This window comes from Lathyrus oleraceus, chromosome 5 (assembly GCF_024323335.1).
Source record: "Lathyrus oleraceus cultivar Zhongwan6 chromosome 5, CAAS_Psat_ZW6_1.0, whole genome shotgun sequence".
In the NCBI taxonomy this organism is placed as follows: Eukaryota; Viridiplantae; Streptophyta; class Magnoliopsida; order Fabales; family Fabaceae; genus Lathyrus; species Lathyrus oleraceus.
This window is the reverse complement of record NC_066583.1, coordinates 467279568-467351656: the sequence shown is the minus strand read 5'-3', so window position 1 is coordinate 467351656 and position 72089 is coordinate 467279568. Positions and strand designations below refer to the sequence as shown.

General features: G+C 38.5%; 1 protein-coding gene and 1 pseudogene across 1 annotated transcript; both read left to right on the top strand.

Moving 5' to 3' along the window:
* Positions 1 to 35366: 35366 nt before the first annotated feature.
* On the top strand, positions 35367 to 36096 carry LOC127082756 (UDP-glucose:glycoprotein glucosyltransferase). The gene is made up of 4 exons (XM_051022987.1): positions 35367 to 35452; positions 35532 to 35631; positions 35721 to 35815; positions 35940 to 36096. Exons 2-4 carry the CDS (start codon positions 35571 to 35573, stop codon positions 36063 to 36065), a joined length of 282 nt encoding a protein of 93 aa, XP_050878944.1. The 5' UTR covers positions 35367 to 35452; positions 35532 to 35570; the 3' UTR covers positions 36066 to 36096.
* A 1827-nt stretch (positions 36097 to 37923) lies between these two features.
* On the top strand, positions 37924 to 44638 carry LOC127081370 (flavonoid 3'-monooxygenase-like; annotated as a pseudogene).
* Positions 44639 to 72089: the final 27451 nt, after the last annotated feature.

Below are 72089 nucleotides of genomic sequence, written 5' to 3'. Positions count from 1 at the left end.
GATGCGTAGGGGTGCTAATACCTTCCCTTCGCATAACCGACTCCCGATCCCATTCTCTTTGGTCGCGAGACCATGCTTTTCCCAGGTTTACTCTGAGCGTTTCCTTTCCCTCTTTTGGGATAAATAACGCACGGTGGCGGCTCTGTTGTTCTTGTTTCCCGCCGGTTTTTCGCGTAATGCGACAGCTGGCGACTCTGCTGGGGATAAAAAGAAGTTGACCTGTGCTGGTCCTTCTTCTCTAAGCGAGTCTCTCCTAGCGCTCTCTAGGTTAGGGCTTTGGTTGCTATTTGCTGTTCTTTATTGCATTCATTTCATTTACTGTTTGCATTCGATGCGTGCATTAATGTTTGCATTCATTCATTCATCTGCTGTGTTGGCTGTGTTTCTCTGATTGGGGGTGGGAATTACTCGAGGTAAAAGGCCCAATACCCAGGCTATGAGTGCAATTTAGGAAACCTAGGAATAGAGTGATTCATGGGAAGCGGGTGGTATGCGCCACTTAGCGGAACATTGATATCACGAGCAGTTCAGACCCTGGTAGGATATTATCGTTACATACTTCAGGTGTGTATATGATAGTATTCTGCGAAAGGTTATTTATGCTGCGTTTCTCTCGACCTTACCCTGGCCTAGATGACACCCGTGAGTGGGGAGGGAATGATCATTTTAACAGGTACAGATGGTGACTGTTGGTGACCGGTTGGTGACTAGTTGGCGACTCAGTGTACTCCTGTTGGTGACTCAGTTTCACAGATTGGGTTCAGAGGACAGTTGACCAGTTGACTTTGGGGTTCAGATGATTTTGATCAGAGTTCGAGTCGAAGCTTCGATCCTATGTTCAGAGATGCACATCTTGTCAGTCGTGTCTGCATCATGTTCATCATAGCATGCTTATTTTTCAAAAGAAATGCAATAAAAAAAATGAAAAAAGAGAAAAAAGGAAAAAACTAATCCCTGCATGCATATCATTTCTCAGGTACATTCCAGAGCTTGATTCATTGATAGAGATGGCAACTGTTCCTGAGCCGAAGCGGAAAACCTGTTCCTACAGCTTTCACCGTGAGCCTCTGACGTCTTTGATTGATTTGAGCAGTTTTGTGACCAGTGATCATCTGAGAGGGTTCATTGACCAGTATGGGGATCTGTTGACTCTGTTGAAGATGGTAGTCGACCCGGTGCCATTGCAGACTCTTCTTCAGTTTTATGACCCAGAGCTTAGGTGTTTCACTTTCCAGGACTATCAGTTGGCGCCTACTCTTGAGGAGTACTCCATCCTGTTGGGCGTCCCGATTCAGCATCAGATTCCTTTCTTGGACATGCCAAAGGAAGTTGACTTCAGGGTTATTACTAGAGCTCTTCATCTGAGTATCAGAGAGATCAGTGATAGTTGGAAGACCAGTGGGGACGTTGTGGGTCTACCTTTGAAGTTTCTGCTGAAAGCTGCTAGAGGAGAAGCAGAGAAGGGGAATTGGGAAGCTTATCATGCCCAGCTCGCTGTTATGATTTATGGGATCGTTCTGTTTCCGAGTATGCCCAACTTTGTGGATTATGCTGCAGTTTGCATCTTCATAGGAGGGAATCCAGTCCCTACTCTGTTAGCTGACACTTACTATGCTATCCACAGTAGGCATGGTAAGGGTGGGGCTATCAGGTGTTGTCTCCCACTTTTGCTCAGATGGTTCATGTCTCTCCTCCCAGTCAGTGGGCCGTTCGTCGACGCTCAGAATACTTATAGATGGACTCAGAGGGTGATGTCTCTCACTTCATATGACATCAGATGGCAGTCATACCGGATGGACGTGCGGGATGTTATTATGAGTTGCGGAGAATTCCGGAACGTGCCACTTGTGGGGACCAAGGGTTGCATCAATTACAACCCAGTTCTTTCTCTTCGCCAGTTAGGGTTCATTATGAGTAGAAGACCACTTGAAGCTGAGATAGCTGAGAGTGTGTATTTTGAGAAGCGTACTGACCCTGTTGGATTGGAGCAGATTGGGAGAGCTTGGAAGTCCATTGGTGTCAGAGATGGATCCGTCTTAGGGAAGAAGTTTGCCATTGCTATGCCTGATTACACCGATTGGGTGAAGAAGAGAGTGGAAACTTTGTTGTTGCCCTATGATAAGATGAACCCGTTGCAGGTACAACCACCCTTGATTCTTGCTGATACCGTGCCTGCTGAGCAGTATAAGCAAGCTCTGATGGAGAATCGTCGCCTGAAGGAGAAAGAGCAAGATGCCCAGATGGAGTTGTACCAAGCCAAAGCTGATAAGCTGAATCTGACTCATCAACTCAGGGATGCCCAGAGTACAGGTGTTGGTGGTGTGAGGAGCAAGAAGAGATCTTATTCAGAGATGGAGAACTTGCTAGATGCAGAGCACAGGGAGTGTTTGAGATTGCAGAGATCTGAAGCCAATTATCTGAAGAAGATCAGAGACTTGGAGAAGCAACTCAGAGACAAAGATATCCAGTTGAAGAAAGAAGTCGACCAGAGACTTGCATCAGAGACCCAGCTTGGGGCAGAGGTTGTTGAGCTCAGAAGACAGTTGAAGGAGAAGATCACTCCCTTACCAGAATGTTCAGAGTGTGAACTGTTGATAGACCAGTGTCACTACTTGAAGACGCTCATTCCTGGAAGTAACTTGTCTTAGCTTGTATTTCCTGATGTTTATAGTGAGAATCACCCCCAGGCTTGTTGGGTGGGATTCCTTTGTTGTACCTTGATTGGATATTTGGATCTTTGTTGTATGATCCAGTTGCTCATTTATAGATGAGATTTTCTCTGTATTCCTTGCTCAGTTGTATGATGTTTTTGTATCTCCCTGTTGCTTTGTGTTGTTGCAGGTTGTTATTTCTTGAGATGAATCAGGCTCTTTGAATGCCTGAGAGATGATCATTTTCATGTGCATCATATGCATTAGCATCATAATCATAACATTTGCATAACAGGTGTTCTTGTGCCGACTTCTCACTCTGGTTCTTGTGTCAGGCAGGATAGCGGATCAGCGACCTCACCGGTATTCTACAAGACTTAATCAACGCAGAAGCATGGATCAGGTTCAGACTGAATTGGCTGAGATGAAGGCGAACATGGCCCAATTTTTGACAATGATGCAAGGGGTTGCTCAGGGTCAGGAGGAGCTCCGTGCTTTGGTTCAGAGGCAAGAAACGGTTATTCAGGCGTCTAACCGTGGTTCACCTGTTGCTCCACCTGGTTATGAAACTGTTAATGTTGCTGCTGCACCTGCTCATGACTATGCTACGGGAGAAGAACTCCGAGGTATAAGAATCAATGGTCAGCCTCTTGCTGCAGAGGTCAATGCTAGAGCTACCCGGGCTCCGGTGCGTCATCCAGCTCCTATTGTCGATAGACAAGAGGACATGTTCACAATGCTGAGTGAAGATGATGGTGATGTTGGTAGAATGGAGGACAGGGATCGGAAGGTTGAGGCCCTGGCTGAAAAGATTAGAGCAATGGAATGCCAGAACTCTCTCGGGTTCGATGTCACTAACATGGGGTTGGTTGAAGGTCTGAGAATCCCCCATAAATTCAAAGCGCCCACCTTTGACAAGTACAACGGTACTTCTTGCCCTCGCACCCATGTGCAGGCCTACTATCGGAAGATCTCGGCATATACAGATGACGAGAAAATGTGGATGTATTTTTTCCAAGATAGCCTATCTGGGGCATCTTTGGATTGGTCATGGAGCTCAAACGAGATGCTATCCGATGTTGGAGGGATCTGGGAGAAGCTTTTCTCAGACAGTACAAGCACAACATGGATATGGCACCGAGCCGGACTCAGCTGCAGAGTCTGTGCCAGAAAAATAACGAGAGCTTTAAAGAGTACGCCCAGAGGTGGCGTGAACTTGCTGCTAGAGTCCAACCCCCTATGCTGGAGAGGGAGTTGACTGATATGTTTATTGGCACGCTGCAAGGGATATTCATGGACCGAATGGGGAGTTGCCCATTTGGAAGCTTCTCTGATGTAGTGATCTGTGGTGAAAGAATCGAGAGTTTAATCAAGGCTGGGAAGATTAATGATGCGGGTTCCTCTTCATCAAAGAAACCTTTCTCTGGGGCACCTCGCCGTAGGGAAGGTGAAGCTAGTGCTGTTCAGCATCGCCGAGGGCCGAATAGAAACCAGAATCAGTACAGACAGGTTGCTGTAGTGACCATTCCTGCACCTCAACAACGTCAACCTCCGCAACAACCAAGACAACAACAACAACAACAACGTCCTTATCAGCCGAGGCAGAGGCTGCAACCGGATAGATGGTTTGACCCATTGCCCATGACTTATGCTGAGCTATTGCCTGAATTGCTCAGATTAGGCTTTGTGGAGTTGAGAACGATGGCTCCACCAACTGTTTTGCCACCTGGGTACGATGCAAATGTCCGGTGCGATTTCCATTCTGGAGCACCAGGGCATAATATTGAGAAATGTCGGGCTTTCCAGCATAAAGTCCAGGATTTGATCGACTCCAAGGCGATCAACTTCGCCCCCGTGCCAAATGTTGTTAACAATCCCATGCCCACGCATGGTGCTCACAAGGTGAATTGCATTGAAAGGGTTGAATCTGAAAATCTGGTGGTCAGCGTCGAAGAGATTCAGATTTCTCTACTGGTTGTCAAAGGTCATTTGCTGAATAGTGGTGTTCATCCGGGCTGTGATGGAGACTGTGTGGGCTGTGCAGAGGCTGAGAATGGGTGTGAACTACTGCGGGCTGGTATCTAGGGTTTGATAGATCAAGGCTGTGTTCAGTTTGGTAGGGCTGATAACAGAAATCATGGGGCAGTGTCTACTGTCACAATCTTCTTCAAGCCATCTAAAGGGCGTGCGCCTACAACAAGTGGTAATCCAGTTACCATATCTGCACCAGTTGCGACCAACACTCCAACAACAATCATTGCTCCGGTAAGAAGGGCTGTGGACAGTAAAGCTGTGCCTTGGAAGTACGATAATGCCTACCGAAGCAACAGAAGGGCTGAGAACAGGGTCAAGCCTTCAAATCAAGCGCCCGTAACTATGGATGTGCCTGTCAGTAAAGCTCCTGCGGTTGTGAGTCCTGCTGTGGACAATGTGGGTGGACCAGGAGGCTTTACCCGTAGTGGTCGGCTGTTTGCGCCTCAATCGTTGAGGGATGCCAATGCTGAGGCATCTGCTAGAGCTAAGGGCAAACAGGCCGCAGTTGATGAAACGCCTGCTCAAGCGAATGTGCCTGGTGGCTCATTTGAGAAGGATGTGGAGGAATTCATGCGCATAATCAAGAAGAGCGACTACAAGATTGTAGATCAGCTCAACCAAACTCCCTCCAAAATCTCTATCCTTTCCCTACTGTTGTGCTCTGAGGCACATAGAGACGCCTTGCTGAAGATGTTAAATATGGCATATGTACCTCAGGAAATTTCGGTTAATCAGCTTGAAGGTGTAATTGCTAATGTGAGTACCCGACACGGCGTGGGGTTCACAGATCTTGATTTGACACCCGAAGGTCGGAATCATAACAAGGCCTTACACATCACTATGGAGTGTAAGGGGGCTGTGCTGTCTCATGTGTTGGTTGACACGGGTTCTTCGTTGAATGTGTTGCCGAAGCAGATATTGAAGAAGATACCTATTGAAGGGGTTGTGCTGACGCCAAATGACCTGATTGTTCGTGCTTTTGACGGATCCAAACGTTCTGTGTTTGGGGAAGTCACTTTGCCCATGAAGATAGGTCCTGAGGAGTTTGACATTGTCTTCTATGTCATGGACATCCAGCCTGCTTACAGTTGTCTTCTGGGACGTCCATGGATACATGCAGCAGGGGCAGTCTCGTCGACTCTCCATCAGAAGCTCAAATACGTCTGGAACGGTCAGATTGTGACCGTATGCGGTGAAGAGGATATTCTGGTGAGTCATTTGTCCTCGTTCAAGTATGTCGAGGTGGATGGCGAGATCCACGAAACTTTGTGCCAGGCGTTCGAGACGGTGGCTATTGAGAAGGTGGCGTGTGCTGAACAAAGGAAGCCAGGTGCTTCAATTGCTTCTTACAAGCAGGCTAAGGAGGTAGTTGATTCCGGTAAGGCTGAAGGCTGGGGCAAGATGGTGGACTTGCCTGTCAAGGAGGACAAGTTTGGCATTGGATATGAGCCTCTCCGAGCAGAGCAGGGGGCAGCAGGTCCTAGTACCTTTACCAGCGCTGGGCTGATGAATCATGGTGATGTCTTTGCTACTGAGGGTGAAGATGTTGACAGTGATTGTGATCTCGACTGTTGGGTCCGCCCGAGTGCACCAGGGGAGGTGATCAACAACTGGACTGCAGAGGATATAGTCCAAGTTACTCTTCAGACAGAGTAATTTTCTTTTGTTTTTTTTCATTCTGCACAAAACCCTACGTTCTGCCCAAGGCGTAGTGGTTCATTGTAGGGCCTCATGTTTTCAATGATTATCATTAATAAAGGACGTGTTGCAAACGATTTTGTGATCCTTGTCTTTCTATTTTTGTTTTTCACTTTTCAAAATAAAAATGGCAATGTTTTTGTTTTTTGTGACTTTCTTGAACTCTTTTCTAAAATAAAGCATTAAACATGCAGAATTGATCTTATGGCATCCACTATGAACAAATCTGTTATGGCTCAGTATGATTTCGACAACCCCATCTACCAAGCTGAAGAGGAGAGTGAGGAAGACTGTGAACTCCCGAAAGAATTGGCTAGATTGTTGAAGCAGGAGGAAAGGGTCATCCAACCTCATCAGGAGGAGTTGGAGATTGTGAATCTCGGTACTGAGGACGCCAGAAGGGATATCAAGATTGGGGCTGCTTTGAAACCTGAAGTCAAGAGCAGGTTGATTGAAATGCTGAGAGAGTACATGGAGATATTCGCCTGGTCTTACCAAGATATGCCTAGGCTGAATACTGATATTGTGGTTCATAGGCTACCTCTCAGAGATGATTGTCCTTCGGTCAAGCAGAAGCTTCGTAGAATGAGTCCTGATATGGCAGTGAAAATCAAGGAAGAGGTTCAGAAGCAGTTCGATGCTGGTTTCTTGTCAGTAACAACTTACCCACCGTGGGTAGCCAACATCGTTCCTGTGCCGAAGAAGGATGGCAAAGTCAGAATGTGTGTCGATTACCGGGATCTGAACAGAGCGAGTCCGAAAGATGATTTCCCATTACCTCACATCGATGTATTGGTGGATAATACGGCTCAATCCTCGGTATTCTCTTTCATGGATGGCTTCTCGGGCTATAATCAGATCAAGATGGCGCCAGAGGACATGGAAAAGACGACATTCATTACACCTTGGGGCACATTCTGCTATAAAGTGATGCCATTTGGGCTGAAGAATGCCGGTGCTACCTATCAGAGGGCAATGACGACTCTCTTTCATGACATGATGCACAAAGAGATTGAAGTGTACGTGGATGATATGATTGCGAAGTCGCAGACAGAAGAGGAGCACCTGGTTAATTTGCAGAAGCTGTTTGACAGATTGGTCAAGTTCAAACTGAGGCTGAATCCAAACAAGTGTACGTTTGGGGTAAGATCAGGGAAGCTGTTAGGCTTCATTGTCAGTGAGAAAGGGATTGAGGTTGATCCAGCGAAAGTCAAAGCTATTCAGGAGATGCCTGAACCGAAAACTGAAAAGCAGGTTCGTGGGTTCTTAGGGAGATTGAACTACATTGCAAGGTTCGTATCTCACCTAACTGCCACGTGTGAACCAATATTCAAATTGCTTAGAAAGAATCAGGCAATCAAATGGAATGATGATTGTCAGAAAGCGTTTGACAAGATTAAAGAGTATTTACAGAAACCTCCAATCCTGATTCCTCCAGTTCCAGGGAGACCACTGATAATGTACCTATCAGTAACCGAGAACTCGATGGGGTGTGTATTGGGACAGCATGACGAGTCTGGTCGAAAAGAGCATGCCATATACTACCTTAGCAAAAAGTTTACCGACTGTGAAATCAAATATTCACAGCTTGAGAAAACTTGTTGTGCTTTGGCCTGGGCTGCTCGCCGACTGAGGCAGTATATGTTGAACCATACTACCTTGTTGATTTCTAAAATGGATCCAGTGAAGTACATCTTTGAGAAGCCAGCTCTCACCGGACGTGTTGCCCGTTGGCAGATGATCTTAACTGAGTATGATATCCAGTACACGTCGCAGAAGGCTATCAAAGGTAGTGTATTATCAGATTATCTCGCCGAGCAACCGATCGATGATTATCAGCCTATGATGTTTGAGTTCCCTGATGAGGACATCATGTATCTTAAGATGAAAGATTGCGAAGAGCCTCTTGTCGAGGAAGGACCTGATCCTGATGACAAGTGGACATTGATGTTTGATGGGGCTGTTAATGTAAATGGTAACAGTGTTGGTGCAGTGCTGATCAATCCCAAAGGTGCTCATATACCTTTTTCTGCCAGATTGACGTTTGATGTCACCAACAATGAAGCTGAGTATGAGGCTTGTATCATGGTAATAGAGGAAGCCATTGATTTGAGAATCAAAACGCTTGACATCTTTGGAGATTCCGCTCTGGTGATCAATCAGGTCAATGGAGATTGGAATACGAACCAGCCACATTTGATTCCGTATAGAGATTACACCAGAAGAATACTGACGTTCTTCAAGAAGGTGAAGTTGTATCATGTCCCCCGGGATGAGAATCAGATGGCTGACGCTTTGGCTACTTTATCGTCCATGATAAAAGTTCATTGGTGGAATCACGTGCCACATGTTGCGGTGAATCGACTCGAGAGGCCTGCATATGTGTTTGCAGCCGAGTCTGTTGCGATTGATGAGAAGCCGTGGTATTATGACATCAAGAACTTCCTCAAGACTCAGGAGTATCCTGAAGGTGCGTCGAAGAATGATAAGAAAACCCTGAGAAGGCTAGCTGGAAGCTTTTATTTGAATCAGGATGATGTGCTGTATAAGAGGAACTTCGACATGGTCTTGCTCAGATGCGTGGATAGACACGAAGCAGACATGTTGATGCAAGAGGTGCATGAAGGTTCGTTTGGTACCCACGCTGGCGGTCATGCAATGTCAAAGAAGCTGTTGAGAGCCGGTTATTACTGGATGACTATGGAATCCGATTGCTTCAAGTATGCTCGGAAGTGCCATAAATGTCAGGTCTATGCTGATAAGGTGCATGTACCACCAAGCCCGTTGAATGTCATGAACTCGCCTTGGCCGTTTGCCATGTGGGGCTTTGATATGATTGGGAAGATTGAGCCTACTGCTTCGAATGGACATCGCTTCATCCTGGTTGCGATTGACTACTTCACCAAATGGGTAGAAGCAGCGTCTTTTGCTAACGTCACCAAACAAGTGGTTGCCCGGTTCATCAAGAAAGAAATCATCTGTCGTTATGGAGTCCCTGAGAGAATCATCACTGACAATGGTTCGAATCTCAATAACAAGATGATGAAAGAACTTTGTAAAGATTTCAAGATCGAACATCACAATTCTTCTCCTTACAGACCAAAGATGAATGGTGCTGTAGAAGCGGCGAACAAGAATATCAAGAAGATTGTGCAGAAGATGGTCGTTACGTACAAGGATTGGCATGAGATGCTGCCTTTCGCTTTGCATGGGTACCGTACCTCTGTACGTACGTCGACCGGGGCAACCCCCTACTCCCTTGTGTATGGTATGGAAGCAGTCCTACCTGTTGAAGTGGAGATCCCTTCTCTGAGGGTATTATTGGATGTCAAGCTGGACGAAGCCGAGTGGATTCGAACAAGGTTTAATGAGTTGAGCCTTATCGAAGAGAGACGGCTAGCAGCTGTGTGCCATGGGCAGTTATATCAGAGAAGGATGAAGCGAGCCTTTGATCAGAAAGTGCGTCCTCGGACATTTCAGACTGGCGATTTAGTTCTGAAGAGGATCCTTCCTCCCGGTACAGATAACAGGGGCAAGTGGACTCCTAATTATGAAGGTCCATATGTTGTGAAGAAGGTCTTCTCCGGTGGAGCCTTGATGCTTACAACTATGGATGGTGAAGATTTTCCGTCCCCTGTTAACTCAGATGTAGTCAAAAAATACTTCGCATAAATTGACCCGCTGGACAAAAAGAATAAAAGAGTCCAGGCAAAAAAGGGCATCCCGGCGAACCAAGAAAAACAGAAAGAAAAGGTTCGGGCAAAAGTTAGGGATAAAAATGAAAAGAATTTGTACACCCGGTAAGTCGAAAACCCGCAAGGGCGGCTTAGGCAAAAATGAGTATCCCGGTGGATTGAAAACCCGAAAGGGCGATCCAGCCAAAAGAGGGATTAAAGCGAAGACTACAGTCTGAGTTATCTGTACTTCATCGCGCTTCGTCGTCTGCCATCTCGAAAGATGTGATCGATTCAGTCATTCTTCTCAGAAAGCAAGGAGTTGGGAGGAAAACTGATGATCTGTGAGTTATAACAGGATTGGGAAATAGTGGATGCCGTATTCACATTGCCATTAGGATAGTTTATTTTCCTTTTGTGCGCAATTACCTCTTTCTAGGAATTGCTTCCCAATGTATTTGCCTTTTCAGGCACATTTTCAATCAATAAAAGTCGTTATTCAGATAAATAGCTCTCTTGTGTTTATTTTTACTGTTTTTGTCTGCAAAAACGTCCGAATTTTTGATAAACATTGCATATAATAAAACATGAAGGCTGAACAATAACTTGCAGAAGGATAAAACGTTTGAAAATCATTTTGAATATTGAGGATACTTGAGTGTATCTTGTCCATGTATCCCCCGGGGCATTGTGTTTTGCTGTATTGCAGGTCGACATCTGTGAGCTTTTCCCCAGTAGGTCCTTCTCAGAGCGAGTTTGATATCCGTCAGAGTTGTGTTCCCCTGTAGAGGTGTCTGTGGATGGTACCTTCTTTCCTTGGCAGATTTAAAGATTGCCTATCATCGGCAGGCCGGTGTTTGCAGATTTCCTCAGCTAAGATCCCCGCTGAGTACCTGGTAGATGTTGTCCCCCAGGAGGGTTTCCCCAGCGGAGTTTGTCATGAAGATGTTGTTTCCCAGCAGTCGGGTTTGTGATGTTGGTATCCCCAGCATGGCCGTGAGTGCTTCTCCCCAACAGGGTTGTGGAAATTTACCTCCAGCATGACATGATGTGTTATCGTTCCCCAACAGAGTTGGTATTCTCCCCACCAGAGGTGTTCTCCTCAGCAGAGAGGTGTGGGTTTTCCTCAGCAAGTCCCCGAGTGGAGCGGGTTTTAATGAAATATTTCTCCAGCAGAGTTACCCCATCAGTGGATTGGACGAGTTCCTGTAGCAGAGTTGCATCCCCAGCTGAGTTTATTCCAACTTGCGGACTGTGTGGGTCGTCCCGGCAGAGTAGTGGTTATTCCCCGTAGCAGAGTGTGGCCTACTTGAGGTTTTGTGGAATCTTCCCCGGTGAAGTCGCTTTATCATTCCCTGGTAAAGTTGTCTTGTTACTCTCTGGCGAGTACTGTCCCCGAAGAGGTGCTTTGTTTACTCCCCCAGCGGAGTATTGTTTGCTTCCCGAGCAGAGTCCTCCAGTGGATTTGGATTGTGAAGGATGTTCCCCAGCGGAGTTTATCCTGTTCCCGACAACAGTTTTGTTTTCTCCAGCATGAGTGAGAAGTTGTTGCTTTCTCCGCAAGGCATTCCCCAATAAGAGTTTCCCCGCAGAGTATTCTTCAAACAGAGTCTCCCTGCAGAGTTGAAGTATCTGATCAGTTTGGCTCCTTAGCCAGTTTTGCATCTTGCATGTAGTATTCATTGCATCCTCAAAAATGCGTAGCATTTCCATTCGAAATGGAGCATTACGCCATAGAAAAATTCAAACATATGCATTCATGTGTTCGAAACCTTCAAACCGTATCCCCGGCAGTGGCGGATTTTTGTTCAACCTGTATGGCACATTTGCTACAGTTGCTCCTAATGGCGTTCTGGATTAATCCCCACAGAGGTTTATTTCCTCATCCGTTGGTGAAAGGAAAGCCTGCTTCTCCCCAGTGAGACCCCCCGCAAGTGTTCAGTCTTGCCCTGTCATCTTGTAGATGCCAGTATCCTGTCAGCACCCGCGTGTGTTGTTTCTTTGGTGTCGGTAAACACCATCTTTCGGTGATTTCCAGTCATGCGTAGTGTCTGTTCTTCTTTGGTGTCGGTAAACACCATCTTTCGGTGATTTCCAGTCATGCGTAGTGTCTGTTCTTCTTTGGTGTCGGTAAACACCATCTTTCGGTGATTTCCCAGTCATGCGTAGTGTCTGGTCTTCTTTGGTGTCGGTAAACGCCATCTTTCGGTGCTTTCCCAATCATGCGTAAGTGTCTGGTCTTCTTTGGTGACGGTAAACATCATCTTTCGATGTTCGTAACGTCGTCCTTCCTTCCCTAGTGAAGAGCTTCCTCCTCTCCGTTGGTGTCGATAAACGTCGAGTTTTTCCCGATCATCCGTTGATGATTTGGTTGTGTTCACTCTCCCCAGAAGGGTCCTCCTCTCCGTTGGTGTCGATAAACATCGAGTTTTTCCTATGCGTCTGCTGGCGTATAGTTGATATCTTTCCCCACAGGGTCGTCCCCAGAAGAATCCTCCTCTCCGTTGGTGTCGATAAACGTCGAGTTTTTCCTAGTCGTCCGATGACGTCTAGTTGCTTATCCCTCACAGATCATTCATTAATGACTGTTGATTCCCCTCAGAAGTTTCCTCCTCTCCGTTGGTGTCGATAAACGTCGAGTTTTTCCTATTCATCCTATGACGTCTAGTTGTACCCTTCCCCATGCGGATTTACCTCTCCGTTGGTGTCGATAAACGTCGAGTTTTTCCTATTCGTCCTATGACGTCTAGCTGTACCCTTCCCCATGCGAATTTACCTCTCTGTTGGTTTCGATAAACGTCGAGTTTTTCTCATTCGTCCGATGACGTCTGATTGTATACCCTATTCCCAGTCATTCATTAATGTCTGGTTGATTTCCCAGCCAGAATCCCCAGTAGACGTCCTATTTGGTGTCCGGTTGTGGTTTCCCTTTTGTCCGATGACGTCTGGTTGAGTTTTCTCCTTCTCCGTTGGTGTCGATAAACGTTGAGTCTCCCATTTCGTCCGTTGACGTCTGATCGAGTGTTCCTGGTCGTCCCAGTTGATTCTCCTTCTCCGTTGGTGTGGATTAACGTCGAGCTTGTCCCTTTCGTCCGATGACGTCTGGTCGAGTCTTCCCATTCATCCGATGATGTCTGGCTACCTCTCCGTTGGTCTTGGTAAACGTCGAGTTTTTCTTGGTCGTCCCAGCTGAGTTACCTCTCCGTTGGTTTCGGTAAGCGTTGAGTTTTTCCCATTACGTCCGTTGACGTATGGTTGTATCACTATCCCCGCAGATCATCCGTTGATGTCTGTTTACCTCTCCGTTGGTCTTGGTAAACGTTGAGTTTTTCCTAGTTGTCCGTTGGCATCTAGTTGAGGTTTCTGTTTCCATTCATCGTGTGTCGATGTCTGGAGGTGGTTGTGCTTTTGAAAGAAGAAAAACAACAAGAGAAGATTCCCAGCAGTGTGCAAATATCTACGGTTCTTGGTATTCAATCCCTGTTTACCCTGAAAGTCTGACAGCCGTTGCTCTCATCCGTTCGGGTTCCCAGTTGATTGAATAGGGGCAGCTGTAACACCTCAAATTTGCACCCTACCTTTTGTACATTCATTTCATATTAGGTCATTAACATAACATGGTCCACTGCATAACATTGCATTGTCCATTTGCCCATGTGCAAGCCCACTGACAAATTAGGTCAAACTGGTCAGGAGAATCAGTCAAACAAGCAAGCATGTGCTACTTTCATTGGAACAAAGCCCTATGGTTGATTTATCAAGTTCATATGGTCTAAGGATCATTGTGGAGTGATTTGGACAAAGATTGGATGATCAAAGCTCATCAGTCAAGCTGAATTTCAGCTGGAACCATAGAAAGTCAACTGTGGTCAACTGTGGTCAACTGTGCCTGATTTTATGGATTGGAAGGTGGGAGATGGTTTGAAAGGCTTCATTAATGTCCATATAAGTCTCATTTGACATATCAAAGACCAAGGTTGAAGAATTGGAGGTCAGACAAGAAGTTTCCTAAAATGGCAGGTGACCTGTAATTTCAACTGCCCAAAATGGAAAGTTTTTCTCCTCAAAATTACTTCATCATACAAGCTTCAAATGGAATTTTGTCCAACATTAAAGTTGAAGATCTTGATCTCACCATTCCAAAAAGTCCAAGAACTTGAAATTCCCATGTGTGGTTGGCAAGATATGGTCCATTCATTTTCAGAAAATGCCCAAATTCAAAGTGGCATAACTTTCACATGGAATGGCCAATTTGGTTGTTTTTTCTTTGAGCAAACCACATTTCATATGATCTTTCATGGTGCATAATCAAATTTCATCAAAAACTCTCATAGCAAAATGCCATTTTTTAAGTGAACACATTTGCATTTTTGGCATGAAAAGGTGATTTTGAGAAATACATAGAATTTTCACATGGGACTTTTTCCAACACATCACAAATGATATTTTTGACTTGTGAGAACTGGTTTTGAGCTGAAAAATGGACTGTATCATGAAAGGGCATATTGGACCTAACACTTGAAAATGCACTTAACACTAATCACTTCCATCTTGCTAATCATGATTAATTTTGGATTAAGGGATTGGTATATAGTCTTAATTATAACTGTTTTGCATGATCACTAATCATTTTCTTCAGATCAAAACAGAAAATCTCAAGCATTCTCTCAACTTTTTCATACATTGCATACTCACTTTTTTCCATTTTTCATCAATAATCCATCAATTCTCGTGTCATTTCTTGGTAAAATCTTCATCTGCAGGTATTGTTAAAGGACTGTTTGAATCAATCGGAGCTCAAATCCATTAAAACCACAACTGTCCAAGCTTACTCAAATGCATAACAGTTGGAGAATTCTTGGATCTGGCGCAACCTGGAGCTGAATCACTTGCTTCAATCATCTTCCTGATCAAGATCCTCCATCTGTTTTAGTGAATTGGAGTCAAACACACGCAAATTCCACAGTTGCACTTCACTAAGGTTAGAGATCGATTCTCGCCATTGCTGAAATCATGATGTGGTTATTGTAGAGCATAGTTTGTAGAGTGCGTAGCAATTTGTAGATTCAAGAATCATTGGATATTCGCTGAGAAATTGTGAATCGAAGCTTTGATGCAAAATCTTTTTTCGCTCGATCCGTCCAGTACATTAGGAATTAGGGAATTTCATGATGATATTATGCTTGTGCTTGCTTAGACGGTTCTAACCATATAGGATTTGTCGCATTTGGTTAAGATTTGTTCTTCACGAATTTTCTGGTGATTTGTTTGTTGACATGACGAAGAACGCGTCCAGCTTCTGGTTTTGATCCGTTTTGCTGCTCACATTTTCAAATTTACTGTTTAGCGCGCAAACCAGCCAATCACCATGCGCCACTGAATTACTGAAACGCACGCGTTTTGGCCAGGCGGTGAAGAATTACAAAATTGCCACGCCTGTATTTTAATTCAATTAAAGAACTTAAATAAATATTTCATCATTTCAATAAACTTCAAAAAAATCAAAACAAATCCAATTTTCATCCAAGTTGAATGGGAATTTTTGTGTTGGATCCCAAATTTTGTCTAGTTTTTTTTAGGTATGGTAGTCAAAGTTGTGCCTGGAGAATTTTTGACTTTGCCTATTGATCTTGTTCATGTGTATATTTTGTGTATGTTTTACCATTTTTAACATGAAATGATCATGCATTATCCAAATTGAATGAAATTTCATATGCTTGTTGTTGACTCATTGCTGGTGATTTTGATGTATAGTTTGTGAATTTTGGATTTATGGTTTGCAAGTTATGATGTGTGCAAGTTGAGTGTGACAATTTGTGTCACACTAGGTTAGGTCAACTTCATGATTTTATTTGATATGCCTATGCTTTGCCAAATGCTCCCAATTTTTGCATGTGATATCATCTGTATGTCTAGTTTCACCATGATTTTGTGTAGGAATTTTTGAACCATTTCCTATTTGATTGAGATTTTTGCTTGCTGTTTAGACATTTTAGGGTTTTGTTTGAGTGATTGACTTCCATGTCTTGTGAAATGCTCATACCATATCATATGAATGTGAAATTTGATGGAGTGATTCATAACATGTTCATTGTTACTTTGGATTTGGTCCCATTCATTTCTTAATTGTTCTCACTGTTTTGCATTTGATTTAAGTTGATGCTTATTTTGCTACCATGTGTTGGCTTGTTTGGATTTCTGCTGACTTTATGATTTTCATTGACCTACTTCCTCTTGTCCAAATGGCATGAAAATTGACATGTAGCTCATTGAATGTGTCCTGTTTAGGCTGGAATTTTGTGGAATTTATTGAGCTGTTTAGGTATTTGTTTGAGTGTGACCATTCTGTTTGATCATATATGATTCACATTTGCCTAGTTTGACTTAAATTGTGCATGAAATGAATTTGGTGCATAGTTTTGAAGTGAGACCAATTGGATTCTCTTTGTATTTGGTTAATCTTGATTTTGATCATGTTTCACTTGCTGTTTTGAATTTTTCACTTCTTTTTGGCCCTAGGCTTGTCCTAGTGGTCTCGTATCTCATGTTTGAATGTGATTTTCAGGTTAAGAAGCAAAATACCTTAAGGAGGTGGATTCATATTTGATTGAGTTGTCTCATTTGATCTTGTAGACTAACTTGTGTTGTTTTGTAGGGTGCTTGGCTCTTTTGAGTTGACATGCACTTTGGTGCATTGAATTGTGTTGGTCTGTTTATAGTTAATTGTGAACCATTTGCTGTTTAGTTCTGTGATTGGTATACTGATGATATTTGATTGATTTCAGGTACATTAGTTGCTAATATTGCTTTGCTTTGCTTGATAAGCAATTTGCACTGAGGTATAACATTCTTGTCTCCATGTAGTCTGGAAGACCTGGCCTGTTACTTGGCCAGGCACCTGTCTGAAGTCCTCCTTAAGAGGCAATGTTTGTGCTTGTTTACTTTTGTCCCCAAGCAGGTAAAGACCTCAATGAGGTAATTGGCGGATAAAAGAGATATGCAATCTATCTCCCGCTCTTCTGTTGAGTCGTCCCTCTGCTCACACCACTGTGCTGATGCATTGGGACACAAACCCAAGATCTTGTACAATGTACAGTTGTGTCAGAGTCTTGAGTGTAGAAGGGTTCCTCCTTTCTGAACCCACACTCCTTTGTCTGAAGCTCTCCCTGACCAGGGATAAGAGCTGTGAAGTCTTATCTTCACTCTCCTTTCATCAGCTTCACCTTAGCCCCTCAATGGCAAGGTTAAGAGCTAACACTACCCCTGTACAGATGACTTGCTCTTGCGGTCTTACCCTTTGATTGAGCCCTATTTGTGTGCATATAGTGTGTGCTACTTGTGAATGCTTGATTTGCTGTTTACTTGTGCTGAATAGGATAGGCTTGCTTCCTGTGCAAGTTAGCTAGAAACCTTGACTTAGGGACAATCTTGCATGATAACATCTAGGCTCGAGTTAGTCTCCCTAGTCGTGTCTCCCTCTGTTATCTGGTTAGGCTAGTCCTGTGTTCCTGCGTAGGGGAACTACGTCGCCCTGATCCTCATACCAGATGAGGTACGTAGGCAGGAGATGAGCAGATCTCTCCGGGCGCCTGTGTCTTTGTTTTGTGTTGTTGTGTGCTTGGAAGCTGATGTAAGTCCATCGAGTGGCGTTCGGGTTCCAGTGTGGGTTTGTTTGGTTCGGATGCTGATGTAAGTCCAGTGATTGGCATTCAGGCTCCACGTTGGCCTTCTTGTGTGTGTTTTGGTTCGGATGCTGATGTAAGTCCAGTGATTGGCATTCAGGCTCCACGTTTGCCTTTGCCTGTGTTTGTTTGTGTGCGTGTTAGCCGAGCTACGAATGCTCTGATTCTCCTTCGTCCAAAGGAGATACGTATGCATAGGATGCGACATCCTAGCGAGCATGTGTTGTTTCCCCGGTCGAACTACTTAGACTCTGATGTTTATGCCTGATAGACTAAGTAGGCCCAGGATGCGATATCCTGCCGAGTTCAGTCTTGTTTGTTTTCTTGTGTCTCTTTCAGCCTGTGTAGATGTTTATTTGAGCAGTGTTTTAGCAACCATTTCCCTTCCTATTGTGCGTGGATCCCGTCGAGTACGACGGATGCGTAGGGGTGCTAATACCTTCCCTTCGCATAACCGACTCCCGATCCCATTCTCTTTGGTCGCGAGACCATGCTTTTCCCAGGTTTACTCTGAGCGTTTCCTTTCCCTCTTTTGGGATAAATAACGCACGGTGGCGGCTCTGTTGTTCTTGTTTCCCGCCGGTTTTTCGCGTAACGGTGGCGCCTCTTTTGGATTTGTCATTATTAGAACAAGTGGGGGATTGTTGTAATTTATTAAATACAAGTGTAATCCAAAATGACAAATGGTGGAAGTGAGTTAATGCTAATAAATGCATGAGATAACTCTTCATGAATTTTGAATTTTGAATTTTGAATTTTGAATTCGGAGATTGTAACTCTTCATGAGATGTTGCAAAGGCGAAACCATGCAACTGTTGGTGAAACATGCTGCAGGCCAACCATTATGATTATTGGAAAAGGACATTGCTTCACCAAGGGTCGCTACCTTGTGAAACAATATCAACATGGCCTATAAAAGCATAAATCCGGATTCATAATACAACACACAAAATTCGAAAATCCTCTAAATAATTTCAGACGCTCTTCGCTGCATTCGAGTTTTCGCCAGTCTTACGCAAATTCGATAAGGCTGAATTATCCTGAATATTCCTGCATCAGAACTCTAAGACAATCGAGAGTGCTTGAAATACTATAAAAAAAGTGTTGCGTTCACGATTCAAGCCTGAATCCCTTTAATTTTTCCGAAATTTCTAACATAAACATCATAATTAAAAATAAAATAATATATCATAATAAAATTATTCTAATAACTAGTTCTCTCTATTTTTCTAATTCATCTTCTACGCTTACCTGATTAATTTTAATTGAATGATACCGAAAAGTTGCTTTACACCTATAGTGTATTCCAATTTATTGTGAAAATATAACATGGTCGTTTTGCTTCATGAAGGAGCTATATGTTTTTAAGTCATGAACAAGTTTTTTTTTATAGTAAATAAGGTTGTTTTTATTTTATTTTATTTTTTTTAGAAAATATGTACTTTAATTTAAACTACTGGTCAAATTTGTACTTTAAATAAATATTGACTTTCTGAATAGAAGAATGAAGAACAGGTTGTTCGGCAGTTTTTCTTATACCATATATATATATATATATATATATATATATATATATATATATATATATATATATATATATATATATATATATATATATATATATATATATATATTGGGTAAAAACAATTATATCAAAAAGAAACAATAGTAATACAAAATTGATAAAAAATATCAACCGTAAGAGGAATAATATTCAAGTATTCATTTTAGTGCTTTCTAAATTTTAATACTAATCATAATTTTTTTTCAAGTTTTTTGAAATCCAATTCAACTAAAAATTATATAAAAAATTATTATTATTAACTATTTTTGGGTTGAAATGAAAATTATATAAAAATGCATATCATATAAACAGGTATATGACTTTTTTTAATCATTCCAACTCGTAAAAATTATTTAAAAAATTAGGTGTGTGACTTTTTCTTTTTAATCTTTTGACCAATTCTGTTTTTTTAATGTTTTTTTTTAACTTTTTATAAAAAAATTATTAAGTAAAATTTAATGTTAATTCTGTTGAGATGATATATCTTGGAGTTAAGTCATTGTCCCTTTTACCCTTGCTATGATGAGAGCATACATCATTATTTCTTTATTAAAAAATTGAATCATTAAAAAAAGTCAACTATTACTTTTTAACTTAAAAACTAAATAATAATAAACACTAGTAACTTACAAATAAAACATGAGAGTCACTATTCAAATTCTGGTGATAATATTCAACTTAATAATATTGGTTTTTATGATTTAAGTTAAAATTTGTGAATACTTTTTCACATTTTTTATTTTTTATTTATACTTAACCTTTTAAATAATTAATATATCTAATCTTTTATATATACCAAATAATTTTCAGGAAGAGCAACAAGGTTGACATGCAATTTGGCAAGTAACTATTCAGACACAAAAGCTGTAAAACTGGAACAACTATTGAATGTATGTACAACTAATAATGAGTCTTGAAACAATGGTGTTAGGAGGAATGGTTACGTCTAGGGCTGGACAAACACCCGTGTTAGATGCCCAAAAGTGCTTATTTGAGCTATCATATGTGGGCATCTTTCACTCTATTTCCTTGCTAAAATGTTCAACACCACCCTTGTTTTAGATGAAATGCAATTCAATGATAAACGATCTTGGTACCTTTGATTTGTGTGTTATTGTGCAGGAAGTAGGCATGAAATAATAGAAAGTGAAGACACAAGAAATTTGGCAAAGGGATCAAATCAAACAAGCATTCATCAGCTTGCTCGCTAGGCGAGGGCTGTGGCGAAGCACTCGCTAGACGAGCGTCCAGCGAGAGTCCAGCGAAATGCTCCAGTAATTTACAGTGGCAAACATGACCAAACTCGCTAGGCGAGCTGCTAGCGAGGTGGGTAGCGAACACTTCCAGACTTGGTGAAAAGCGCAGCCAGCACTCACTCGCTAGGCGAGGCTCTAGCGAGTTCCCAGCGAGCATTCCAGTAGCAAAACCTCTCAACCTCGCTGGGGCGAAGGTTGAAGCGTGTCCTTCGCTAGGCGAAGGTTTTGTTCGCTAGGCGAACATGACAGTCTGGGAAAGGCTGTTTCTCTGGGCGCAGATGCCTCAGGTGCCTTATTTTGGGGATCGCTAGGCAAAGCAGTCTGCTCGCCTAGCGAGCATGACAGCCCAGAAACAGCACTATAAGTAGCAAGTGCCACTTTTGAGAGCCATACTTCATCTTTCCATACTTTTGTACTTTTTCTAGATATTTTCCAGCTTTTGCTCTAGAGATCTTTTTGACCTAGATTTCATTTCTCTTCATCTCTTAACCATCTTTTACAAAAAGAAGGTGGATTCCCATCCAATCTTGATTATTCGACTTGGATGTTGATCAACCTTCTTTCGAAACTTGCCGACCAAGCTACCATGAAAATGAGTAGCTAAGTCCTCCTTTTGTCAAGGTTAGATGTAGATGATCATTAGCTTTGTGTGTAAATGTAAGGATCTTCATTTGTAAACTCTTTAATGGTGAATATATGATGAAAACTTTGTTCTTATTCAAAACTCTTTGTGTTAGTTTATGATCGAGAGATGTTTACCAACTCTTAACTTAGGTTTTCATCCAATCTTGTTTGTTAGCTAGAGATAGTAATGAATGATTTTGTTCACCATAAGGTTGAACCAAAATGTTGTCATTTTGATAGATTGTGTTAGAGATAAATAATGGATCAAAATGGGAAAACTCACAATGTGTGTTCGAGAGAAACACATTGGGAGGACTTTGTGAAATAATTTATCATCTAAAGGAGTTTATAAGATTGTTGACCGAACAAATACATGCAAAGTGATCGTCGAACCCTAACTTTGGCAATATTTCTCAAATATTCAAACCATAACTTCTACCGCATTTTATTACATTTTTATGCAAGATAACGTGACAACAACCAAAACCCTATTGTTACCTAAAGCTAGAATTAATACAACCATCGAAAGGCGGTGATATCTTACAATCCCTGTGGATACGATAACAAAAACCCGACACTTAAGATTACAATCAACAAAATGGCGCCGTTGCCGGGGATTGTAAATTGATATTGCGAGCATCGTAATGGTTGCTTAATTTTTAGCTTTTGAATTTTTGACTTATGCTTGTAATTTGTTTGGTTTAGTTTGCAGCTTACGTTTTATGCGAGGGCAAATCCCTGTGGGCGAACTTCTTTTTGATCCTGAGATCGAGAGAACCGCAAGGAGGCTCAATAGCAAAACGAGACGTAGGAGGCAACAGGCTAGACAACGTCAAGAGCAAGGAGAAAGTTCTTCTACCACAAATCCACCACCATTCATACCTGACATGGAGCCACCACCACAACCGCCTATTTCTACTCCATGCATAAATAGTCCAAGAAACACCGCTCAGTTTGCCAACCACACGGGAAGGCAAGCTGAGATGAAAACGAGAACTCTAAATTTATTATATGGAAGTCCATTCACCGGAATGGACCATGAAGATCCCTTTGCTTTCCTCACAAAATTTTATGAGATAGCATTGGCGGCCGGAGTGGATCAGGCTCAGGAGCTCCCGTTATTCAGAAGATTATTTCCCCACGCTTTGCTCGGCAAAGCAAAAGATTGGTACTTAGATCAAACACCAGCCGTCATGACAGACTGGAACGTGTTAGAAGAAAAGTTTATCGAAAGATTCTTCTCCCATAACCGGTTCATGGAATCCAAGACGTCCATCTCGGTGTTTGCACAAGGAATCAATGAATCCTTAAATGAAGCGTGGGAAAGATTCAAGTCCATGCTTCGGAAATGTAAAGGGCATGGATTTGATGAATTGACTCAAATCCATATCTTCAAAAATGGACTTCAACCAAATTGCAAGACGTTGTTGGATGCTACCTCGGGTGGCTCTTTATTGTCAAAAAGTGCCGAAGAAGCTACAAACATTATAAATCGAATGGCTCTAAATGATCTTCAGAGTCAAAGTCGAGGCAACTCTTTGAAGAAGCCGGGAGTGCTTGAGCTAGGGACGAACGATGCCATCCTTGCCCAAAACAAGCTCATCTCACAACAAGTGGAACTCTTAACGCAACAAATTAAAGAGTTGAGAGAACCGTCTAAAGCTAAACAAATAGCTTGTTGTGAACTTTGCAAAGGTGAGCATGACACCGGATTCTGTCCACCTCCGGGGTTCGAAGAAGTAAACTACATGGCAAACCAAAGGGACTACCAACCGAGACAACAATAACAACAACAACAACAACCTTATCAACCGCACCCTCAAAATCAACAACATTACCAAGGGAACCAAGGGTTCCAACCTAGGAGTAACTATTACCATAACCAAGGTTATGGAGGTGGTTCTTCTAGCCGTCAAAACCCTCCCCAAAATCCTTATATACCTCAACAACCGCCGGTCGTAACTTCTAAGTTGGAAGACACATTGACGCAATTCATGCAAATGTCAATGGCAAATAAAAAAAGCAACGACGCGGCTATAACAAATCTCGAGAATCAAGTTGGGCAACTTGCTAAGCAACTCGCGGAACAACAAACCGGCCCTTCCTTTTCGGCAAATACGCAAACAAATCCTAAGGAGCATTGTAAGGCGATCACAACGAGAAGTGGGAAGGAGTTGATGAGTGAGAATAACAAAAGAGTTGAGAGTGAACGAAGAGAGAAAAAGAAAGAAAATGAGGAGGAAATAGTGGAGGAAAATATTGATGGTGAAAGAGGGGAGTGGAATGAGGAGGAAGAAGTTGAAAATAACGAAAAGAATGGTGAAGTTGAAAAGAAAAAAAGTGTGGAGACTGAGAAAAATAAGAGTGATGAAGAAAGAGGGGAGCCAGTAAAAAAGCCTAGATGGAGGAGTTCTAGAATTGCTAAAGGAAAGGAGGTAGTGAGCGCTACTCCAATCCAAAACCTTCCTTATCCTCATGCTCCGTCCAAAAGGGAGAATGAACGGCATTACGCCCGGTTCATGGATATTTTTAAACAGCTACAAATCAACATTCCGTTTGCCGAAGCCTTGGAGAAAATGCCAAAGTATGCCAAATTCATGAAGGACATACTTACCAAAAAACGGAGGCACACGGAACCTGAGACAATCTTGCTTGATGCACGATGTAGTGCCATCATTCAGAAAACTCTCCCAAGGAAGGAATCCGATCCGGGACGAGTTGTTTTACCGATAACCATCGGAGACACCTACATGGGTAAGGGCTTGATTGACTTGGGATCTAGCATCAATTTAATTCCCCTGTCCATTATCAAAAGATTGGGAAATGTTGATATCAAACCTGCTAAGATGACATTGCAACTTGCTGATAAATCTACCACTGCACCATATCGAGTGGCTCAAGACATGTTAGTCAAAGTTGATAAATTCTTCTTCCCGGTTGATTTCATTGTTATGGATATGGAAGAGGACGATGATGCTCCACTTATTCTTGGCCGACCATTCATGAAAACCGCGCGCATGATGATTGACGTTGACAACGGTTTGATGAAAGTAAGGGTCCAAGATGAAGAGGTAGCCTTCCATCTTTTTAAAGCCAAAAAGCATTCTAATGAGAAGCATGATTCTTTCCGAATCGATGCCACCAAGGAGAAGCTAGTGGAGGTCGCAAACCAGGTTCATGTTTCTAATCCTTCCGAAAGATCTCTTATCGGAGTCTACAAAAGTTCGACCAAAAATAAAGGAAAAGAGATGGAAGCATTGTTGCATGAATTAGAGGCTTGTGGAGAACTTGTCTATCATGAAGAAACAAGGGAAGGCTTGGATATGACAAAGAAAGTGGAGGAGCCAAAACTAGAGCCAAATTTGAAGTATGTGTTCCTAGGTGATAACTGTACCAAACCAGTAATCATTAGCAGCACTTTGTCAACAAAGGAGGAGAATCGATTGATGCAGGTGCTGAGAAAGAAGGATGTTGTCAAATTAGTAGAGGCCGGGATGAATTGTTCTATCGCAGATGGTGAATGGGTGAGCGTTGTACAAATAGTTCCGAAAAAGGGTGGTATCAAATTTTATCGAAGGTTCATCAAGAACCTCTTGAAGACAACAAAGCCCTTGAGGAAGTTGCTCAACAAAATGGATCCCGGAAACTCAAACAACAAAGTGGATAGCGGAAGCTGCACAAATCCTTTGGATGCTCCTCTGTGAGCATCGCACCGTCGAGCTTAGCCGACGTTAAACAAGCGCTTGTTGGGAGGCACCCCAACATTGTAAGTATTTACTGTTTTTCTGTTGTGTTGTAGTGGGTTTCGAAGTGCTAAAACCATGCTGAATGTACCTGTAATTCTGCCTTTGAAAAGGCAATTGCTGTCATGCTCGCTTGATGCTCGCTAGGCGAGGCAGTAGCGAGCTGATTTGCTAGCTGCTCGCTAGGCGAAGCAGCAGCGAGCGCTGCGTGACGACACTTATTTAAAATCTCAGCAGGCCACTCATTTTGGCCCAAACACAACTTTTCTGTTTTTGCAACTCTGCTGGGGCAATTTAACCGAGCACTCTCCACACTCTCTCATTTTCATCTCTCTCACAAACACTCAAACCCTAATTGGAAGATTGCAAACCTTACTCCACTTCACATTTCAATCAATCCGTGTAACTAAGGTTTGCCCTACTACAATTTCTGTATGTTTGAACTCTGTTATTTCCGATTTGAATGTCAATTAGGATGAGTTGTTGGTATGGGAAACTTTAGGTTTGCATGTGGGATTTTAGGTTTTTCAAATTGGGGATTTTTGGTTTTGCATGTGAATTTGTAATTACCAATAGCATAGAACGTTTCTTTATTTGATAGATCATTAGGTTCTGAAATTGAAACCATTAGAATGTGGGTTTTGGGAAGATTTCTATGAAAATGCTGCAGAACCCAAAAACCCGTAAGGTTCGCTAGCAGCTCGCTAGGCGAACTAGGGGCGAGCATTCGCTGCCACTTCGCTAGGCGAAGCAGCAGCGAGCCTGACAGTTCTTTGATTTCTGGTTTTGCTGTCTAATCTGTTTTGTGTATGTTGCTTCCTCTTTATGATTTTGCAGATGGAATCTAGATCCGGAGCTTCAAAGAAGAGAAAGGGAGTGAGCACTTCCCGTCCAGTAACGATCCAATTTGATACCGACAAATTTGTCGGGGCGAAGCAAGCGGCAAGATACGTTGCTCTGGAGAAGCGGAAAATTCTACCGGAGAAGAGATTCATCATCAACCCTCAAGGCACGAACAGAACTTTTGCCGGGTTGATTGACACAAAAAAAATGGGATCGGTTGATTAATCCCCTGGAGCACTATGATATCGCAACGGTACGTGAGTTCTATGCGAACGCACTACCGGATGATGACGAGCCGTTTACTTGGACATCTCGAGTGGCCGGTTGTCCCGTTGCGTTTGATAGGGATGCTATTAGCCGAGTCCTTGGAGATCCGCTCCAACTGGGAGCCGAAGAGAGGAACACATACCACACAGACTTACGGCTTCACCGGGATGTTGAAGCCATTTCTGCCGCCGTGCTATTAAGAGGGAAATCTGTTGAGCTGAACCCATCTAGGGTTCCCATGAGGTATCATAGGGAGGACATGACTCCCTTGGCTCAACTGATTCTGCTGATGGTGCTGACAAACATCCAACCAAAGTCCCACACTTCTACCGTGCCGATCCCAGTGGCACATTTGGTCCATTGTATCCTCACCAACGTCCAGATCGATGTGGCGAGGATTATTGCTAATGAGCTTAAGTCCGTGATTGAGAGCGGGCTAAAGTCGGGGGCTCGTGTGAATTGTCCCCTGGCCTTCCCGTGCTTAATCATGAGTTTGTGCATTCAGGCGAGGGTGAGACTACCCTCAAGGGGTCAGGTAAGGATCCCGTCGCCCATTGATGACAGGTATGTGGCCAAGTATTGCAGGGCGAAGAGTGTTAGAGGTAGTGCAGCTGCAGTGGGTACCCGGGCTTCTGATGGTCCTGGTACTTCTACTCCTGGACCAGATCCTTACCTGCAAGCTGTCTGTGATTACAACTGGGACTGGATGGCGGCTACTCAGCGTGCCATGATAGATATGCACGATTCTATGCAGCGGTTACAGCTGCAAGGAAGTGACCCCACCGGTGCTTATTCATTGATGACGCGTGAGCAGTTTCTGCTTAACGCTAATTGGCCTGTGGACAGGCCTGTGTATGGTGAGGGGGCGGCTGCTGGTGCGTCTTCTGGTGGTGTTGCTGCTGCTGATGATGATGAGGCTACCGGTTCTGAGGCCGATAGTGAGGAGGGTTCTGAGCCTTTGGAGGGCTAAGTTTTTATTTTGTTATGTTTATTTCTATTGTATTTCCAGAATTTTGTATTTTGATTTTGGCTTTGTACTATTGGGGTGTTTTGTCCCCCACGAACAAATTTAAATTTTGAAGTTTATATTATTATTTCTGTTTTAAATTTTGTTGTTTTAATAATTTTTTGGTTGATTGAGTGGCAAACCTTCTAGATTGGTTGCTCCTCAAAGAAGTACCCAATGAAGGTGCATCCGAGCTTGGATGGCAATGATAAGAATAAACAAGTGAATGAGGCTAAGGTACATGGTTACCTCCGGCTAGAATTTTAGAATGCATTAAGAACTTTACTCTTTTTGGTAAATTGAATATTTTCTTTTTGCAACATAATTGAATGAATGTTTCATCTAGAACTTAAAACCACAAATTGTGAGGAAACCTCCATTGTACACTTAAATGCTGGATTCTAATAACTTTTGTTGATTCATTTGATTCATGTTTTGTCTTTTATTATTGTGAATATGTGGAAGCAATTAGAAATGATCAAGGCACTTGTTTTCTATCGAGCACAACTACATCCAAAAACAACTTACCTGTGAGCAGAGAGAGTATTCGTTAACCCCTTTGGGCTTAAACAGTTGAATCTCAGCTTGAAATAAAGCGAGATTTCAATAATCTTTTTTTACAACCCGGAAAATCTTGATTATTGTTCTTTTGCCGTAAAAAGTTAAGAGCATTCACTTAGGGTGAGTAAGAAATAAGTTGGGGAGAATCGGTAAGTACCACAACTCTTGAAAAAAAAAGAAAAACCGAGCAAGCATTGAAAATAAAAATATAGAAAAGAAAAATCTGTTTTGTAAGTATGATGTGAAAGAAAAGAACAAAAATAGAAAGAATGAAAATTAATGCTTGCTTGGAAGAAAAATAGTGAAAAACAAAAATTGAGTTGTGAAATAAGAGTTGTGAAGGTTTCAAATGAGAAATAAATGGAACGAAGTTGAAATGTGTAAATAATGTACAGTGAATGTCTCTTTTACATCGGCAATTTCGTTTTCAATGGCCTTAGAAATGACCCTTGTTTGTTAACCTGACCAAGCTTCAACCGAAAAGCCCTTAGTGATCTTCGTGCTTCCACATTACCATTATAATTGTTAGACATTGTATGAATCGAATTGATTTCTTCATTATTTGTTAGAGAGTGAGATTATTCTCGCGGTTGCAAACGCGTAAATTCTTCAATCCTTATTTGAAGAGGAGAGATAGGGTGATTCATTCAAAATAATATTGTTGTAGATAGATACATATTTCGCATTACTATTAAGTTTTAGTTCTTGTGTATTATTGTATTCGAACCGTTGGAAATTTGTACTTGCTGATTCGCTTGTGTTTGAGCCGTTTTATCCGACTTCGGAGAAACCTTTTTCTTAAAGTAAATCCTCTTGTCCTTCAAGGGGCATACTTTGCTTGAGGACAAGCAAGAATCTAGTTGGGGAGAGTTGTTAGATGCCCAAAAGTGCTTATTTGAGCTATCATATGTGGGCATCTTTCACTCTATTTCCTTGCTAAAATGTTCAAAACCACCCTTGTTTTAGATGAAATGCAATTCAATGATAAACGATCTTGGTACCTTTGATTTGTGTGTTATTGTGCAAGAAGTAGGCATGAAATAATAGAAAGTGAAGACACAAGAAATTTGGCAAAGGGATCAAATCAAACAAGCATTCATCAGCTTGCTCGCTAGGCGAGGGCTGTGGCGAAGCACTCGCTAGGCGAGCGTCCAGCGAGAGTCCAGCGAAATGCTCCAGTAATTTACAGTGGCAAACATGACCAAACTCGCTAGGCGAGCTGCTAGCGAGGTGGGTAGCGAACACTTCCAGACTTGGTGAAAAGCGCAGCCAGCACTCACTCGCTAGGCGAGGCTCTAGCGAGTTCCCAGCGAGCATTCCAGTAGCAAAACCTCTCAACCTCGCTGGGGCGAAGGTTGAAGCGTGTCCTTCGCTAGGCGAAGGTTTTGTTCGCTAGGCGAACATGACAGTCTGGGAAAGGCTGTTTCTCTGGGCGCAGATGCCTCAGGTGCCTTATTTTGGGGATCGCTAGGCGAAGCAGTCTGCTCGCCTAGCGAGCATGACAGCCCAGAAACAGCACTATAAGTAGCAAGTGCCACTTTTGAGAGCCATACTTCATCTTTCCATACTTTTGTACTTTTTCTAGATATTTTCCAGCTTTTGCTCTAGAGATCTTTTTGACCTAGATTTCATTTCTCTTCATCTCTTAACCATCTTTTACAAAAAGAAGGTGGATTCCCATCCAATCTTGATTATTCGACTTGGATGTTGATCAACCTTCTTCCGAAACTTGCCGACCAAGCTACCATGAAAATGAGTAGCTAAGTCCTCCTTTTGTCAAGGTTAGATGTAGATGATCATTAGCTTTGTGTGTAAATGTAAGGATCTTCATTTGTAAACTCTTTAATGGTGAATATATGATGAAAACTTTGTTCTTATTCAAAATTCTTTGTGTTGGTTTATGATCGAGAGATGTTTACCAACTCTTAACCTAGGTTTTCATCCAATCTTGTTTGTTAGCTAGAGATAGTAATGAATGATTTTGTTCACCATAAGGTTGAACCAAAATGTTGTCATATTTATAGATTGTGTTAGAGATAAACAATGGATCAAAATGGGAAAACTCACAATGTGTGTTCGAGAGAAACACATTGGGAGGACTTTGTGAAATAATTTATCATCTAAAGGAGTTTATAAGATTGTTGACCGAACAAATACATGCAAAGTGATCGTCGAACCCTAACTTTGGCAATATTTCTCAAATATTCAAACCATAACTTCTACCGCATTTTATTACATTTTTATGCAAGATAACGTGACAACAACCAAAACCCTATTGTTACCTAAAGCTAGAATTAATACAACCATCGAAAGGCGGTGATATCTTACAATCCCTGTGGATACGATAACAAAAACCCGACACTTAAGATTACAATCAACAACCCGCAACCCAACCCAACCCGCAAAAACTGAAAGAAAAAAGAAAGGAATTGGGCGGGTTCAAACGGCCCAACGGGTTCACCGGGTGATGAAACCGGGTTCAATCGGATTTAAATGGGCGGGCCCGGGTAGTAAAGACTGGACCGCAGATACCCTGACCTGCCCAAATGGCCCAAATGACACACAACCTAAAAGTTTTAATGTGCATGAGTAGTACATTAAACTATGTCGTTTTGTACTACTCCCTCAACCTCAACCCTCCTCTCTCATTCACTCTCGCTCACGCTCAGTATTTCTCTCACCATTGGCGACGAGAAAACCTAACAGCTCCTCTCCACTCACCGCTCATCGTCACTCATCGCCACCACAACTCCACCCAAAAGAACATCGCCCCACCACCATTAGCTCCACCTCGGCGAACACCACCACCACCACCACTCTCATCTCTTTTTTTCACTGACTTTCACGACGAGCAACAACATTTGAACTTGTGGTATGATCTTCTTTCTTCTATTGTTTGACTTTCGGTTGCAAGGTTTATGAATTTTATTCAATTTCAGAGTTTTTTACTTTTAGGTTTTTCTATTTAGGTTTTTTCTACTATTGTTCTACTTTCAAATTTCAAATAATTTTAACTATTGTTTTGTGACACTGATGTGTTTATTTGGGTATATGGAGCATGGAAACAGTAGCAGTCAAAGAACTCAAAGAACCATAGAGAAAGTTCCACTAAACTGTAAGTGTATTCAACTTGTTTTATATTGTGTTTGAAATTTATAAGTTGTCCTAAAAACCATGTACTTATCTCATTGATGGCAACAATATGTATTACCTAATGATGTTATTGATGTTATTGATATTTGATTTGGATAGATGGATCAACGTCAAAGTAGCACGGAAAGAGTCTTAGAGCAAGAGTAATGCAATTGTAAGTGTATTTGACTTCGTGTCTTTGAAATGTATGCTAATTGGGACTGTATGTGTTGTATGCGTATGAATTTGGGCTGAATTGTGACTGTTTTTAACTGATTTTCAAATTGATTTAAAACCAATTAGTAGTGTATGGGATTGTTTGAAATGTATGTTAATTGGGTTTGTTTATATGTGTTGTATGCATATGAATTGGGACTGTTTTAAACTGATTCTCAAAGTGTAAATGAACAAGCCAGTAGATTGGATGAAGTTGTAGGATTTGAATCCAATTATTGGAATTATTTCATGCTAATGATCATTTAACCTGATACAATAATATTTAGCTTATTGAATTTAATTCTGAAACACAACCTAGCACACATTTGAAAAAAAAAGGATTTTCTTTAGAATGTCTTGAAAGAAATTTAATAAAGTATGTGAATTCCGAATTACCATCTATTAGACTTGAATATTGTTTGCCACACTTGTCATTTTCACCACTGGTAGTGACATATTGAATTGCATTAAAAATTGAGTTTTCATATCATGTAATCTGTAGCATTCATCACATCAATGCCCCGAAGTTGCTGCCAGACATTGTAACAAATTGACTGAATGAAAATTGAGAAGAAATAAACTCACCAATACAATTATGCGATGGTTAGCTTATTTAGTGTTATTTTTGTTTCTCTTCATTTTCTTTTTGTTTCTAGGGTGTCTTGTTATATGATCCTTGCTAATTATGAACTGCTATTTGCCAGCACTATAACATTGCTATAACTGCTATTCGCCAGCACTGTGGTAAACCAGTGATCGGTACATTGCTATAACTGCTATTTGCCAGCACTATAACATTGCTATAACTACTATTTTCCAGCACTATAACATTGCTATAACTGCTATAACTGCTATAACTGCTAGTGCTATAACATTGCTATAACTGTTATTTGCCAGCACTAGGGCTGGAACTGCTATTTGCCAGCACTGTGCTATAACTTATATATCTTGCCAGATCTTGGTATGATCTGTTCTGTTAAAAAATTACTAACTTTTATGCATCTTTCCAGCACTGCTATGTATACATTGTCATCGTTCAATGAATGGATTTTATAAACTTTATTCATAACCTTGTCCAGCCCTAGCCAGCACTGTGCTATAACTGATATTTGCCTGCACTGTGCTATAACTGTTATTGCTATAACATTGCTATAAATGCTATTTGCCAGCACTGTGCTATCACTGCTATTTGCCAGCACTGCTATTGTTGTCTCTGTTTTATGAATTGGAACCGTTATTTGTTGATTGGTAATTCTTGATTGGCTCCTTCGTTATTTCAGTGACTGGTGAGCTTAATCAAAATCTACCAATTAATGAAGTAGGTTCAGCTATGCAACCTATAAAGAAGAGGAAATCTAGTGCAAGTGGTTCTAGGCAAACATCTGCTTGCTGGGAACATTTTATTAGATTACCCGATGACCTAGTTGATGCACCCACTGTAGCCTGCAAACACTGCCATAAAAAAATACTTGTGTGACCCTAGGACTCACGACACCACTAATTTGAACCACCATATTTTAAAATGTTCTAAGAAGCCTCTTGTCGTGTCAACTGACTCCACACAAACTATTCTAACATACCCAAGTGTAGATGGTAAATTGGTTCAAATTAGCTCTAGATTTGACAAGAAAGCTTGTAGAAGTGCTTTGTCAGTTTTTGTAGTTCTAGATGAGCAGCCATTTAGTGCAGTAGAGGGTGAAGGGTTTAAATTTTATTCCAAAGTAATGCAGCCCCAATTTACCATCCCATCTAGGCGTACGATAGCTAGGGACTGTTTTCAGCTATACTTGGATGAAAAACAAAAGTTAAAGGCCTTTTTTAAGTCTGATTGCAATAGGGTAGCACTTACTACCGATTGCTGGACTTCTATACAAAATCTCAACTACTTGACCCTTACGGCACACTTTGTGGATAACGAATGGAAGTATCAAAAAAGAATTATAAGCTTTACCGTAATTCCAAACCACAAAGGTGAAACTGTAGGTAGGAAGATTGAAGAAGTGTTAAGGGATTGGGGAATTAGGAATGTGTCAACCATAACTGTTGATAATGTCACTTCAAATGATGTTGCTGTGACATATCTAAAGAGAAAAATAGCAAATATGAATGGGTTAATGGGGGATGGAGAGTGTTTTCATATGAGGTGTTCAACTCACATTTTGAACTTGGTGGTAAATGAGGGTTTGAAAGATAAACATTTATCTGTAACTAGTGTTAGAGATGCTGTTAGATTTGTTAAGTCCTCACCTCATAGGGCAACCAAGTTTAAAGAATGCATTGAATTTGCTGGAATAACTTGCATAAAATTAGTATGTCTTGATGTTTCAACTCGTTGGAACGCGACATATTTAATGCTAGAGGCTGCGGAGAAGTTTCAACTCGCTTTTGAAAAGCTTGAGGATGAAGAGTCGAGCTATAGGGAGTTCTTTGGAAAAGGTAATCCCCCTAGTAATGATGATTGGGACATTGCTAGGGCTTTTAGCGCTTTCCTAAAGTTATTCTATGAAGCAACTAATACTTTTTCCACCTCTCAAAATGTGAGTTTGCATACTTGTTTTCACCAAGTGTCTGCCATTTATTGTAAGTTAAAGCAAGCTACTTTGGACTTAAATGATTCTTTTGCAAGTGTGGGTGGAGATATGATGGAAAAATATAATAGATATTGGGGAAGTCCTGATAAGATGAACAAGATGATATATTTTGGTATTATTCTTGATCCAAGATACAAGTTGAGTTACATTGAGTGGGCGTTTAAGGACATGTATGGAGTTGGATCAAAGTTTGGTAGTGACTTGGTAAAATCTATAAAAGAGAATTTACAAAAGTTGTATGATTGGTATAAGCAAGCTTATGACCAAGAACATAATTCCATACAGCCTCTTGGTAGTGGTGGAAATAATGTCTCCAATGATGAAACAAATGCATCTACTGCCCGTTCATCACTTATGGCTAGAGCTGATGCTTTTGAGCAACATTTAGAGGAGCAAGACTCGATTTATCAACAAAATAAGCTTGAGGTGTATAATTCTAGTAAGTATGTCAAAAGGGATCCTAACTTTGACATCCTTGTGTGGTGGAAACGTAATTCAATCGAATATCCTATTTTATCTACAATGGCTAAAGATATTTTAGCCACACCAGTGTTTACTGTTGCTTCTGAAAGTGTTTTTAGCACAGGAGGGAGAGTCATAGAAACCTATAGGAGTTCTTTAACTACTGAAATGGCCGAGGCTTTAATTTGCACCCAGAATTGTTTAAGGCCTTCTTTTACCTATTTCAAAGATATGAATCTCATGGAAGATTTTGAGCTTTCAGAAGATATTGTAACAGGTAAATTTATTACTGAATTTCTAATAAATATGATGTAATGTTGTATAATTATGCCTTATTAAGAATTGTTTATTTAATTATTTTAGAGTTTCAACAAATGTCTTTAGCAGCAAAACGAGTATCAGGTGTCTCATCATCACAGTCTCAGCCACAACCTTCGGGTTGTGCTTGAAATGGATGTATGTATATCATTATTTACTTATTACTTTATTATTATTTTTGTTAACTAATGTTTATGTTGTCCAATTTTCCAGGTCAACTATGTTTTTTGATTTTTTGGAGTCATGCATGATCTATCTATCTATCTATCTATCTATCTATCTATCTATATATATATATATATATATATATATATATATATATATATATATATATAATATATATATATATATATATATATATATATATATATATATATATATATATATATATATATATATATATATATATATATATCACTACTCAATGGCCGAATGAAAAATAGCTAGGCTACTACGTAACAGAACCCGTCGACTATGATTTTTGATTTTTTGGAGTCATGCATGACCTATATATATGAGCCTGTGAAAGTTACCAATGCCTATTGGTTGGTTGCCATTGGAGCCTGTGAAAGTTTCTACAGGTTTTATTTTGCTTTATATTTAAGTTTTTTCCCCATCACTCCATCCATTGGAGCTGTTAAAGAAGAGACTGCCCAAACTGTTGTCGTCATTGAGCATTGGTATTTCACTCTTTTTATCGTTTTATCATTTTCTTGCTTTCGTTCTAATGTGATTGATAGTGCATAGTTTTTTCCCATTCGTATATAATGTACACCTTGAACATGCTCCTTGTTTAATTGCCAATGGTTAACCACTTTCACATTAGTATATAATGTACACCCTGAACTGTAGAGGATTCAATTCATTTTATTACTGTGCTTGATGTTCTGTTTAAATTTCAGTCTGCTTTATGTGCTCAACTTTTAGTTTCATAAACTAAAATTTGTTATTACTTTAATTACTCTAATAATTATATTTGCAATTGATTTTAACAGGAAGCTCTACTAAATGCCTTGAATGATGAGACTCAGAGATTATAGGAACAAGTATATTTTGGACAAATAAAATCTCACACTGATGTATTGGACAAGCTCCTATCAGAAGCTGGTATTCAACGCTATAATCCTCGGGTATAATGTTTTAAACTTTTATATTTCTGGGAAACTTGTATAATGTGATGTGTGGCTAACCAGTTTCTGATTGATGTAGATTATTTCTGATAACAAACCAAGGTTCATATCTCTTGCGATGTTTACTTTTGGAGAGGCATCTATACTAAACGGGATTAACTATTTGCATTCTCCTGGAAGTAAGTTGTTTGATATGTTAAAATAAACAGGTCCATTCCTACACATTGGTCTTTTGTCTTATCATTTGGACTGTTTTTATCCAATGCAGCAATGGATGATTTGAAGCCCGTGACACATATTTTTGCCGTTGACATCACTTTAGCGAGAGGGATTAAGTTACTTCACCAAGGCTTCAATTATCTGGTTAATACTATTTTGCATTTCTTTTAAATATTCTTCTATCTTTTAGCCTGATGACTGTCATTGGTTGGAGTGTTGGGCCACTTATTCAGTACTTGTATTTTTTTATTTGAACATTATTCTACAGATAGAAGGGTCCAAAGATGCTCGTGTAGGTCTTCTGTTTAGTGGCAATCATACTACAAATTTATTTAGCCTCCTTTTTGTGAAGGTTTTTGAAATTACTACATCCTCATATAGGTTTGCTTTATAATTTTTAAAGTTGACTTTTAATAATAGATTGATTGGCATTTGTCTATTTGATTCTGAAGTTTTATGCATTTCTTTTCTAAGTTTATGCACGGTTTTATATCTATTGTATGAATGCATGGTTTTATGCAGCCATAAAAAAATGCATTAAACTTTTTGGATCAGCTATCCTCAGTCTATCAGCAGAAATACATCCTTACATCTCCTGTGGGTGTTGAGGGGAACCAAGCATTTATTGATGAGATATGCAAGCTTGCCGAGTCTAACGGGTTACCATCTGAGAGCTTTAGATCTTCCCTCTCAGAATTTTCTGCTGATGAAGTGAGAAGCCATTTGAGTGAGGTACTTCTTCTGGCTGCTTTTCCCTTTTCTGAACTAAATATCAGCTTTTCAGTGACATTTTTTATTGTTCAGTAACCGTGAAAGTTTGCACTAATGAGACTTCTTGTTATCAGGCAGAGAAGTTTTTGTCTACAGCCCTTGTGACTCAGTGTTGGTTTTTTTTCTTTTGTGTGTTTTGTGATTGCAGTTTGAGATGGGGATATACCTGAGCGCTCCAAAAACTGAGAAGGCTTCTGAAGATGGTGAGAATGGCATGCTTCGCTTCGGTTTGTCTTCAATACAGGGCTGGCATGCTTCTGGCGAGTTGGGGCTGCATTAAGGAAGCAATGAACGCTGTTAGGCATCGTCTTGTTCAGAAATCTGTTCCAAATGAACTAGTTTTTGTTGGAGAATTGCCTTCTGGACCAAATGGTGGGTTCAGCCCGAAAATGGATCACCTGGTAGGTATTTACCAATTTTGAAGTTTGTTATTGCATGAAATTTATTTAGTGCTTTAGTTGATTGAACATATAATTGAGTAGAAATAGTGCAAAGAGCTATCAGAGTTATTGCTCTGTATGTAGTATAACACACTTATGTATTTATCTGATTATCCTGAACTGTGATGTTCTTTTTTTTCTTTAGAAGTTATCGATTTGTATTTATGTTCATGAAGTATCAGTTTCAGTTTTGTTTTTGCGTATAATATCATGATACTGTAGTTTTAAGCCACGGACATAGCAGAGACTTACTTCTGTCACTGTACTGTAGTTTATCATATGCCCACATAATGCTATCTCGTGCTCCATTACGTCCATGGTTTAAACTTCATTCCTTAAACACTTGAAATGTGTCAATAATATGTTTTACATGTGAAGAACTGGATTTTATAGTTATGGGAAAGCGTTTTGGTTATTTTCATTTTGATATTTTTCTGAAATAATCATATGTGTATATATTGTTTTACAGATATCGTGAATGGGGTTGGCAAATCTTTGAAGCCTTTGAAAAGTACACAAAGATCGATACCGGTGGATATAGTTCTTTGGACGACGTAACTATTATTCCTCCTCCTAAAAGAGATAAAATGGAGACTTTCTTTCTAGGAGAAACACTTAAGTATTTATACTTGCTTTTTGGGGAAAACTCCCATATTTCATTGGACAAGTTTGTTTTTAACACAGAAGTACATCTTATACCAATCAATTTGAAGAAATGAGTTTTATTCATCAAATGCTTTTAATAGACAGTTTTTTAGAAATCCAGATCGCGTTTGCACAATGTGAAATGCTTCTTTGAAGTTACTATGGCATCTCTTTGACTCTGAGCAAGAGTGCTTCTGGTTGCAAGAGTGCTTCTGGTTGTAAAGGAGTATTGAACAAGAGTACTTAAGTATTAATTTTAATATGATAAGAATAATTTTAGTTTCTGAACAAATACTCAAAATGTATCATTGGGCTTAAAATGAATCAACCTAATAATCCGAATAAACCGCTTAAACAAACCCGCAATCCGCACAAACCGAACCCGTCCAAACCGTGATGATATTGGGTGGAAATGGACCTTCATATATGAACCGTGGGTTGGACTGGGTGAGGGTTTTGGGCCCGAAACCGCCCGGCCCGACCTGTTGTCCAGCCCTAGTTACGTCTTCAAGGAGTTCAAGCTAAAATGAAAATATTACACAAGACATTTGATGCATTTTTAACAAACATTATTGAGGAACATGAGAATTCCAATTCTAAAAGTGAGAAAGATAAGGATTTGTTGACTACTTTATTGACACAGAGGTGAAGGAGATGATGATTGAAATAAACTCACTAATATTGAGATCAAAGCACTTCCTTTGAAGTTATGGAAAACATTTTTTAAGTATACTCCAATTTTTACATTTGTTTGACATTTAACTAATTATATATAAAAATATGATTAATTCGGTTAAATGTATGATTAATTTAATTTATATTGTAAAATAAAATTATTTATATTTTTTTACTTAACCAGAAATTTTATGTTTGAATTTAGTCTTAGACATAAAATCGTATTAAATTCTTTGAGAAAATTTTATTGCATGTGATTTTTTGCGATTTGAAAAATTAATCTTTATAGTTGTAGATAGAGGGGTTTTCAATTATATTTTAAAAACTAATAATTTTATAATTTATTAAATAAAACTCAAATTAATGTTGCGATAAAATCCAAAATTAAAAGTTGTCAACTTTATAAGACCCTTAATTGTCCTAGCCTAGTGGTTGGCCAGTATACATATTTAATTCAAAATATTAATTTCATAGATAAGAATGTTAAAAAACTCAGCCGTTGAAAAAAAATCAGCTATAGGTACATGAAGATCTTAATTTATTAAAATTTAGAAATAATTGTATGTTTTTTGTACGGAAAAATAATTGTATGTTATTTGTTCTTTTTAAATATTGTCATGCTACATGTTTAGTTATAAAATAATTAGTTTTATACATTGTGATTGCATTATCAATTTCTTTTAAAATCTTACATAACACTCAAACATTGACATCTTATCTAAAATTCTACTTGAAAGTTGAAACTAAATTTTATAAATAAAAATCCAACCAACATGCATTCCAATCATTGATAATATGATATATTGATTTTTCTTATTAATCTTTTAATCCTTACCTATCGTTCAACTTGTCTTCTTATATGAAGTAGAACAGTGGGTGGCAATAACTTTTTTTTCAAGTACTTACATTATTATGCATTTTTCAATTTAAAGTGTTATAAAGATTGATGACATGGAAGACAAAAAAAATCGGAATGATAAATGGTAATTAAATATGATTCATTATTGAGACCTATACTATTTAATCTTGTCTAAATTGAAAGCATTATATGGAGCTTCCTAAAATTTATATTGATTTTGGTTTTTTTCTTTTAAATTTAGTCATAATTTTTCTATGAAAAATAAATAAATAGTGTTAGCGATTTGAATCTACATCTTTGCAATAAGATGTTCTTTAAATTTTTAACTGATAATAATTTTTTTGCCTACATATTTTCAGCTGGACAGACACATCATCAAGATGGGACATTGTATAATTGATAAAAAACCCAAAAGTCTTAGGGTAAGTCCAACAAGAATTTGACAATATTGTGGGCCTAGATAGGAACGTGAAAGAAGAGAACATATCTAACCTACCTTACCTACAAGCAGTCATAAAATGAACATTTCATTTGCATCAATCAACATCTTTTTCCCTTCCAAGAATTACTTCTGAAAGTTCTGAGATTTTTGGATACCACATTCCAAAGGATGCTACTGTTTTGGTTAACGTATGGGCCATAGCTCGTGAACCAAAACAACGGGTTGATCCATTAGTGTTTAAGCCGAAAGATTCTTACCCGGTGGTGAGAAGTATGATGTTGATATTAAGGGAAATGATTTTGAAGTTATATCTTTTGGTGTTGGATGTAGAATATATGTTGGGATGAGTCTTGGGCTTCGTATAGTTAACACTACGCCAAATAAGGGAAAAGATGGCGCTTATTTTGGCCTATAACAGCGCTTTTAAGCGCTCTCTAATCTGGCGCTGGCATAGGTAAAGACAGCGCTTTGTTCTCCTGGAGAAAGCGCTGTCTAAAGTGGCCACATTATAGTGCGCTTTAAGAAAAAAGCGCCCTCTGGAGTGGTCCATAGAGGGACACCTTAGAGGGCGCTTTCTGGTAAAAGTGCCCTCTAAAGTTGTCAGTGTAAAGTGTTTAGAGGGCGCTTTCAGGAAAAAGCGCCCTCTAAAGTTGTCATTGTAAAGTGTTTAGAGGGCGCTTTCAGGAAAAAGCGCCCTCTAAAGTTATCAATGTAAAGTGTTTAGAGGGCGCTTTCAGGAAAAAGCGCCCTCTAAAGTTGTCATTGTAAAGTGTTTAGAGGGCGCTTTCTGGACAAAGCGCTCTCTAATGTGTTAGTTATTTTAAAAAAATTTGTTTGAAAAACAGTGGATATATATTTATTTGGTAACCTGTTCGCATGCTGCAAAAGTGTAAAATTCATATTGATTTCATCCTTTAATCCAATGTTATACACCATTAATCCATTGATATATCAAACATGAATCCATTTATATACAACATTAATCCTCCATATATACAACATTAATATATGATTCTTTGATCAACAATATACAACAACATATTCTCAAAGTACTACAATTAAGAGAATAAAACATAGCAACCAACACCCAGTGACCACTGTATCCAAAAGCTGTCTAGTAGTTCTAACCAATACTAAACAAAAACGCTCATCCACCCATGGTGGCAAACATGTTCTGTATATCCAAAAGCTGTCTAGTAGTTCTATCGCACATCCATACAAAATAAGGCTCAACCAAAACAACAGATGGCAGCATAAGTAGTCCCCTACAAAAAGAACACGTCCAAATGCAAATAACACAGAACTGTCAAAAGGCGATTGAGCAACAAATAGTAAACAATGGCATAAAGTTAAATGACATAGCTAATATTACCTGAATTCCTGCATGGCTGTTAAGGTAAAAATCAAATTCCCTAGGGTGACAAATGCCGGTGTCTACCACGGTTCCTTTGACAATTTAGAACAACAAAATCAGCAAAAAGTGATAAATTCAAATGATAATATATACCAGCTGCATTGAGAAATATATTGAAAAAACCTGGCATAATTTTTCCACTTCTATCGGTCTCTTTGGGGTTGACAGGAAAGAGACGGGTGTGATGTCTCTTTTGGACCACTACAAAAGTAACTTTAAGTAGATACCCATCCTCTATTGAGACACAAGCCTGTATCTCCGACCATATTTTTTCTTTGCCAACCTTCAAGTCCGGACTTCTCCAATTATCACATGTAATCGGAATATGTTGTCGAACAAGGAAACCAATGTCGTAGAGGGATACTTTCAAATATCCAGCATCATCATCTAAACAAATATCAATTGATACTTTCGAGCATCCCTTGCCCCTTGCACAAATGATTGACTTCATAATAGCCATTTTACTTGTAAAAAAGAAAACAATTAAAATCAGATGACAAATGTAAAAACAATTAAAATCATAAAAGTCATTTTACCTGTAATAAAGAAAACAATTAAAATCATTTGACCTGTACCTTTTTCACTAAGTTCTCTTTCTTTTCTTGGTTGGAATATGTTCTACATGTCTCTTAACAACACGGACGGTTGGATTGATCCAAATACCCTCATTATGATCATTTCTAATATATGAAACATTTGATATATTATTCTCATCTTGATCATTTCTGGTAAACGATTCAATCTCAACATCAATATCATCACCTTGATCTCCAGTGTTTTCATCAATTACTTTGTTGGAAAAAAGAACTATAGACCATTTCGTACTTTTCGGATCATTGACATAGAACACTTGTCTAGCTTGAGAGGCTAGAATAAAAGACTCATCTTTGTATCCCACCCTATTAAGATCCACTTGCAAAAATCCTGACTTATCCATTCGAATGCCGTTATTATTTTCAACCCACTTGCAACCAAATATAGGAATCTGAAACTTCTCATAATCAAACACCCAAATGCGCTCGATAACACCAAAATACGACAGATTTGCAAATTTGGGGTTTAAGTCCTTCACACTTGATATGTGCATTGCTTCAGCTACCACGGTGACACCACTATTCTGCATAGTACTTTTATCATCTTGTTCTTTGGTATAAAATGTGTATCCATTAATCGCGTATGCGCTATAAGAAAAAACATGGAAACTTGGACCATATGCTAAGCATCTCAACCTTTCTGTTATTGAAGCGGGATCTGAATAATACTTTGAATAAATATGATCCTTAAACCAAGGTATAAAACATCGATTGTGCTCTCGTACTATCCAATTTTCATTTCTATTGGGATTTAAACCTCGGAGAACATCCTTGTGAATTTCAACATACGGCTCAACCTCATTCTCATTGTGCAGAACATACAAATGCACTTGATCCCGTTCGACCCTTGATACTGCCACGATTTTATTTCCAATTAGATTTTTTCCTTCTTTCTTTTCGACAAGCTGAGACTTGGGGAGTCCGATTGACTGAACATTAGACAAATATTCAGTACAAAACTCAATCGCTTCTTCAACAATGTATCTTTCAACCATACAACCTTCTGGTCGACTTCGGTTCTTCACGTACCCTTTTAATATTTTCATATAACGTTCAACAGGGTACATCCATCTCATATAAGCTGGTCCACACAATTGTGTCCCTTTTAATATTTAGGACACTCATTTAACGATGCATACTCATTTCGAAACAAAACGCAATCGTTTGGACATGCATGTATCTTATCATAGCTCATGCCAATAGAGCACAACATCTTTTTGGTCTCATATGTTCGATTGGGAAGAACATTATCCTCAGGAAGCATATCTTTCAAAAGGGCTAATAACTCTGTGAAACTTTTATCCGACCACCCATTGCCCGCCTTTAAGTTGTACAACTTTAATACCGCAGACAATCTTGTGAATTTAGTGCAACCATCATACAAAGGTTGCTCTGCATCACTTACCAACCTCTCAAACATTTCGGGACAATCCTTAAGATCTCCTTCAAGTGCTTCTGCAATCTCTTCAACTCGATCACAATCGTATGTATCTGCGCCACTATAGTTTGAGGCATAGGTCGTACTATCCCCCGGTTCAACATTTTCGTTACTTTTCTCACCATGCAAATTCCAACATGTATAACTTCGATCAATTCCATGCCTCATTAGATGCGATGTCAACTGAACTGCGTCAACCCGTTTCCCATAACAACAACCCAAGCAAGGACATATCATTCTACTGGGGTCTTCGGCGTTCGCAACGGCAAACTTAACGAATTCTAATACCCCATTCTCGTACTCTCTCGACAATCGATTGGAAGACATCCATGTATTATCCATTACTAATTAGAATAAACAAAAAACAATTTCAGAAGAGTTCAAACACATTCGGACCTAGGTTTCTAATGATATTGGTGTTGACACAAAATCAGATATTCATAGGGCTTGAAATTGCCTAATAAACCCAAACAAACGTAGGGCTTGAAATTTAACGCATGCGCTATTAAATTTAAAATGACTATGAATATTGAAACTTTACAGGTTGAAACAAACGTAGCATAGACAACGCATAGACAACAATAACAAAAAACTGAAATGGGGCAAAGCTAAAACAAAGCAAGAAATAGGGCAAAGCTAAAACGAAACAAACGTACCTTTGGTGCCAGAAGGAGGAAACGTCGTAGATCTAACAGAGGTGGAAGGAGAACGCCTTAGAACCCTAACGTGAAAAAGAACGAAAATAACAGAGAGTGAAATAACAAAACGCGCAGTATGTTATAATTTTAATGTTTACTAAACGGGACCTTAGAGGGCGCTTGTGGAAAAAAAGCGCCCTCTAAGGTGCGCTGTCTATTGCTCCTTATTTTTTCGCTTCACTTTAGACAGCGGTTTTGTAATAAAGCGCCCTCTAAAGTGCGTTGTTGTACATGGACTTAGAGAGCGCTTCCTTAGAAGCGCCCTCTAAGGGTATCCTTAGAGGGCGCTTGCATAAACGCGCCCTCTATTGTTGCCCCTCCATTTCCTCATTATTTTTTCGCTTCACTTTAGAGGGCGCTTTGTTACACAAGCGCTCTCTAAAGTGCGCTGTTGTACATGGACTTAGAGAGCGCTTTTTTAAAAGCGCCCTCTAAGGGTATCCTTAGAGGGCGCTTTCATAAACGCGCCCTCTATTGTTGTCCCTCCATTTCCTCATTATTTTTTCGCTTCACTTTAGAGGGCGCTTTGTTACACAAGCGCTCTCTAAAGTGCGCTGTTGTACATGGACTTAGAGAGCGCTTTTTTAAAAGCGCCCTCTAAGGGTACCCTTAGAGGGCGCTTTCATAAACGCGCCCTCTATTGGTGTCCCTCCATTTCCTCATTATTTTTTTGCTTCACTTTAGAGGGCGCTTTGTTTCAAAAGCGCCCTCTAAAGTGCGCTGTCTATTCCTCCTTATTTTTCTCTTCACTTTAGAGTGCGCTTCTTTAAGAAAGCGCCCTCTAAGGTGCGCTGTCTATTCCAATTTTTGGCGTAGTGTAAATTTTTAACTGCTACATTGCCCATTCATTTAATTGGGAACTTGAAAATGGGCTCAAACCTGAAAAGATGAACATGGATGAAGCTTTTGGGCTAACTCTTCAACGAGTTATGCCATTATCAGTTCGTCCTAAACCCAGACTCTCACCACACGTGTACTCGTTTGGTTTCTAATTTGTGACATTTACATTTGAGAACTTTTCTTTTTCAAGATGCATCCTAGATTTCTTTATCTTATGCTTAATTATTATAGTGAATAAATGAAATTTTTAGTATGTTGGTGTGAAAGGATATCAAAAGCGTCAAAGGTGTAACACGAATTGGTTTATGTATTTATATTTGAAGCTTTAATGTAAATACGTCTTTAATTATGGTTACTCAAAATATATATATAAAAGTTAGATTTCTTTTTAATTTTAAAATTAATTCGACACAATAACAATTCATATATTTTGTTAAGAAAAATAGATACTAAGAAGTATATTGTGTAAGGTTAGAGTCTTACACAATCTCATGGAAATTTAAGAGACGCCTGCATTTATGGAGGTTGAGAATGGTCTTTGTTGGGTTTCAAATGTGAAAGTGCTAAAGTCCCACATCGACAAGGAATGGAGGAAATGTTGGGTTTATAAGATATGTAACTCATACCCCCATTTCCTTACCGTTTTTTGTGGATATGTGTTGTCAAGGTTTCTTATATACCTCAACATTTGTCCCATTGACACTTACGGGCCTCGCTCCTCGAACTCTCCAACAAGTGGTATTAGAGCATGGTTGGCTCGGTGGGGAGCGGAAGAGGATCCTAGTGTGGATCAAGGCTAGTGTGTGGGTGACTTACACTTGTGGGGAAGATTGTTGGGAATCAAGTGTGAAAGTGCTAAAGTTCCACATCGACTAGGAATAAAGGAAATGTTGGGTTTATAAGAGAGGTGACCCATACCATAATTGCCTTAAGTTCCACATCGACTTGTTACAAAATATTACAGATGAGTTACTAAAAAATAGTCACCCAAGTTCCTAAGAACAAACCCTATTTTCTATCCAAATGTCCAATCTCTCAAACTCTTTTTATATATGAGCTATACAAGTCCAAGGTGTTTACTAATGTTACTGAATCCCTATTAGATATCTCCAACAGTTTCCCAAATTCCAAGAACACATTCTTAGGAATTTACTCTTGTCTCTCTAAGATTACCACTAGGACTCCTTAACACTTCTCTTTGACTTCAACTCTAAAGCTATGAAGATTGTGATACCAAGCATTCAAGAGATACAATTTTATAATTAATAAAAATCAAGAGATCAATAACAAGATCAATACGTAACCCATAAACAGACAAAATCGCGTACTAAAGCAATAAAGTCCAACATATGCAAACCGATAAAATTGTACCCTAGCTTTGACAAACCGAACCTCCCACCAGATCCAGACCCATTGTCGCGCCTCCTCCACTATATCTTATTCCAACTTCAAGTCACGCCGGTCCCACTTCAGTTCTCACTTTGCACCGTCGCGTCATCCTCACTAAGCGCCATTGCGCCAACACCATATTATCCTCCCTTGTGACTATGCCATCTTCATCGATTTCCAAGTCAATTTCAGGGTTCTGAAATCTAGAAATATGTTTCCTTTTTATTCATCACTTAAGGTTTAAAGCCATACTTCAACAATTTAACTTTTGGGCAGATTGATTAAAAATCTCTCTATGTACGATCAAGGTCTGAGTTCATGATGGTAACTTAGAGAATGTTCTGATGGAAACAGATGATAGCAAGGATTATCAAGGACCATTTTCTAAAGGATTTTTTCAACCCTTTATGCAATATCCCAGTAGACTTCTCAGGTTGTTCACAAATTGATGAAAGAAGTTGTAATCATTAAGAAGCACATGTTGGGAAAGGAAATACTCAATGATGATGATAAAAACAGTTAGTAGTCTTGTGCCATGTTTTTTTTATTGTTTTGGTGTTTTTTCTTACTTCATGCTTCATTGTAATTTGTATTTATTTCAGTTAAATAAATAATAATTATTTTTTTCCTATTTAAAAAAATTATCTATGCGCTTGGATTTGTTTCCCTATTTGTTTATAATTTTTTCCTTCTTGACAATGCTAAATAGGTAGAAGTATACTCTCAGGGATAATAGGGTATACTTTATATATAAATCAAGGGGATTTTGACCACTCTAATTATTTATATTTGTTTCACTATTTGACCATCTCTCTGAGAGATCCATTGTCATCATCAAAAAGAGACTAAATATGGATATACGGGTTTGCAGGTAGAGTGTCTACAATACTCAGGTGATATCAATGAATTTGATGATGACAACACTATGATGTGAAATCTGCATCTACATTTATGATCAAGATTATTAAGTTGATTCCACTTTTGAGATCAATATGTTAAATCTTATCCTCTCTACTAACAACATCTAATGTCAAGCAACATTTGGTATAATCCCTGATGATCTCTATCAAACAGTCTCTATGATGGTGTCTATTCAAGAATTCATATCATGCTTCATTATATAGAAGAAGTCAAGTTCTAGTTGAAGTGTTTAATTAATTATTAATATGGCAAGATATTTTAAAACTTCAAAGACTGTGAAAGTGAGGTAGTGTGAAAGCTCATCTGATCACTTTCTGAGTAATCATAGTATGGTAAAGATATTATATTATTCTTAAATTATTAAGGACATTTGCACACTCACCAAAAAAGTGTTTAAACCTCTCAAAAATTGCTAAAATGTCTTAAATCCTATAGAGAAACCATCAAGGTGCTTGTGACATTAATCAAGGATATTCCTATACATTTATAAAGCTTGCATATACTTGCTAATAGATTAGGAACCTTACCTATTCGATTAGAGAAGAGAATAAAGCAACTTAATCAATTAAGAACACTCATAACTGATTAAAAACACTCATAATCAATTAAGATACTAGTTGTTGGAGATTTTCCTTTTTGAGAAATGGGGTTGTCGTATTTTTAAGCTTATCATTGATTAAACCTATGGCTTAATCAATCATGACACTAAATGGCCCATGTATATTTTTCATTTTTGAGACAAAACTTTCTCCTATAGAGGACTTATCCTCACTTTTAAAACACACAAGAAAATGTATTTCTACATACTTTTCACTTTCTAACTCTCATTATTTTATTTATTTCGTTTTCACTGAATTACTTTAGTGTTTTAAGAGTGAAAATAATAGTGAATTTGTTGTTTGTTTTGATACTAGTGTTAGTTACTACAAAATATAAGGAAATTATGGCGGTTAAGAAGTACTATTAAGGCGGTTTAAGCCTTCAAAATTAACAAAAATGTTGGTTATTTGAAACGCCAAAAAATTGGTTGACTCTAAATATAAAATGGAGGTTTCACGTTGGTCGCTGCAAAAACGACCATAATACACATCGAGTAATGGCGGTTGTATTGTATTTAATGGCGGTTTTAACCGCCACACGTTTCATGTGCCATTTAAAAAAAAAATGAAATTTTGGCAATTTTAACTGCCATAATTTGCAAATTTTTTCAAAAAAAAAAATTAACTAAATTTATTTTACACAATAACTGTAATTTTTGTAGCATTATAATAATTGGGTGCATCTCTAACATAATTTGCACAAGAGTTAAACTGAATTGGCCAAAAGCATAAACAAACTCAACACATACCAAATCAACCTCAATCAATGAAGTGAATAAGGGTGACTCCTCTTTCTTCTTTATCACCTTCTTGAAGTTTCTTTTTGTCATCTTGTTCAATAATTATCCTTGAACCTATATCAACGACTTTGCATGTTTCTACAGTGTTACCCGTTAATCCCCCACTCGTGCTTGTCAAAGCGGCCATTTCTCTAGATAGCTGACCAATCTTCATCTCCATATTTTTTTATATACTTGGTATGGTTTCTACCCATTTACTCATGGTTCTTATTTACCTGGTCAAAGCTATTTTGGGTGACCTTAATGAAATTTTGCAAAGTTTCTTTCAATTGTGATTGCCTTGTTTGAAAGTTGTAAACTTGTTGGTTTTGTTGCATAGCTTGGGTACCACTTTGGTTTTGATTATTGTTCCAATAAAAATTAAGATGATCCCTCCATCCCAGATTATAGGTATTGGAATAGGGGTTGTTCTTCTGAAAATTTTCAAATTGTGCGTTTTCCGTTACCCCTTCCAATGAACACCTTCCGTTATCATGCCCTCCTTTACAAAAGTCACACTTAAGTGATTGTACCCGGCTCACATTAGCTTTATTTAAGCAGCCTCCAACTAGCTTTTTATTTAACAATTCAATCTGAGCTAATCATGCAGTATGAGTGTCAAGAGGTAACGTACCTTTAGGTGTTCCACTAGTTTCAAGCTTAACCAACCTTTCACTTTTAGAACGGCACTCATTCATACACATCTTCTCAATAAGGTCTGTTACATGTGGTTCGGTAATTTGTCTAATCTCCCATCCCACGAAAGCATCTAGCAACATACGTGTTTGATTCTTGAGGCCTTCAATGAAATTTTTCATTTGCTCCATATTGTTCATATTATGATTGGGGAATCTGTGTAGCAGTAACTTGAATCTCTCTCAAAAGTCATACGATGACTCAGTGTCTTGTTGCTCGAAATTAATAATCTCAGCTCTCCTCTCAGTAAACTAGATGATGGTGAAAAATATTTCCAAGAACTTATCCTCTTGCTCCTTCCATGTTCGAATGGTTCCATTTGGAAAGGATAATAACCAATCCTTTTCCTTTCCAATGAGTGAGAAACCAAACAATCGTAACTTTACCCGGTCATCCGAGGCAGAATCAGGTGTGCACATCCTTGCAGTTTCGTAGAAGCGTGCAAGATGAGCCCATGGGTCTCTGATAACATTCTCGTCGAATAAATTTTCTCTTAGACATGAAAGCACATAATTCTTAATATCAATGTTAGCAGGGCCTGTCGGTACAAACCCTCTAGAAACCTTTCCTTCATGAGTGTATTTGAAATAATCCCCCATAGTGAGGGGTGTTGGTGCTTCCATGCTATCTTCCTCTTCAGAATTCGAAGAAAATATTAGTGAATCTCCTTCATCTAGACTCACTTCTCTAGCTGCTTTTCTTAGAGCACGTGCAGTTCTTTCGATTTGCTGATCAAATTGTAGTAATGACGACCCTGAAATGCGCATACACAAACATAAAATACCTAAGTAGCAATATGATAAACAAGAAAATAAAAAATAAATAAATAATTAAAACTAAGAAAAATAAAATACGTTACACAAAGTGTTGTACTATTATAACAGTCCCAGCAACGGCGCCAAAAACTTGATGATTTCTCGGCAAGTGTACCGGTAGTGTCGTAGTAATAAAAGATTGAATCCACAGGGACTATGTTCGAACAAGTCAACAATTATGCAATGTAAAGCAAAAGAGTAAATTGGGGGGTTTCATGTTTCAGAATGAAAAACAATATAAGAGTTTTAACATAAATATTAAGACAGTTAGGTTGTGTGTTAGAATCCCATTATCCTCTCTTGTTGATGTATGATACCTTGTATTAATGGTCTTATCCTTATGATCTCACTGTGAATTAACAAAACCATTATAGTCGATCCCTCACAAAATAACTCACTAACCACTACTCAGAGATCTCTATCTCTAGTCCGCCAGCGTAAGCAGGGTTGGGCGATGTACAAAGCGTTAAATCCCTATGACACTACTCGGGGTATCCTATCCCCATTCAACCAACGTAAGTAGAACAATTTCCATCGGTCTAACACATAGGCTAAGGGTCAGTAATTCTTATGTGCCCAAAATCAGATTAACAAAGTATCTCAAATAAAAAACATTAAGATTAAGCAACAACTCAATAAAATTATAATTCAAATGATTCATACAAAGTCAAACCAACATATAATGCCAACAAGATTGAATAAGGTTCATTATCACACAACCTAACCTAGAGAAGCTTAGCTACTCATAGTTAATATTAGATTGCCAAATGAATAATAAAGAAGAATAGCATATGAATTCTCTTGAAGGATTGACCTACAATGACTTCAAATGCTTTCAAAATCACCCTTTAATGTTGTAAAATCGTGCTCCTAGTGCCAAATTTCGTAATCCCCGTGAAGCTGCAAAATTTCCCTTTTTAAAGGTGTTAGAATAAAGCAGAACACGTCAGGAAAAAGGCACAGAAAAGTGACGATCGTGCGCGTGATACCCTACATCCTGCGATGAAGTTTTTAATGCCATGTCATATGCACAATGTTGGATGCTATTGTTTCCGAAGTTTCACTCTTTTTGCTCATTTTCACTCAAAATTTCACTAAGTCCACAATTTGCACACTTAGATATTTTTCCTTTATTCTTTGGTTATTTCTTTTCATATTTGCTCGACTTTCACTCTTTTTGCTTCGATTCTTTGACTAAATACATGCAATGACGAACTTTAATCAATAATACATTGGAAATTACTGATTATTTATAATCCTTTCTCCTAACCAGAATATCACCAATACCTTTAGCAGATAGGGTATTATCGTTTGAAAATTTACCTTGTTCTTCAACGAGGGACTGATGTTGATAAACCAATCTTTTGTTCCAGTCATATGTGAAGAATCGCATGAGTTGAGATACCATTGATCTTTGAATCTTTCTTCTTATTTTGTTGTGACCATTAACATCACTTAATCTTCTACAAGCTTTGCATCACTTTCTTGACCTTTCTTGCCTCCTCGATATTAACTTGCATAATAGCCATAATTTTGACAACTTTAGCAATGAATATGAATTTTATCAGGTTTTCTTCCATCACCTTTTCCTCTGCCTGCACCACCACCTCTATGATTTATTTGGTTAGAATATTATATTTGATTTGATGAACTACCTTCTTGATGATTTCCTCTACTTGCCGAATTATTATAACTTCCTTTACGCTTGTTACCATTCCATCTTCCTTTGTCTTTCTTTTCTTTAATCGACTGAGTATACAAAGTCATGTCAGTCTTCAACTTGTTTGTTGTTCTTTCAACCATTCTTTGTTTGTGAGATTCAAGAGTCCCTTGAAGCTCTTCTTTTGTCATACTTGAGAAATCCTTCGATTCTTCTATGGCTACTACCACATGATCGAACATTGGATGTAACAATCTCAAAATATTTTATACTACAGATTTTGGTGTCAACATTTCTCCACACGTTTTGATTTGGTTCACCAGTTTCATTACTCTAGTGAAGAAATCAATGACATTTGCATTATCTTCCATCTGAAGCAATTCATATGATCTTTTGTGAGTTTGTAACCTCACCTCCTTCATTTTCTCAGCGCCTCCAAATGATTTTTCTAGGATATCCCATGCTTCCTTTGCTGAATCTACATCACCAATTTTCTCAAAGTTGTATGAATCAATGCATTGATGGATTAAAAAGTGAGCCTTGTAATCTTTCTTCTTTAAATCATTGTGTGCAACCTTTCGTTCATCCGTAACATTATCTCCAATTAGTGTTACCCCATTCTTCACAAGATCCCAAAGATCTTGATAATAGAAAATAATATTTAGCTGCTTACACCAATTTTCATAATTCTTACCATTCAAGATTGGAAGATTTGATGGAAAATGCACGTTCAGATGATTCATTGTGATTCAATGTGTCCCAAAGATCACACAGCCAGGGCTCTAGATACCATATGTTGGGAAAATACTAATCTTGAATTTAACCGAATCAATCTTGATGAACAAGAATCAATCTTTCTGATTGATCGCGCCTCTTTTTCTTCACGTTTTACTTAGATGAAACAACCACTCCTGGGTTGCAAGATGATTTTACACTACACAAAGAATTGAAAGAAGAAAAACAAGACAATTGAAAGTGAGGGAAAAGATAAATTATTGAGGAAGAATAATAATAACGTATTATTGTGCAAACTCCATTCAAGGTTTTTGTTACAATGTGTGTTAATCACCACTGTGATTTCTGAAATCTATACAATGCTACTACAAACAACTTATTCTTTTACTTGCGTACTTACAAATGAAATAAATCTCCTCTCTATTTATAGATGAGATTACTTGCACTTCAAATAATCACAAAATAACTAACTCAACTAAAATTAAGCTAAGTTAATCTTTTTCGACTCTGTCGACTTCTTCGACAGCTATATGCTTCGCCTACATGCTTTGACAAGCTGTATTTGAATTTCTGTCAAATACCATTAATACAGACTCTTCGACACCCGTCAAATACAAATACACAATTTCGACTCCAACACAAAGAATTACATATTTAACAATGTGAAGAAGTTGAGCTCAATTCCAATACATTATTCATAACTATCTATATGGTTCATAATGATATAGATGGATATTAACATATATAATTAGAACAGAATATCCAATATTTTATTTCTTAAATATTTTGTAGTATTTTCTTTTTTTGTCTAACTCACTATATAATAGAATTTATGTACTTCTATTCCAGACCTAATAGAATTTATGTAGTTGTATTTAGACACACTTCTCTAAATGTCTCTAATTCTTTTATGTTACAATATATATGGTATCCAAATTTTAATAAGAGGAAACCTTTCATTATACTTATCCATTAAAACTAAGACTAGTTCGTATGCGCCACATGTATTATGTTTTTCCACGTAATTAAAAATTCTTAAAATTATATTATTATTTATGTTGTTGCATTCAAAAATTATAAATAAAGTTATCCTATTTCACTAAATTTTATTTCTTATATTATATTAAAATTGTTTTTGTTAAATATTATAAAATAATAGAATAAATTTAATTTTTAGTCATTCAATTTACAACTTTTTTGTATTATGTTAATTTGTGTTATGTTTTGTATTTATATATTATTTTGAATAATTTTATAAAGTATGTTATATTATTATTTTAAAATAAGAATAATGTTAATTTGTGTCTTAGGGGTACAAGATAAGAAACCACTTATAGAAAGTTTATACTAAAAAAATAATAAAAAAAATAATTTTATATTTTTATTAAAATTAATATACAATTTTCAACACAATATTATTTTCTTTAGTTCTTAACTTGTGCCTTTAGGGCACAAGTTTACATTACCCTTAAAAGAATATAATAATTAAAAATATATTATATTTAAATTAATACATTTTATATAATAAATTTTTAGAATTTTTAATTTAGTTTTTTAAAAAGTAATAAATAAATAATTCCTTTAGGACAAGTAGTAAATATTCAGTCTAAAATTGAACTCAAATATATTTGAAACTCATATTACAAAGTCATATTCTAATTAATGCACAATTCTAAAATATAGTTCTTCCTTCTCTGAATATAAACGTTCACATCATATTTCAGTTCTAGTATTAAATAAAATTGGTTGTACACAAGACATAATGGATAGCACTCGAATAAAATGGAAAACATTTCTTTTAATTTAATTAGATATTGTAAAATTGAATTTGAGTATAAACATATAATAATATTAAATTTTTTCTTATAAATAAAATCAGAGAGCATAAAACTCTTTTTATTTTCTGTTGGCTATCAATTTAACAATTAAACCTTGAACCAAAAACTATATACCGAATCATTTTTAATTAACTTGAATACACATGTTGTGTTGAATTAGTAAACTAAGAGTTTAGATTGCCTTTAGAATTAGATATTTTAAATTATATATGGAGCAAACTGAAGGGCCGGTAAGGTCTAAAAAAATGAGGATGACCAAACCTTCAACTAAATTATAGGTCAAAACGTGGCTGCCTATATCATTGGCCGTAAAGTCCATGTTCATGTTTCAAAACAACCAGTATTTTCAACACCTTATCTTCCACTTGACCCTTTCTTCCATTATTACTTCATCCCTCTACTTCTAAAACTCATATATTAATTAATGCACAACTCTTAAAATACTCCTTTCATTCTTTTTTTTATATAAGTAATTTTTATTTTTTAAATTCATTAAATAATTAATATATCTAGTCTATATATAATCCAAATACATCATTTATTTAATAAATTAAAAAAAATAAAATTTACTTGAGGAAGCACTACGCCAAATAAGGGAAAAGAGGGCGCTTATTTTGGCCTATAACAGCGCTTTTAAGCGCCCTCTAAAGTGGCGCTGGCATAGGTAAAGACAGCGCTTTGTTTTCCTGGAGAAAGCGCTGTCTAAAGTGGCCACATTATAGTGCGCTTTCAGAAAAAAGCGCCCTCTGGAGTGGTCCATAAAGGGACACCTTAGAGGGCGCTTTCTGGAAAAAGCGCCCTCTAAAGTTGTCAATGTAAAGTGTTTAGAGGGCGCTTTCAGGAAAAAGCGCCCTCTAAAGTTGTCAATGTAAAGTGTTTAGAGGGCGCTTTCAGGAAAAAGCGCCCTCTAAAGTTGTCAATGTAAAGTGTTTAGAGGGCGCTTTCTGGACAAAGCGCCCTCTAAAGTGTTAGTTATTTTAAAAAAATTTGTTTGAAAAACAGTGGATATTTAATTGGTAACCTGTTCGCATGCTGCAAAAGTGTAAAATTCATATTGATTTCATCCTTTAATCCAATGTTATACACCATTAATCCATTGATATATACAACATGAATCCATTTATATACAACATTAATCCTCCATATATACAACATTAATATATGATTCTTTGATCAACAATATACAACAACATATTCATGATTTAGTAAAAGTACAACAACAATATACAACATATATACAACAACAGCATACAACAACAACATTCCATACATATATGTACAACAATATACAACCTAGCTATATGATTCTTTGATCAATAATGAATTGACACAATTCATCCTTCATTTCATCCAAATGAGCTCTTGAGTAAGATTTGTATTCCTCAAAGTACTACAATTAAGAGAATAAAACATATTCATGATTTAGTAACAAATTAGATGAAATATCTGACAGACATAATTAAATATACAAATACACACGAATATTTAGGGGAATTTCACTTACGCGTCAACCGTCTTCTTCATACTCGGATATTTACTCCAATCACCCGATAACGAATCGAGATAATACACTATTAGTCTCGAAAGATCCATAGCAACCAACACCCAGTGACCACTGTATCCAAAAGCTGTCTAGTAGTTCTAACCAATACTAAACAAAATAACGCCCATCCACCCATGGTGGCAAACATGTTCTGTATATCCAAAAGCTGTCTAGTAGTTCTATCGCACATCCATACAAAATAAGGCTCAACCAAAAAAACAGATGGCAGCATAAGTAGTATATCCAAAAAAGGCATGGTGAATAATAGCAAGTGTGCATAATAGGCAGGAGGAACTGCATACAAGATAACATTTTTGTTAAACTAAAGTTTTGTATAGCCTAAAACAAAAACAAGCAAAGGGAATCGAGTAACAAACCTATTGAGACAGATCGAGTACACCTCGCATAACTGAATGGAAAAAAATAGTATCAGAAGGCTTCTAAAATTAAATGAAAACAGTACAAGTTTAGAAAACATTAATTAAGATTAAAAAAGCAAATCATATCATTACGTGTAGCACAAGTTATTGGTCAAACTCTGTAGCTGGTCTGCAGTGAATTTATTTTCATCATACAGCACATGATAATGCGTTGGTCGACTAGTCCCCTGCAAAAAGAACACGTCCAAATGCAAATAACACAGAACTGTCAAAAGGCGATTGAGCAACAAATAGTAAACAATGGCATAAAGTTAAATGACATAGCTAATATTACCTGAATTCCTGCATGGCTGTTAAGGTAAAAATCAAATTCCCTAGGGTGACAAATGCTGGTGTCTACCACAGTTCCTTTGACAATTTAGAACAACAAAATCAGCAAAAAGTGATAAATTCAAATGATAATATATACCAGCTGCGTTGAGAAATATATTGAAAAAACCTGGCATAATATTTCCACTTCTATCGGTCTCTTTGGGGTTGACAGGAAAGAGACGGGTGTGTTGTCTCTTTTGGACCACTACAAAAGTAACTTTAGGTAGATACCCATCCTCTATTGAGACACAAGTGTTAGACGGTGTGGCTAGTGATCGAGAGGGGGGGTGAATAGATCACCTCTTTAAAATTAACGGATTTAACGTTTTATCAGAGTTTTCAAAAATGGCGGAAAAATCAGTCCCGAATCGACTTCCGTCTATTCTGAACCGCTACTAGAAAGCTGGACACACAAGTATAATTGCTGGATTTTAATGAGAATGATAGAAGCAATTCACACCAGAATTCTAACAAATTGAATGCGCTTATCCTTAAATTCTATTTCCAATGAATAAAATCTAGCTAACCGTTTTATCAAACAGTTGGTGTGTGTGTGATCGTTAATGAACAGCAATGGAGTTTGATTAAAGTTTTCTTGCCACTGCTGTCTTGAACAAGAAGCAATCACCACACACTAACTGATATTGTGAAAACAGTTTGAAAAACGTAAAGAGGAGTAAGGTAAGAATACGATACGCAGAGATTTGGTAAGGAAGTTCCCCACGTCGTCCTCGCGTGTGGGTACGTCTCCCTCTCAATTTCAAATGAAATTGAGAACTTTGATTATCAATTATTGCCGAATCCGTTGATACAAGGTTTTGATACAAAGACAAAATTCTAAACTCTAAGAACCTCTTCTTGTATAAACCTTCACTTGATCTGAGCACGATCAAGATTTTCCTGCACAAAGTTGCAAACAATTCACCGGTTCCACGACCTGCTTGCGAAATCCCCCGATCTCCAAACGCAACGCTGCGGCTGAATGTGTTCTGCAAATGTGACTCCCAAACCCTCAAGAACACTCCAGTTCTTGAAGGACAAACCAGTAGGTTTTTCCTAGAAACCCCCTTCAATCTTCGACTCAGCTAGATCCTCGATCGTTCCACTGCAAACCACAGCTAGATCCTTGATCGTACCACTGAACGTTATCTCGATGCTTCTTTAATCCAAAGAACAAGAATTGTTATGTGTAAATGTTCTTGTAGAAAAGTGATTGAGAAGATGAAGAAGATGAAGTCTCTTTCAGGTTTCTATGTGCTCTCAAAACAATTGCTCCAACACTGCTTTTTGATCTGTGTTCAATTGTTTTCCCTTAATGAATTCGTATTTTGCACTGCTGTTGTAACCTGTCTTTTATATGCTGCAAAAACAGTTGCTGTTATACCACAAAACAGCTTTATGTATTGATACATGATAGTGTGCATCGATGCATACTGTAAGTAATGTAAATTTTGGTGAAATTTATTATTCATGTATCGATGCAAAAGTCGTGTGTATCGATGCAAGTGCTTATTACACTAGTATGTATCGATGCCTGGTGCGTATGTATTGATACACAGGCTGTTTCAATTTGTCATGTATCGATGCAGGGATCGTGTGTATCGATGCATAGAGTATTTTGTCTTCCATGTATTGATGCATGGCTCGTATGCATCGATGCATACTGAACAGAAAGGTTTTGTGATTTATTTCATGCTGTATGTATCGATGCAGAGGCTTTATGTATCGATGCTTACTGACATAAAATGCATTTTAATTGATATTTAAAGGGAAATATCAATGTAGGTTTATATGTACAGTTATGCAACAATATAGTGGGATGAAAAACATAATAAACACACATGTATCATGTAATGCAATGCACAACCAACATTTGGATGATGATCACACAATTTGCTATCATTAAAAATTAATTCAAGGTAAAGAATTCTCTCACAAACTCCCCCTTTTTGATGATGGCAAATTCTTGGCAAGATGTGTGATACTCCCCCTGAGTTTGTGCATATCTGCATTTTCTCCCCCTTTGTCAACATCAAAAAGAGGAAGAGACAAATTTATCAAGGTAGCATAGTGAAGCAAGACATGGCAAAAATGGATAACCGGCTATCAATCACAAAGAATGAAGCGTCAAGGTAAAGAATCATTCACAAAGAATGACGAATAAAGGCAATAACAAAAGAGATAAACAGAAATTGAAAAGCATTTTAATGGTACGGACGAGTTTAAGAGTTACATAAGCTAAACCATATATTGTGCAGCAAAATGAAACTTGAGCAGTATGAAATGAAATGCAGTGAGATGCAAGGATGGTGGGTTAATTTGGATTGTTGCCACCACAGGACTCTTCATCATGTCTGTCAGGATCTCGGTAGCTTGGCGGAGGCGGAGGAGGAGGCATTGTGTCTGGATTTTGGCCCATGAAGGAGTATTGCCGAAATCCGTTCTGAACTTCAATGCTTCTAAAGCTGTCCATAATCCCAGGATTTTCACGGCAGTCATCCATAAAGCCGGACATTTCGTTGTAGAAAACCTGATGCCATTTAACCAAGTCTTGGTGCCAAGCGTGTTGATTGTGATACATCCGTGTATGCTCATCATGCCAGTCCCGATGCTCGTTGTGCCATTCAGATTGTTGAACATGCCAGTACCGTGCTTCTTCATGGCGTTCTTTGTTGACAATTTCCATCTGTTGAAGCATATGAGTGATGTTCGCATTCGGTGTTGAGGCTGAAGTACCACCGGAGAATGGAGGGGCTGTAGGTTCAGGTACGTAGTTTGTGGGAGACCACCTTCGTGGCACCCACTCACCCCAACCAGTATTGGCCTCAGCTTGAGGCACATCTGTTTCAGGCGCATCCTGCATTTCTTCATCAGGCTGTTCTTCAGCAACATGGATGCGTTCCGAAGGCACGTCAAAGTTGTAAATTCTGGTTTTGGATTTTCTTTCGAAGAAATAGAAGCATTTGCGGTCTTTGTTCCACCTATATCCCATATGCGATAGAGTGGCAGAGTCAAACTCTTGAGCTGCCGATGGAGATAGGAGAGGAACAATAGGTATTGCAACTTTCCAATACTTAAGAATTTTCATTATTTGAGATGCATAACCTAGAGCCACATTCTTGGAGCTGTCTCGCACAAAAAATAGACGTTTAACAAAGTAGTTCGCCCAATTTAGGAGAACCTTGTTTTGCAGAATGTAGAGAAGATGTATGCTGGGCCTGTCCAACCGAGAGTGTCCACTGTTTGTTGGACGCAGAATGTGTGTGATAATCCAGTGAAGAATACGCGGAGTTTGCTTGATCATACCTGACGTGACGTGTTCGTCTTCACTCAACGGTCTATCAATCTTTAGAATAGAAGTTGTAAAGTCCTTCAGGTCAAATTCAGGATCAAAATGCAGGTCATGCCAGCACTTGAAAACCATTGACGGAGGCGGCATTTGAAATACCGTTTCCCAATCAGAGGCTTCAAAGGTATATGTTCTGACTCCGATAGAACACCGGAACATATAGCCTCTACCAGTTTGTAAACCAGCACAAAAGGCCCGGATGAAATCCTCATGATAGTCATCTTTTGTAGATAGAAAGGACCCAAGTCTTTGTGCATGTAAGAGTTCAACTACTTCATTTAAGTGCATATGAACAGCATCTGTTTTATCAAAGATATGAGGTTTCATTACCAACCTGGCCTTGAAGGATTCCTCGAATTCAGCAACAACGGCAGGATGAAGAATGTCTAAGGCATTTGAAGGAACATCTGGTGGTTGCTGAGAAGTACCGGCTGCTTCCTTTCCCTTTCCTTTTCCTTTGGCTCTGGCTGGAATAGTGCGTGGAGGCATGGTGATTTGAGATTTAGGGTTTTACCACGTTTGTGAGAGAGAGTGAAGATGAGAAGGATTAGGGTTAGCCACTGGTTTTGGGGTTTTGAGGGCAGATGAGATGAAGTAATGAGATAGGAAGTGATATGATTGGCTGATGTGTCGATGCATGAGAGAGAAAGAAATGCATTTAATGCAGATAGCATCAGTATGTATCGATGCAGATAGTCATGCGTCGATGCCTAGTATTCAAAAATGTCATGTGTATCGATACATGCGATGGATGCGTCGATGCCAAGTGTTTACAATTGCCCTGTGTATCGATACATGCGATGGATGCATCGATACATCCTGAAGCAGTTTTTAAAAAAATTGAATTTTTTGAATATATGGATCGATGCGGGCTTCGTTTGTGTCGATGCATACTGATGCTGAACCAGTTTTTAATGAATTTTAATGCAGTATGAATATGCATTATGCACTGTCATGATGATTATGCTCAACAGAGATTCAGAAGTCAAATTTTAGTGTGCACACAATTTGGACAGGAGTATATGCAATCAAATTTTGTATCAACTAGAGTAAGAACATTTGATGTAACATACACAATCACTTAGCAATAAGAAAATTGTAGAAAGGATTGATATTACCTCTGTTGGAGAACTCGTGTGATGGATAATGGACATCTAAAACAGCTCTTATTAACCATGGTGAGGCATAATATAATTAAGAGATAACATGCTTATGACATCAATTGAGAAAGATCTAAGATTCCCAATTCGCGACGAATGTTGAAGAAAGGTTCCGTTGCCAATGGTTTAGTGAAAATATCAGCGAGCTGATTTTTGGAATCAACGTGCTCAAAGACAACGTCTTCTTTTTCAACATGATCACGAAGGAAATGATGTCTAATCTCTATGTGTTTAGTGCGTGAGTGTAAAACAGGGTTTTTAGTAAGGTTTATGGCACTAGTGTTGTCACATTTGATAGGAATACGTTTGAGTTGAATGTTGAAGTCTTGTAGTTGCTGCTTCAGCCATAAAATCTGAGCGCAACAACTACCGGCTGCAACGTATTCTGCCTCTGCAGTTGACAAAGCCACAGAAACTTGCTTTTTGCTATGCCAACTTATCAAGGAGTTTGAAAACAGGTGACATGTGCCACTTGTGCTTTTCCTATCTGATTTGCAGCCAGCAAAATCAGAATCGGAGTACCCTACTAAGCTACAATCACTTCCTTTGGAATACCAAAGCCCATATTTAGGTGTTCCGTGAAGGTATCTAAATATGCGCTTTACCGCTTTAAGGTGCGATTCCTTAGGATTTGATTGATAGCGTGCACACATACAAACACTAAACATGATGTCAGGCCTAGAAGCAGAAAGATACAAGAGAGATCCAATCATACCTCTGAACCTTTTGACATCTACACACTTACCATGTTCATCCTTGTCTAGATTTCCGTTGGTAGGCATTGGGGTGTCAATCGATTTTGAGTCATTCATTCCAAAGCGCTTGAGTAGTTCTCTGCAGTATTTTGTTTGACATACTGCTGTACCCTCATCAAGTTGCTTTATTTGCAGTCCTAGGAAGTAGTTCAGCTCCCCCATTAGACTCATCTCAAATTCTCCCTGCATAACCTTAGAAAATTCTTCGACCAAGTGTATGTTAGTTGAACCAAATATGATATCGTCGACATAAACTTGAACTAAAAGAATGTGCTTCCCTTTGTGTTTAATAAAGAGAGTATTGTCCACTTTACCTCTTGAATATCCATGATCAATTAGGAATTTGCTAAGCCTTTCATACCAAACCCGAGGGGCTTGTTTAAGACCATACAAAGCTCTTTTTAATTTGTAAACATGATCTGGATTTTCAGCATTTTCAAAACCGGGAGGTTGTGAAACATATACTTCTTCATTTATGACACCATTAAGAAAGGCACTCTTTACGTCCATTTGGTAAAGCTTAAAATCCTTAGAACACGCATAGGCAAGCAAAAGACGTATAGCTTCGAGGCGAGCAACTGGAGCATAAGTTTCCTCATAGTCTATGCCCTCCTCTTGGTTATATCCTTGTGCTACTAAGCGTGCCTTGTTCCTAGTAATCACTCCGTTTTCATCAAGCTTGTTTCTAAAAACCCACTTAGTGCCTATGATATGATGATCTCGCGGACGAGGGACAAGTTCCCAAACGTCATTTCTTTTAAATTGATTAAGCTCTTCTTGCATGGCCATTAGCCAAAATTCATCAATCAAGGCCTCTTTGGCATTTTTAGGTTCTACTTGTGAAACAAACGCGAAGTGAGAACAAAAGTTACTTATCTTAGACCGGGTCATTACTCCCTTTGAAATGTCTCCCAAAATGTTGTCGATGGGATGGTCTTTTGAGGATCTCCAAGCTGTTGGAAGATCATTCACTTCAGCTGTCTTTTCTTCCTCAATTTCTTCATGACTTGTATCTTCCTCCTTCTCATGGGCAGCTGTTTTGGACTGATCAGTTTCCTCAACAGCTTCCTTGAGTATGTCTTCTGTAGATACACCTGCGTCATCAAAAGAAATACCTTTTCCGACATTTTTTGGATAAGACTCATCAAAAGAAACATGAACCGACTCTTCAACAGTAAGTAAACGCTTATTATACACTCTATATGCTTTACTTGACATTGAGTAACCAAGAAAAATACCTTCATCCGCTTTTGCATCAAACTTCCCAATGTTTTCCTTACCGTTATTCAAAACAAAACATTTACAACCGAATACGTGAAGATGTGACAAGTTTGGTTTTCTTCCTTTCAAAAGTTCATAAGGAGTTTTGTTCAAAATAGGGCGAATTAAGATTCTGTTTAGAACATAACAGGCTGTGCTAACAGCATCAGCCCAAAAGTATTTTGGTAATCCACCCTCATTAAGCATTGTTCTTGCCAACTCCTCTAAAACACGATTTTTACGCTCCACAACGCCATTTTGTTGTGGAGTGCGAGGGGCTGAAAAGTTATGCTCAATGCCATACTTGTCACAAAACTTCTCAAAGTGATAATTTTGAAACTCACCACCATGATCGCTACGAATTGTAACTATTTTGGAATTCATTTTGTTTTGGGACAGATTTGCAAAATTTTTAAAAGCAGAAAAAGTTTCATCTTTGCTATGAAGGAATATAGTCCAAGTGAATCTAGAGTAGTCATCAACTATTACAAAGCCATAGTAATTTCCACCTAGGCTCTTTGTCCTAGAAGGTCCAAAGAGGTCCATATGGAGAAGCTCAAGGGGTCGTGAAGTTGAAATTACATTTTTAGATTTAAAAGACACCCTTGTTTGCTTTCCCATTTGGCACGCGTCACATAGGTGGTCTTTTGAAAATTTTATTTTTGGTAGACCGACTACTAGATCCTTAGATACAACCTTGTTTAGCAAATCGAAGTTAACATGAGCTAAACGTCTATGCCAAAGCCAAGAATCATCATTCAAGGTGACTAGACATTTAGTATTTGTTAACGGTACATCAAACAAGTCAAGCATATAGATATTGTTTACTCTTACACCCTTAAACACAATGTTTTGTTCAACATGTTCAATTATGCAGCAAGTTTTTGTAAACGAAACTTTATAGCCCATGTCGCATAGTTGACTTATGCTTAACAAATTGTGTTTAAGTCCCTCAACTAAATGGACATTTGAAATAGTAGTGGTGGAGGGATTACCTACACTACCTTTGTCGAGTATAGCTCCTTTGTTGTTGTCTCCATAAGTAACATATCCCTTTTTCTTCGCCTTGAAGTCTATAAAAAGCGATATGTCACCGGTCATGTGCCTTGAGCAGCCGCTGTCAAGAAACCACCTTCTATCTACGGAGGCAAGGGACTCATCCTACAACATCAAAAGAGAGAAGTTGGTCCCCAATTTTCATTGGGTCCAAGAGGGTAAGTGTTAACATGGTTGCCTTTTGGCTTCCATTGATAAATACCTTTAGGGACTAAAAATCTCCTAAATTTGCATTTCTCAATGGTATGGCCAGCACGACAACAATAATGACATAAACCATGATGATGTGTTTGTTGTTTCTTGTTCATTGAATCCTTTAGAATAAAAGAGTATTTTGCATATGGAGGATTCAATGACTTCTTAAACAACTTGGGGTCAACGGCATAAGTAATTTTAGGTTGTAGCGCTTTCTCTAATTTGACCTTAAGAGTGTTTACCTCTTTTTGCCAAACATAACAAGCGTCACAATACCTAACTCTACTACATCCGTCAATGTCAATAGTTTTTGAATTTTCTGCAATACTAGTTTTTAATGCTTCTAAATCAATTTCAGCTTTGTTTACTTTTCCTTCCAAAAAAGAGAAGATATGTTTGTCGGAAGCTAGTCGTTTAAAAGCATCTACAGCTTCGTTATGCAGTTTTTCAAAAGCTATTTTTAATTCCGAAAAAGACATAGAGGAGAAATTATTGTAATAGGCTTGTTTTACCTTTTTGTCATAGTTTTTCTTCTTGTGGTAGGACAGATTTTTAGTGTGAGCCATAAGGCACAGATTTGCAGCTTCATCACCATCACTTGAGCTTTGTGTGCTTGATGAATCACTATCACTTTCCCATGCAATATACGCTCTTCTTTGTTTGCTGTACCCTTTTGGTGAATCTTTTCTTTGGTCCTTATACTTCATAGGGCAGTCCGTTTTATAGTGTCCGGATTTACCACAATTAAAACATGATCCTCTTCCTCTACTCTTCTTGTTTTCTTCTTGTTTCGAATTTATGGATTGTCTTCGAAACTTCATGAGATTTTTGTCGGAATGCTTGACTCCATTCTTTCGAATGAATCTATTATATCTCCTTACAAACAGTCCCATTTCCTCATCATCCGAGTCTTTGTCACTACTTGAATCATTGTCGCTTTGCTCTTTTCGTGAGGACTTAGAGCTAGAGGCCACAAGAGTTATTGGCTTCTTCTCTCCCTCTTTGTCTCTTTTCTTCTCCTTTTCCTTCTTACTTTTATTCTCATATTTTTCAAGACTTTCCAAAGCTTGCTGATGTTCTTCCAGCTTTCCAAACAGTGTTGTAATCGTAAGTCTTGTAAGATCGTTGGCTTCCTTGATTGCTGTAACTTTAGGTTGCCACTCCCTGCTAAGACACCTGAGAATTTTATTAGTAGCAATTTCATTGGAAATAGGTTTTCCAAGAGCATTCAATCGGTTAGTTAGATGGGTGAATCTCTTTTGCATGTCGGAGATGGATTCTCCTTGTTTCATGCGAAAGAGCTCAAACTCTTGATTGAGTGTGTTAATGCGGGACTGTTTTACTTCAGTAGTACCCTCGTGGGCAACTTCTAAAGCGTCCCACATTTCTTTAGCTGTCGTGCAATGGGATACTCGATAATACTCATCAACACCAAGTGCTGAAATTAACATGTTTCGAGCTTTCCAATCACACGACCACTTTTTCTCATATTTCTCATTCCAATCATCTTCTGGTTTAGGTACTATGGTGCCAGCCGCATTTGTCATAGTGATTTGAAACAGACCGTTTTCAATGGCAGCCCATACTAACCTATCCACAGAATTTATATGAACTCGCATGCAGTCTTTCCAGTAGCCATAATTTTCACCGTTGAAAATAGGCGCTCTATTATACGCCCCCTTTGGTTCAGAATCCATACTGTTACAGGCAGCCACAGAGCACCAGCGAACCAGGCTCTGATACCACTTGTTAGACGGTGTGGCTAGTGATCGAGAGGGGGGGTGAATAGATCACCTCTTTAAAATTAACGGATTTAACGTTTTATCAGAGTTTTCAAAAATGGCGGAAAAATCAGTCCCGAATCGACTTCCGTCTATTCTGAACCGCTACTAGAAAGCTGGACACACAAGTATAATTGCTGGATTTTAATGAGAATGACAGAAGCAATTCACACCAGAATTCTAACAAATTGAATGCGCTTATCCTTAAATTCTATTTCCAATGAATAAAATCTAGCTAACCGTTTTATCAAACAGTTGGTGTGTGTGTGATCGTTAATGAACAGCAATGGAGTTTGATTAAAGTTTTCTTGCCACTGCTGTCTTGAACAAGAAGCAATCACCACACACTAACTGATATTGTGAAAACAGTTTGAAAAACGTAAAGAGGAGTAAGGTAAGAATACGATACGCAGAGATTTGGTAAGGAAGTTCCCCACGTCGTCCTCGTGTGTGGGTACGTCTCCCTCTCAATTTCAAATGAAATTGAGAACTTTGATTATCAATTATTGCCGAATCCGTTGATACAAGGTTTTGATACAAAGACAGAATTCTAAACTCTAAGAACCTCTTCTTGTATAAACCTTCACTTGATCTGAGCACGATCAAGATTTTCCTGCACAAAGTTGCAAACAATTCACCGGTTCCACGACCTGCTTGCGAAATCCCCCGATCTCCAAACGCAACGCTGCGGCTGAATGTGTTCTGCAAATGTGACTCCCAAACCCTCAAGAACACTCCAGTTCTTGAAGGACAAACCAGTAGGTTTTTCCTAGAAACCCCCTTCAATCTTCGACTCAGCTAGATCCTCGATCGTTCCACTGCAAACCACAGCTAGATCCTTGATCGTACCACTGAACGTTATCTCGATGCTTCTTTAATCCAAAGAACAAGAATTGTTATGTGTAAATGTTCTTGAAGAAAAGTGATTGAGAAGATGAAGAAGATGAAGTCTCTTTCAGGTTTCTATGTGCTCTCAAAACAATTGCTCCAACACTGCTTTTTGATCTGTGTTCAATTGTTTTCCCTCAATGAATTCGTATTTTGCACTGCTGTTGTAACCTGTCTTTTATATGCTGCAAAAACAGTTGCTGTTATACCACAAAACAGCTTTATGTATTGATACATGATAGTGTGCATCGATGCATACTGTAAGTAATGTAAATTTTGGTGAAATTTATTATTCATGTATCGATGCAAAAGTCGTGTGTATCGATGCAAGTGCTTATTACACTAGTATGTATCGATGCCTGGTGCGTATGTATTGATACACAGGCTGTTTCAATTTGTCATGTATCGATGCAGGGATCGTGTGTATCGATGCATAGAGTATTTTGTCTTCCATGTATTGATGCATGGCTCGTATGCATCGATGCATACTGAACAGAAAGGTTTTGTGATTTATTTCATGCTGTATGTATCGATGCAGAGGCTTTATGTATCGATGCTTACTGACATAAAATGCATTTTAATTGATATTTAAAGGGAAATATCAATGTAGGTTTATATGTACAGTTATGCAACAATATAGTGGGATGAAAAACATAATAAACACACATGTATCATGTAATGCAATGCACAACCAACATTTGGATGATGATCACACAATTTGCTATCATTAAAAATTAATTCAAGGTAAAGAATTCTCTCACAACAAGCCTGATGAAAAAAAATTAGTTGGTCTTCAGCACTCCAATGTACTTCAAATTTTACACCCTTGTCTCTTGCACGAATGATTGACTTCATAATAGCCATTTTACCTGTAATAAAGAAAACAATTAAAATCAGATGACAAATGTAAAAACAATTAAAATCATAAAAGTCATTTTACCTGTAATAAAGAAAACAATTAAAATCATTTGACCTGTACCTTTTTCACTAAGTTCTCTTTCTTTTCTTGGTTGGAATATGTTCTACATGTCTCTTAACAACACGGACGGTTGGATTGATCCAAATACCCTCATTATGATCATTTCTAATATATGAATCATTTGATATAATATTCTCATCTTGATCATTTCTGGTAAACGATTCAATCTCAACATCAATATCACCTTGATCTCCAGTGTTTTCATCAATTACTTTGTTGGAAAAAAGAACTATAGACCATTTCGTACTTTTCGGATCATTGACATAGAACACTTGTCTAGCTTGAGAGGCTAGAATAAAAGACTCATCTTTGTATCCCACCCTATTAAGATCCACTTGCAAAAATCCTGACTTATCCATTCGAATGCCGTTATTATTTTCAACCCACTTGCAACCAAATATAGGAATCTGAAACTTCTCATAATCAAACACCCAAATGCGCTCGATAACACCAAAATACGACAGATTTGCAAATTTGGGGTTTAAGTCCTTCACACTTGATATGTGCATTGCTTCAGCTACCACGGTGACACCACTATTCTGCATAGTACTTTTATCATCTTGTTCTTTGGTATAAAATGTGTATCCATTAATCGCGTATGCGCTATAAGAAAAAACATGGAAACTTGGACCATATGCTAAGCATCTCAACCTTTCTGTTATTGAAGCGGGATCTGAATAATACTTTGAATAAATATGATCCTTAAACCAAGGTATAAAACATCGATTGTGCTCTCGTACTATCCAATTTTCATTTCTATTGGGATTTAAACCTCGGAGAACATCCTTGTGAATTTCAACATACGACTCAACCTCATTCTCATTGTGCAGAACATACAAATGCACTTGATCCCGTTCGACCCTTGATACTGCCACGATTTTATTTCCAATTAGATTTTTTCCTTCTTTCTTTTCGACAAGCTGAGACTTGGGGAGTCCGATTGACTGAACATTAGACAAATATTCAGTACAAAACTCAATCGCTTCTTCAACAATGTATCTTTCAACCATACAACCTTCTGGTCGACTTCGGTTCTTCACGTACCCTTTTAATATTTTCATATAACGTTCAACAGGGTACATCCATCTCATATAAGCTGGTCCACACAATTGTGTCTCTTTCACAAGATGAACAACTAGATGTACCATTATGTCAAAAAATGATGGAGGAAAAAACATTTCAAGCTCACACAAAATAATAACGATTTCTTTTTGCAACATTGGTAAGATCGCAGGATTGATCACCTTACTGCAAATTGACTTGAAGAAAGAACACAACTTAGTTATAGAGCTTCTTACTTTTTTTGGAAGAATAGAACGTATACCTATTGGGAGAAAATGTTCCATTATAACATGGCAATCATGGGTCTTTAAACTCTTTAACTTGAGGTCTTTCATAGACACAAGTCTTCTAATATCTGAAGAGTACCCTTCTGGAACTTTAACTTCACTTAGAAACTTACACAATGTTTTTTTCTCCTTTCTAGATAGAGTATAAGCAGCAGGAGGTAGATATGTTCGTTTTCCTTTCTTCAAGGGTCCTAATTCAGTTCTTATTCCCATCGCTATCAAGTCCTTTCTTGCCTTAAGGCCATCCTTAGACTTTCCTTGTATATTGAGTAACGTGCCAATAACACTTTCAAATACATTTTTTTCAATATGCATAACATCAAGAAAATGTCTCACATACAAGGACTTCCAATACGGCAATTAAAAAAAAACTGACCTCTTCTTCCACCCACTTTTGACAAGTGTGTGGGCAAAAGGCTTGCCAAACTGAGTATCCAAATCTTTCACCTTTTCAAAAATTTGATCACCCGTCAATATAGGTGGAGCTCTACCTTGTTCTGTCTCTCCATTGAACGCCTTTCTCCATCCACGGTAGTGATGATTTGAATTTAAGAATCTCCGATGACCGAGAAAGACATTCTTCTGACCAAACTCCAAGCGCTTCCAATCTGTTTTATCTTCACAAATAGGACACGCACATTGACCTTTTATGCTATACCCTGATAGATTTCCGTATGCTGGAAAATCATTAATTGTGCCAAACAACATCGCCCTCAAGTTGAAACTTTCTTTCCTATATCCATCATAAACCTCCACACCGGTCTCCCACAAAATCTTTAAATCTTCGATTAAGGGCTTCAAGTACACGTCTATGTCATTCCCTGGTTGTTTAGGTCCAGAAATCAACATAGACAACATCATGTACTTACGCTTCATACATAGCCATGGAGGTAGGTTATAAATCATAATAATCACAGGCCATGTACTGTGTGAGATACTCTGGATACCGTGTGGGTTCATTCCATCAATAGATAATGCCAAGCGAAGGTTTCTTGATTCTTCTCCAAATTCAGGATAATCATTATCAATTTTCAACCACTATGGTGAATCTGCCGGATGTCGATACTTTCCATCTATAATTCTTTCATCTGCATGCCAGGTCAAGTGTCTTGAATCGGTTTCACTACGAAACATGCGTCTAAATCTCGGAATAACAGGAAAATACCACAAGACTTTTGCTGGAGACAACTTGTTCTTATATCGCGAGACACCGCATTTAGGACACTCATTTAACGATGCATACTCATTTCGAAACAAAACGCAATCGTTTGGACATGCATGTATCTTATCATAGCTCATGCCAATAGAGCACAACATCTTTTTGGTCTCATATGTTCGATTGGGAAGAACATTATCCTCAGGAAGCATATCTTTCAAAAGGGCTAATAACTCTGTGAAACTTTTATCCGACCACCCATTGCCCGCCTTTAAGTTGTACAACTTTAATACCGCAGACAATCTTGTGAATTTAGTGCAACCATCATACAAAGGTTTCTCTGCATCACTTACCAACCTCTCAAACATTTCGGGACAATCCTTAAGATCTCCTTCAAGTGCTTCTGCAATCTCTTCAACTCGATCACAATCGTATGTATCTGCGCCACTATAGTTTGAGGCATAGGTCGTACTATCCCCCGGTTCAACATTCTCGTTACTTTTCTCACCATGCAAATTCCAACATGTATAACTTCGATCAATTCCATGCCTCATTAGATGCGATGTCAACTGAACTGCGTCAACCCGTTTCCCATAACAACAACCCAAGCAAGGACATATCATTCTACTGAGGTCTTCGGCGTGCGCAACGGTAAACTTAACGAATTCTGATACCCCATTCTCGTACTCTCTCGACAATCGATTGGAAGACATCCATGTATTATCCATTACTAATTAGAATAAACAAAAAACAATTTCAAAAGAGTTCAAACACATTCGGACCTAGGTTTCTAATGATACTGGTGTTGACACAAAATCATATGTTCATAGGTCGTATAACCCTAACTACTGGGTAATGTAGTCCCATTGCATGCGCTATCATGGTCACTAAAAACCAACCGTCAATTTCCTATTGCATGCGCTATCATGGTCGAAACAAACGTAGAAGGAGGAAACGCGCAGTAATAATGTAAAACAGAAATTGGGCAAAGCTAAAACAAAGCAATAACATAAAACAGAAATTGGGAAAAGCGTGTACCTTTGATTGGTAGAAGGAGGAAACGCGCAGTAATAATGTAGATCTAACAGAGGTGGAAGGAAAACGCCTTAGAACCCTAACGTGAAAAAGAACGAAAATAACAGATAGTGAAATAACAAAACGCGCAGTATGTTATAATTTTAATGTTTACTAAAGGGGACATTAGACGGCGCTTGTGGAAAAAAAGCGCCCTCTAAAGGGGGCCTAAGAGGGCGCTTATGAAAGCGCTCTCTAAGGCTTTCCAGAAGCGCTTTATAAGCTGGAAATGCACATGGACTTATAACAGCGCTTTATTAAAAGCGCCCTCTAAGGGTAACCTTAGAGGGCGCTTTCTAAAAAGCGCCATGTATTGTTGTCCCTCTATCTCCTCCTTATTTTTTCGTTTCACCTTAGAGGGCGCTTGTGGAAAGAAAGCGCCCTCTAAAGGGGGCCTAAGAGGGCGCTTATGAAAGCTCTCTCTAAGGCTTTCCAGAAGCGCTTTATAAGCTGGAAATGCACATGGACTTATAACAGCGCTTTATTAAAAGCGCCCTCTAAGGGTAACCTTAGAGGGCGCTTTCTAAAAAGCGCCATGTATTGTTGCCCCTCTATCTCCTCCTTATTTTTTCGCTTCACCTTAGAGGGCGCTTTGTTACAAAAGCGCCCTCTAAAGTGCGCTGTCTATTGCTCCTTATTTTTCGCTTCACTTTAGAGAGCGCTTTTGTAATAAAGCGCCCTCTAAGGTGCGCTGTCTATTCCAGTTTTTGGCGTAGTGAAGACACCTTTATTTATGATTTTTGAATAAGGAAAAATCATGTATTAGAGACAATAAAAATCTCATCTATATTAGTTATGATAAAAATAAGAATTCACAATTTTTTAAGACGAAAGAAAATTTTACATTAAAAAAAGGAGACAATAATTATTCAAT

Excerpts from the sequence above, each read along its gene's own strand:
- LOC127082756 (XM_051022987.1), top strand. The coding sequence starts at position 35,571 with ATGTTTACTTTTGGAGAGGCATCTATACTAAACGGGATTAACTATTTG. Across the intron at positions 35,632-35,720 it reads CTATTTGCATTCTCCTGGAA|CAATGGATGATTTGAAGCCC; the intron begins GTAAGTTGTTTG and ends TATCCAATGCAG. Across the intron at positions 35,816-35,939 it reads ACCAAGGCTTCAATTATCTG|ATAGAAGGGTCCAAAGATGC; the intron begins GTTAATACTATT and ends ATTATTCTACAG.